General features: G+C 40.0%; 1 protein-coding gene across 1 annotated transcript; it reads right to left on the bottom strand.

Moving 5' to 3' along the window:
- Nucleotides 1-9,921: 9,921 nt before the first annotated feature.
- LOC117563094 (gamma-aminobutyric acid receptor subunit beta-1-like) lies at nucleotides 9,922-56,734 on the bottom strand (the record flags this gene model as incomplete). The annotated part of the gene is made up of 5 exons (XM_034241256.1): nucleotides 56,315-56,734; nucleotides 56,147-56,238; nucleotides 55,985-56,052; nucleotides 34,844-35,064; nucleotides 9,922-10,022 (listed from the first exon to the last, which is right to left on the bottom strand). Coding segments are annotated over exons 1-5 (658 nt in total), but the record flags the coding sequence as incomplete, so codon positions are not given.
- Nucleotides 56,735-68,541: the final 11,807 nt, after the last annotated feature.

Here is a 68,541-nt window from a genome sequence, read left to right as displayed (position 1 = left end):
GGGGTGAAGATCAGTCAGGCCGGTACCAGTGTCTTGAAGCAGAGTACATTCGAAGAACGGAATGCCATCAAAAGTTCACAGCTGAGGACGCCAACACACATGCCATTGTTAGCTTGGATTTAAGGTGCGTTGTCTCACTTTTGTGCGGTTCGCCTGGACAGGTGAGATTGCTGTTATCACACTTTAGTCCATAGAACATACCGTGTCTACCTTTCTTACACCAATACAAATGAAGATTTGTTAGCTTTATATATTACCAACAAACCGCCCTGAATGTAATCTGATGCACATTCTTAAGACGTGAAACCTATGGCTGCAAATTCCAGTATTGTTGCTGATGGCAGTGATAAAGGTAACACAAGTGGCAAGAGTAAAACTTTTTGTCTCATTCTAGCTACCGTCTTGTGGTTCGTATCCAGATGGGGCAGAAACAGCCTGAGACAGAACCCCCACCCTGAGTCTCCCTCTGCCTTGACTTCAGTTCGTCCTCCAGACCAGTCTGACAGGCAGCATCCCTCATCCTTCCTCACCCCTTCTGCTAACATTCAATATCTCCTGTAATCAAATCTTTGATATATTGTGGCACTGTCCTTGCTAGTGAACCATGAAAATGTGTGGTCTACCAGGGAATGTGGTGGTTGTACATTCTGAGTGCCATTTTTGTTCCCATTGGCCTACGCTGCCCCCGTTGCATACTGCCTTCCTATTTGAAGAAGATTCAACTTATTGTCATTACGTAGTACAGGTACTATGTAACGAAACTGTTTCTCTGCATTTGACCCATCCTAGTGTTAGGAGCAGTGTGCTGCCATTATGTACGGCGCCCGCGGAGCCGTGTAGGGAACGGTGCCTTGCTCAGGGACACCTCGGTAGCACTTGGTCTTTCCGGGAATTGAACTGGTGACCTTCCAGTTGCCAAGCCAAGTCCCTATGGACTTCGCCACCACCGCCCTATTTATCCTCCTCCTAAAGGACAGGAAGTAGTGCTCTAGGTGAGTCCTTCACCTATGAGTTTATACTAAAGTTACGTGATTACTTAGCCCAAAAACTTTTTCTGATGTTGAGATTCAATTGGCAAGAATGCAATTACATGCCAAACGCCATTGTTTAATTTTAGGTAATGTTTTCTTAGAAAGTTTAGAGCAAACCAGAGGCCCACTGGCATAAAGACTCCAGCTGCACAGGCAGATTCCACATCCATTTCCTAAAATATGTCATGATGTAATTTCCCGTTTAGTAAATGTTAGCAACAGTAAAATAACAAAAGTAATATTTTACAAAGAAATCTGTAGAGACTCGTTTTTTGAATTTTGAGCTGAAAAACAATTTGAGTCTTGTCCATTAGACCAGGATCATTTAATTATTATAACATTGAAACATTCGTAGTGAATCACCATTCATTTACACAATGAATTGTTGAAAGTATGTCCTCCATATTTTAACAGGAAGTAACACTAACTAATTAAATCAGTGTGACTGATAAAGCGGAAAGTAGGCTCTCTTTTTCCGTTGAACTATTTCCCACAGGCTGATCCTAATCAACACTAACGTCTCTGGGCTATGTTTATAGCAGTGGCGAACCGTCAGGGCCTTCAAGGTATTCAGAGAATACCCTGGAACACTCAGATAAAACAAACAAAAAATCGATTTAATTATATAAATAAAATGTATATAAAATGAATAAATGAGAATTGTATCTGTGTTGTTGATCTGTAATATTACAGTGTTGCGTTGATTTGTTTGTCCTTCTCGGACCATGCACTACGCATTTCAGTGGTTTTGTGTTAGAAAAGAAAGCAACCAATCCAACACACTCTCACTCCTTAAGCGTCCAGGAGCGACGCTTGGTCAGGGTCCCGTGGCGTCCAGTTGTGACGCGCCGAGGCTCCTTCAGCTTCATAAACGGATGCAAAGAGCTTTCAACTGATTGCAATGTATTCCCATCTGCAGCGGTATTTGACACTCATGGACAAATGAACATTTATGTCGGCAGCTCTTAAAGGCAATGTGAGCGTCCATTCCCATTGGATAACGGAGAATTGTACACCCGGAAGTAAGTATTCTCCTTACTGTCGATTGATTTGACAGTGATATCTCCCCTACTCATCAACTCAAAAACACCAGATTACCTTTGTTGATTAAACGACATTGATAGGTTTAAATTGTGTGCAATGCTTTTGTGTTTTTCCCCTTCAATTCTGAGAAACAACTTGTTTTCTCTGAAATGTGGAGCACCCAAAGAGACTACACTACCCACAATCCCCAGCTATTGTTGTGACGACGCCTGTCGGCTTTGCGACAAACCTCGTGATAAGTCAAGTCAACAAGCTCTGTGATTGGATGAAACATACATTCATACAAAAAAAGTGACGTAGATTTTACTCTCATCTATTATTCAAAACCATTCTATTTATTAAATAGTCAATTAAATGCCAGTGTTTTATCTTTTTATTACTTATATTTGTATACTTTATTTGCTATGAGTTATATCTGAAACAAATTATGTTTCTGAAGATGTGTAGTCAATTCCACCCTTCAATGTAGCATAAATGTGAACTCTCATTACAGGAACAATACCGGAAACAGACGTAGGAAAGATCCTCAGCTCGCTCATTGGATGTTTTAGCCGCAATGCACGTTTTTAAAGATATTACTGATTTTCTTTGAATATAAGAATGTAAATACTGAGTTGAGAGAATAGTCAGGGGATTTGGGTGATGGGAGACATCTATGGAAACAGAATTTCAAAAGCTTACCATTAAATGACGGATATACCTTTCTGTCTGTGATGTTTTACAAATCAGATATTAATGTGTAGTAAAAAAGTAAAACATGAGAAATAGTATAGCAATATCCTGTACAATTATGTAAAAAAACATGAATACAACTAAATATCTTCAGATGTTATACATACATACGTGTCCTACACTAATAATACAAAGTTATTATTAGTATGCTGTGTGTACCTTGTGTGCACCGCCTAGTGGTTAAAGCACGTTATTGAATTATTTTTGTTGAATAATGCTATTTTTGTTGAATAATGTTATTTGATGAAAAAAATATTAAGAGTACATACTTTCATAGGGGGAAAGTAGAAGGTCAATGATAGAAATATAGAATATAAGAAATCAAGAAGATACTGTAAGTGATCTCTACAATAAAACTGTTTAGTGCTGGATGTACAAAGATATTAATATGAGAATGTGCAAAACAGACAAACTAATTAACCTTTATTCTATAACACATAGGTGTGAGCAAGCTCTCTGATTGGTCTATAGGCGTGTTTGATTCCACGATCAAAGAACGGTCAAATAGAACGTGCCTTTTCACAACAAGTCAGTATCCCTCCGCGTCTGAGAAAAACGGTATACCCTTGGCCTGAAAAGCAAACTGCTTTACGGACCGCAAGCGCCTCGGTCCTGCCGCAGTACTGTCGTACCAATAATGACGTTAAAGAACGGCCTCTCGTGTATGATTGCTTAATTAACACATTAAAGAATACTTTAGGTTAAGGTCTTCTTTCAAATAAGAAAAAAGCTTTGGGGGTATCTACAGATAAATATTAAGCCTGACAAAGTACTTAACGTCTAATATATTGATTTCCTGCAATGTTAACTATGTTGAAGCACTTATTTTAACTGATATTATACACATTAATTATACTGTTATGTAGATAGTATAAAAAATGTGCAGAATGACAGTTTAATGGTGGAGGTACACATATATTGATAGATGTCTTGTAATGCACCGCGGCGGCGGCAGGCGGTGTGTGTGTCTACAGAAGGTCCAGTTGTGATAGACACGGTTCACCACTGGTTTATAGTCTGAACCAGAGTGAACAACACTGCCCCGTCAGTAATTAGAACAACTAACCCTAATCCCTCAACCCTAACCCTACACATGATGATATGTGTGAATAGTGACCCGCTCTATCGAAATCAGTCGGAAGTCGCAACGGCTCATTTAAAAAATAAACGTGGATTTGCGTAAACAAATTGTTTTTCAGGGTTCGGATGTTTTGTTTGATTTTAAATAAACAAAGTCTTGGTTTTCAGAATATGAAACTTTTATTTCCAAAATCACACGATAAATACATTTTTGAAGCTTGTAAAGGGAAGATGACAGGCACCTCTCACTCGCACCCTGCTCTTCCACAGCGCAGCTCCCCCTCCCTCCGGATGAAATTATGAATGTAAGGCGTATCATAGATAACACGGCAGGGTTCGTTACAGTTTGTTTTCATCTGATTTCAATTAAACAAAGTCTTGGCTTTCAGAATATTAAACTTGTGTTGGCATATTCAGATGATAAATACAACTTTGAAGATTGTAACGGCATAATTACAAGCACAGAACGGAGTAACTTGACGTCACAGCAGGTATAACAACAGCCGGTGTTTCTCGTGAGTGTTTTCCCCGGGAAACAAACACAATACACACAAACTTAAAATTACACAAACACACACACACACACACACACGTATATACACACACATTCGCAAGCTTCCCCCAGACCAGTAATCCAAACTAAAATATCTTCCCTCCGTAGTATTTTGATCATTTGCTCCGCTAATAATCAATCACATCGATGGATTCCAGAGAAGAGGAAACTTTGAAGGCCTTTTTCTCAAAATGATGACTCGTGACAGTCATTATATAATGTGAAATATTTCGCTTAATATTTGGAGTACAAAAACAATCCTGATATTATTAGAAAGCTAGGAATCTCCTCTTTCCAGCAGTGTATACAACTCAAAATGTGTCTTCGGGTCAATGCGACTGATTTCGATAGAGCAGGTCACATATGAGGTTTGTCAATTTAAAAGATAATGTTGCCGGTCAAAAAAAAGTGTCGTAAAACTGTGAAGTAACACATTTATTTGTGTGAAACGCTCAATGAACTACATCTCTGGTCTCGCACAACAACACACGTCACCAAGATGGTCGTCACTACTGTCTTGCTAAACAAGGGATTGACTACCCTCACTATAAACACAATGAAACACGTCCAGAATAATGTCATGCAAAGCTGCCTGCCTGCCTGCCTGCCTGCCTGCCTGCCTGCCTGCCTGCCTGCCTGCCTGCCTGCCTGATCTTTTTAATGTTTAATGTCAACCATTTGTGCAGATAGCATGAAGTAGAAAAGATCGCCGATGCTAATGTAGCGTTAGCATTTCTCCCCCGGGCTTAAATGGTGTATTATAGAATGATCACACCGGTGACAGTACTCTTCAAAGGGTTCACGAAATATGACTACTACTCTTACTGTTTAACATTTTGGGTTATTTAATGTTACTTCATGTTAAGGCTAATAAAAATGACAAGGCTAAGGCTGTAATGCTAACTAACGTGCTTGCAACTAGCTAGGAAGCTAACTTGATCCAGCCACTCCTGGTCCTTTCATCAGACGGGAAGCGAAATAACGAGCAAGACCCATTGCTGGTATGATTACAGCCTGGTATTAAGCACACAGGCATCTTGTTAAAGTTATCTTATCTTAGCTATCTCTTATATTTAGCGGAGGAAAACAATTGTGACATCAGTTATGACATCACTTACGTGACTCTGGGATTTGTAGTCTTTCTAGTTGCGTATTTTTCATAGTCTTATATTTCAACAGTTTTACGACAAACTGTGACCTTTTTGACATGGAAATGATTTTTTAAGATTGACAAACATCATATGTGTAATTTGTGGCACAATTCAAACGGGATTGAAAGATACGTTTTCTCTCTCCATTGACTTCAATACATAATTTTTCCGAAATAAGGTCCCATGGACCGGAAGTAGATGGGCCTGACTTCGCCACTCTATGGGACATTTCGAGCGTCATTGTGATACACACCCACTGAACTGATTACCCAAGATTCTCAGCTATGGTTGAAGCTTGGTGATTGGATGTTTTAGCCGCAATTCACGTTGGGATATGGTTTTTATGGATACTAATTTTCTTTGAATATAATAATGTAAATACTGAGTTGAGAGAATAGTCAGGGGTTTTTGGTGATGGGAGACACATCTATGGAATCATAATTTCAATAGCTTACCGTTAAATGACGGATATACGTTTCTGTCTGTGATTTTTTACAAATCAGATATTAATGTGTAGAAGTAAAACATGTGAAATAGTATAGCAATATCCTGTAAAATTATGTGAAAACATGAATAAAACTACACATCTTCAGATGTTATACAAACATGACCTACACTAATAATAACAAGTTATTATGGCATTGTATGCTGTGTGTACCTTATTTCTAACACCTTCAGAAACTGCCTTTCCAACTCCTCATCAGTTCATGGTACAATGCATAAGCTTCAAATCGAGAGAGATTGTGTCTCACACGGACACCTGAAACTGTATTTTTCTTTACCGTTCTGTTTTAATTTCACAATAAAGTTAATAGTAATATTATGTTTGATATTATTATGTTTTATTAACTAGACCACTGGGTCATGTTAAGACCATCTTTTATGTCAGTTTGGTGTTACAAATATCAAGAAAATATATATGTGGATGACAAAATATATCCGTCATGAACTAAACTGGAAACTTATTCTGGAAAGTATAATTTATTGTGTTAACACTTAAACTTGACCGTTTTTTAACCCGCACCGCCTAGTGGTTAAAGCACGTTATTGAATCGTGTTGTTGAATATGTTATATTGGATGAAAAAAACATTAAGAGTACATACTAAATAGGGGGAAAGTAGAAGGTCAATTATAGAAATATAGAATAGAAAACATCAAGAAGATACTGTAAGTGATCTCTACAATAAAACAGTTTAGTGCAGGATGTACAAAGATATTAATATGAGGATGTGCAAAACAGAACAACAAATTAACCTTTATTAACACATTAAAGAATACTTTAGGTTAAGGTCTTCTTTTGAATTAGAAAAAAGCTTTGGGGGTATCTACAGATAAATATTAAGCCTGACAAAGTACTTAACGTCTAATATATTGCTTTCCTGCAATGTTAACTATGTTGAAGCACTTATTTTAACTGATATTATACATATGAATTATACTCTGATGTATATAGATAGAATAAGAAATGTGCAGAATATGACAGTTTAATGGTGGATGTACACACATATAGATAGATGTCTTGTAATGCACTGTTGAGGAACCTGTGACCCAAGTGTTTCATTCATTGCATAACTACACTGTAGTTGTGTATATGATATGTCAATAAACCTTAGAACATTTTGAAATCTTGAAAGGGATGTGCAAAATAACAATTATATACAGTCTTTAATGAACTATTAGTAGAGAATAACGAGTAATGAATATACTTTATAGAGATCTGCAGATAAATGTTTAGTCTTCTCAAGCACCAACTATCAAATATCTCTCCTGATTGTTGGCACGTGACAATCACCTTCCCTGAATTTTACTCAGGTGTAACTAAAGTCTGATTTAAGGGTTGTTTATATTTCACATCATTAATCAGAATCTGCAAAGTAACTCAAATAAATGTAGTGGAGTAAAAATACCAGGTTAACCTCTGAATTGTAGTGGAGTAGAACAAAGTAACAATACATTGCATGTTTTACATGCTGCCGTGTATTACTTGGGATCATTAAAGTATATCTTATCTTAAGATGATCGATGGCTACTGCCATATTTGCAAAATGTGCCTCTGAACCTTGACAAGTGCATGTTTCAGGCTTATCAATTAACAACAGGAGGGTCACAGACATAAGACCAGCTATTAAATAAAGCTCTTCTGACCTTAGCTGTCATGTGGGTATATATTAATGCTGCCCATTATGGGCACAAGCAATTTTCACCCATTTATTAATGATATGTTTTAAATGTGATAACACCACTGTGTTTCGTATCCCCTAAACCTCCAGGGGTGTACACAGTTTAATACTGGCAACTTCTAATTGTGGGAAATACGAAAGCGTCTTTTAAAACTACAATTCCCAGTAGAGACGTGCCATAGAACATGTTGCGAAACACACAAATAGCCAGCATCAGGGCTCTGGCCAGCATGTGTAGTTCTGGGGGGGGTGGAGGACTCATTCAAATCCTATTTTGGATAGTCTGCCGTGGCTTCATTCCATTTCAAAGTGCTGTTTGACGATCGCCGTAACCTTGGCGCACTGCCACTCGAATATCCAATCACAGAGCTTGAGGACTAATCACGGGGTTTTGTTAAGCAAAGGGACTGGTGTAGTCCCAAACGATAGCTGAGGATTATGGGCAGTAAACTCCGAAAAAAACGATTTGTTTCTCCGAATCGAAGGGGAAAAACACAAAAGCATTGTACACAATTTAAACCAATCAATGTTGTGTAAGAATAAACTGATGTTTTAAGTTGATGAGCACTGCAGATATCATTGTAAAATCATTTGACAGTGAGGGGAATACTTTTGGTTTTACTATGAAAACTTTGAGACCGGAAATACTTTTTTCACCCCAAGCTGTTGCCTGGCAACGCAATTCTGTTTATAGTTACGGTTGATAAGGCTTATTACTTCTTGGCTTATTACTGTTTGTATATTTTAAACCCCAAACCGATGGAAAAACCCCACAGCAACATAGAAAAGACGGTCATAACATGACCCTGCGCTCTAGTTAATAGACAAAATAATTTCATACATGGGGCGAAGCCTGCGAGCTAGTTCAGGCCGTCAACTCAAGCACTTGTGCTGCATTCACACATAACGCCCCTTGCCACTCTACAACCAACCACACAGAGTCTCCTTAATATGCCGCTCTATTTAACCTGCCAGATCTCTCTCCATGCATTGCTTGCTGCTGCTATTGCTGCAGCTACTTCCACGTCGCTGCTGCTTGCCTGCCCCACCACCACCCCAGCTTCCACCTGTAGGCTCGGGGGGTTAGTTATTTAATCATCACTCATCGTGCTATGTATATCTGTGGAGTGATGAGGCCCGAGCCTAGATGCCAAACTCAATTATATGCTGCTTCTAATAAACATATTAAAGAAAAACGTGAGTTGTCTGACTGAAATAATATTATTAATGACATTATTTTGAAAATCAGTTCCTGACGGACGGCAAAAAAGCCCGACATTATATAATTAAACAAATAAATAAAAACAAGGATACTTTTGTGTTATTGTTGAGTAAATAACAGTGTGTTAACTTCAATGTATTTGAGGCGAAGGGAAGGATCGGAGAGAGAAACGGGAACCCCTGAGTAAAAACATCATGTTCCATATTTAATATGCATACATTTATTTGCAGGGCAACCTAAAGTGTCATGCATTAACATAACTTTTGAAAGTGCATACACAAAAAACAAGTATTAGTTGTACTATCATCACTTTTAGGAGGGTTCATATTTCTGTAATTTGTATTTTCAGACATATTTTGAGTTAAAACAGCCACCTGGATGTATTGGTTGTGAACTTGCTTGAACAACATATAACAAATACCCCCCTGACGTCACTAGATGCAGCAACCATTCATTCGGTGCAGAAGCTCAGCCCCTCTGGATTTGTCTTGGGGACTGGAGGGTCGTGGGTTCAAGTCCCCAAACAGCCAATTGCCTGTGCTCCCCTGGCGCTGTATAGTCACTGTGCCCTGCTCCTAATAATATAGGAGCTATGTACTATGGGATGCAGTGTTTACATTTTAATGTGTACGCTTTAGTGTACATATCGGACAATCAAAAGTTGATTTGATTGGTTTCAAGTCAAGTTCAAGACTATAGTTCTTTATTTACTTGTCCTTCCAGATGTGGTCAACTTACAGCCTGGACTAACTGTATTGTGTGCACAGTCATTTATTTTTTTGACACCACAAAATATACATACACAATTTGTTAAAGTGCAACAGGACCTCCTGTCAATTTGACTTTCCTCTGTTGGTCTACGAAGCCTGATGATGCACGATGACCAAAACACAGTAAATAAAGTAAAGGTGTAAAAGAGACACAAACAAAGCCAGAGCCACTTACAGCTTTCAATCTCCAAGGTGCAGTTCTGCTCATCCAGTGGGTATCTGCGCAGGTCCATCATGCAGGCAGCTGTCGTGGTGATCCTGAAAGAAAAAAACGTTATATCGTGATATCTGAGCAAAAGTTCATCATGAGTACGAACACACTGAACCCTTACATGACTGTACTTCCAGACCTAGAAATCATCATTTAGTATTTGCACAAATTTGAAAGTTAGTCCACACCGAAGCACATCCAGCCTTCAAGTTTCTACAGAGAAAATCATGATACCTGGAGGAAATGTACTTTATAAAATAATGAACAATATGGTTTTCCCCAATTCACGGCAAGTCATGTCAACAGCAGATGTATAAGGAAGGACTCAAGATGTGAAAGGTTGTTCGTGATCTAGGCCATACAGGAACTGAACAATCTGTACATTACCATAGTTGCCTTTGCAATGCTGAAGTAGCGACTGCAGCCCACCTTCCTTTAAAAAGCCACATTTTCAAAACGTTATTACAGCCATGAGTATAAAGTAATTAACTTCAAAATCCACGCAAATGGGTGAAACATTACATGTTACTTGTTACTTGAAACCTGGGACGTCCCCCTTTTGACAGTTTAGGAGCAGTGTTACAAAAGTAACGGAGTTACAGTGATGTATTACTTTTTGCTGCAACGAAGTAATGTAACGCATTACTAATGATATTTGGGTAATATACTACCCGTTACAATTCTCAGTAATACAGTTACAACACAGTTACAACACATTTTAACCCGAAATTAAATGGTGTTTTGTTTTATAACAATTCACTAACATCGCGAGACATTCCGACACCAGATACAAAATGTTGCGGGTAGATTAGTAAGCCTGGTGTTTACCCTTCAGGCTGATCAAGATCCCTCCGCTTCGCGTCGGGTTCCCTGATCAGCCTGTCGGTTGTTCTTTTCCCCATAATGACCGCCTCGCTGCACATTATCCCGCTTATTACACAGCCATATACTAAACACACTACAGAGCCTTCCGTGTCCTGTTAGTGTTTACTTCCTCTCTGCCTTCTTCTGGTGATTTATCTGACGTCCAGTGCTCCGTCTTTTAACCTCTTTTCCTTTCTCTTTCTTGATCCTCCTTAGCAACCTTCATTATAGTCCTTGATAGTGGTCTGTACTGTATTAACAACGTGTCCAACACATCCTCACTCCCAGGTCGGCCTATGTTGACGTTATGTCAAGTCCCCTGTGTCGGCTTTTTCCAACGCAAGGGTGGGGCCCTTAGCGTACATTTTCAACTTTCCGGGATGTCCATAGTCCTCTATAGCAACACACTCTCACTCCCTAAGTGTCCAGGAGCGACGTTTGGTCAGTGTCCGTGGCGTCCAGTTGTGACGCTCCTAGGCTCCTTCAGCGTCATAAAGGGACGCAAATAGCTTTCAACTGATTGCAATGTATTCCCATCTGCGGCGGGATTTGACGCTCATGGAAGCACGGCATTCGTTTGTGTCGGCTGCCCTTAAAGGCAATGTGAGCGTCCGTTCCCATTGGATAACGGAGAATTGTACACCCGGAAGTAAGTATTCCTCTTACTGTCGATTGATTTTACAGTGATATCTGCACTACTCATCGACTAAAAAACACCAGATTATCCTTGTTAATTACACAACATTGATTGGTTTAAATTGTGCGCGATGCTTTTGTATTTTTCCCCTTCGATTCGGAGAAACAAATATTTTTTCTGAGTAAAGGATGGCAGAAGACACTACACTACCCAGAATCCCCAGCTACCCATAGATCCGTGGGTGAATAATGTCAATCACCACATTACAGACATCCCTTCACATTTACATTTTAATTTACATTAAAGTATTTCGTGAGGCCTTCTAAAATGTTTTAAAATATAATTAGGGTTGTCGTTGAAGAGTTTATAAATTATTGCGCAATCACTTAATCGCACAACGGCACGTCCATTAATACAGATACAGATACAGATTTCAGTATTCTGAGCCCCTACTCTCCCCATAACTGACGGCAACAAAAGTCCTACATTATTCAATTAAAATGAAGAAGTAAAAACAATAAGTGTGGCTTGATATTGAGTAAGAAAAAGGTTGATAAACGCTGTGAGAATGGATCTGCGGGTAGCATTCGCTCGCAATCTCAAGTCGTCTACAACATACGTTTAGGGAGCTATATAGAGAATTATGGACATCCCGGAAAGTTGAAAATGTACGCTAAGGACCCCCCCTTGCGTTGGAAAAAGCCGACACAGGGGACTTGACATAACGTCAACATAGGCCGACCTGGGAGTGAGGATGTGTTGACGTGTCACATGTTAAGAATTTACAATCAGAATCGAGTATTCAACTAAGCCGTGTAATACAAGTTGTTAGTAGCCTTAAGGGCCTACACAGTTGTTATGCTATACCACATTGCCCTTCACTGGATGTATAATGAGCTGCACTAAACTACATTTTAGCATTTAAAATGCCTAGCCATTCTTTTGCGGTTATTTTGGTAAGTAACTCAAAAGTAATATAAAAGTACTGTAACTCATCACATTTCAGAGACAGTAATATTGTAATTCAACTTATTACTCAAAAAATATGTACTGTATTACATTTTGTAAGTAACTTGCCCAACACTGGGAGTAAATCAAAGATTGACTCATTCATAATTTTTTTATGTAATTCTGGGCTCTGTGTTGATGAGAGCCATGAACAGTTCTTAGTGAGAGAGAGAGGCTGTGGTTGTTTAGTGCGCAGCCTCACACAGCTCAGTCTGGGCTCAGTATACCAAGACGCACCGTCTCAGGACTCAGGGGTCCCACCACGGGTCCCGCAGCGGGGTGGAGGTTCCCGGCTGGAACCTCCCCACCTCCGCCGTGGTGCACCCGGCAAACACGGTTGTTTCTCGAACCCTCCACTGTTGTCTAGCGGGTGTCACTAAAATACAAGATGTTGTTATTTATATATATAAATAAATATATATCTATATAGATAATAAGTGTCAGTGCGATTTTATTTTGTATTAGGGTGCATTTCCTGTTCGGAAAGTGGCGCTGTACTGATAGTGGCGATTTTATTTTGTAATTCTTAGCGTGCATGCACTTCCTGTCCTGAGAGTGGAGGTGTCCTCAGAGTGTAGGTGTCCTGAGACTGGCGCCTGCAGGCAGGCTCCCATGAACATTAAACACACAATCACACATCGTTGGCCATCACCTGGGAAATATCACAAGGGAGTAAGATGATGTAAAATATATTTTAATAACTTATTGTTGGAGGAAAAAAGACCCAGCATTGGCAAAAAGAAAACAGGACCTCCCCACCAACATCTTAGGTTCAGAATAGTTGAGTAGGTATAGGGATCTTCACAGGTAAAAACAAGGCAATAAAAACTTGCTGCAGTTAAGTTTAACTTGCCAAAAACTTGGACTCCCAAGGGGGAAAGAGACATTGGTTGTGCTGTGGCCCACATATCCTTGTTCTAATGTTTTCTATGGTGTCAAATGTTACGTTATTTTAAAGACTTAGCCTAACTTTTGAAACACTTACCTCTGAAGTTTCAAAGACCAATTTATTTTTAAAACTCCTTGTTACACACACAGTTTCTACTTTGAAAATGAGATAATAAACTGAATACATTGATTATATTTTACTACATTATATTAAATCACATCACATCTCACATGGCAGAACATTAACTGGATTAAATCTGACTACAACAGTATATGGGATCCTGTACTATAGGATGCTTCAGGTGGTCTGTTGATTTAGCAATGTCTGAGTTAGCAAACTGATGAATGCTGTAAAAGGTGGTTGAAAAATACAAAAAAAGCTAGTAAGCAAACCCTAAACTTGGCTGCACCTGGATATATCTGACGACAACGTTTTCATCGATAGCTTCCTCCCCGGTTCAGGTTTCTACCGACAACATTTTCAACCTTTCCTTTGTTGGCTTCAGGACTGTTGTGAACGACAAGGATTGCGCCAAGAGCTTCATCATGTCTTCATCATGAGCCTGAGTCTTCATCAGGAGCCTGAGTCTTCATCAGGAGTCTGAGTCTTCATCATGAGCCTGAGTCTTCATCATGAGCCTGAGTCTTCATCAGGAGTCTGAGTCTTGATCATGAGCCTGAGTCTTCATCATGAGCCTGAGTCTTCATCATGAGCCTGAGTCTTGATCATGAGCCTGAGTCTTCATCAGGAGTCTGAGTCTTCATCATGAGCCTGATTCTTCATCATGAGCCTGAGTCTTCATCAGGAGCCTGACTCTTCATCATGAGTCTGAGTCTTCATCAGGAGCCTGAGTCTTCATCAGGAGTCTGAGTCTTCATCAGGAGCCTGAGTCTTCATCAGGAGCCTGAGTCTTCATCATGAGTCTGAGTCTTCATCAGGAGCCTGAGTCTTCATCAGGAGTCTGAGTCTTCATCAGGAGCCTGAGTCTTCATCAGGAGCCTGAGTCTTCATCAGGAGTCTGAGTCTTCATCAGAAGCCTGAGTCTTCATCAGGAGCCTGAGTCTTCATCAGGAGTCTGAGTCTTCATCAGGAGTCTGAGTCTTCATCAGGAGTCTGAGTCTTCATCAGGAGTCTGAGTCTTCATCAGGAGCCTGAGTCTTCATCAGGAGCCTGAGTCTGCATCAGGAGCCTGAGTCTTCATCAGGAGTCTGACTCTTCACCATGAGCCTGAGTCTTCATCAGGAGTCTGAGTCTTCATCAGGAGTCTGCGTCTTCATCATGAGCCTGAGTCTTCATCAGGAGCCTGAGTCTTCATCAGGAGTCTGAGTCTTCATCATGAGCCTGAGTCTTCATCATGTCTTCATCATGAGCCTGAGTCTTCATCATGAGCCTGAGACTTCATCATGTCTTCATCATGAGCCTGAGTCTTCATCATGAGCCTGAGTCTTCATCATGAGTCTGAGTCTTCCTCATGAGCCTGAGTCTTCATCATGAGTCTGAGTCTTCATCAGGAGCCTGAGTCTTCATCAGGAGTCTGAGTCTTCATCATGAGCCTGAGTCTTCATCATGTATTCACCATGAGTCTGAGTCTTCATCATGTCTTCATCATGAGCCTGAGTCTTCATCATGTCTTCATCATGAGCCTGAGTCTTCATCATGAGCCTGAGTCTTCATCATGAGTCTGAGTCTTCCTCATGAGCCTGAGTCTTCATCATGAGTCTGAGTCTTCATCAGGAGCCTGAGTCTTCATCAGGAGTCTGAGTCTTCATCATGAGCCTGAGTCTTCATCATGTATTCACCATGAGTCTGAGTCTTCATCATGTCTTCATCATGAGCCTGAGTCTTCATCATGAGCCCGAGTCTTCATCATGTCTTCATCATGAGCCTGAGTCTTCATCATGTCTTCATCATTAGCCTGAGTCTTCATCATGAGCCCGGGTCTTCATCATGTCTTCATCATGAGCCTGAGTCTTCATCATGTCTTCATCATTAGCCTGAGTCTTCATCATGTCTTCATCATTAGCCTGAGTCTTCATTATGAGCCTCAGTTTTCACCATGAGCCTGAGTCTTCATCATGTCTTCATCATGAGCCGGAGTCTTCATCATGTCTTCACCATGAGCCTGAGTCTTCATCATGTCTTCACCATGAGCCTGAGTCTTCATCATGTCTTCACCATGAGCCTGAGTCTTCATCATGTCTTCACCATGAGTCTGAGTCTTCACCATGAGTCTGAGTCTTCACCATGAGTCTTAGTCTTCATCATGAGCCTGAGTCTTCATCATGTCTTCACCATGAGCCTGAGTCTTCATCATGTCTTCACCATGAGTCTGAGTCTTCACCATGAGTCTGTGTCTTCACCATGAGTCTGAGTCTTCATCATGAGCCTGAGTCTTCATCATGAGCCTGAGTCTTCATCATGAGTCTGAGTCTTCATCATGTCTTCACCATGAGCCTGAGTCTTCATCATGTCTTCACCATGATCCTGAGTCTTCATCATGTCTTCACCATGAGCCTGAGTCTTCATCATGTCTTCACCATGAGTCTGAGTCTTCACAAGTCCCTGTGTTGTGCGGATGTCGTGCCTTGTTCATGTATCTAATACACTGTGTCCCGGTGGCTACAAGGACTTTCATTGCACATTTTTACTTTAACTTCTGTTTATATAAATATTAATTTAGTTTATTCTAATATGGTGCACCTGTGATGAAACTGTAATCCCTCAGGGATTCAAAAATAATGTTTTGATTGAATGATTAAGAGAACTATACATCACAAGACAGACAATGAACTTTCACTCTTAGTGTGTAATGACAGAACAATCATGAGGGGTGAAAGGTTATCACTTGAAAGAACAAGGTCCATTAGATAGCTTCATTTGGACTTCACATAAGTACAAGTGAATGGAAATGTTTATGACATGTATGTGTTTATCATCTTCACCTCTAATAAAATAAAGAGTTTTATCATTCCTGTGCAGCACTGCAGACATCTTATTTTGAGCTGAAACCAGATTTCTTAACACTTATTGGACACTATACGTAAAGAAGGTGCACATAAGCAAGCCTTGAGAGAAAAGTGTGACTTTGGTAGTCTAGAAAAATCCACTGATGCTCCTCCCTGATCCTCTACTCTGCTGAGTGTCCGGCTATACCTCCCCATACTCAGCTGTTACAGTGTCAGAACGTTAAAAGCCCCTCGAGACATGAATATTCATAATTTTCTAACCTTCTTTTATATTCTGGGGCCGTCGATCCCTGGACAGGACACATTAGGAAGCACTGCATGAATTATAAGCAGGTGCAAAGAGCGTGGACGCCCTGTAAAAATAGATGTGTCAGGCAGGAACTTGTCAGGAAGGAGAGGATGTTGCAGTTCTGCCGTTTCAAAATGGCAATCATTACAACTTCACTGTACCGACCTCGTTCACACAACCAAAAATGTCTGTGTCAAAGGGTTGGTGCTGGGTAGATGAAATACAATACACACATTTGTTCTCTTTCCAAAATCCTATTTTTTAATGAAGAATAAAAGTGGCAACCACAGCTGACTATATATTTTAAACAAGGAATGAACTGCAGTGTTTGAAAAAGTACTCTATTTAAAAGTAGCAATCAAAGTTACAATTAAAAGTCCTGTATTCAAAATCTTACTTAAGTTAAAGTACAAAAGTATTGAGATCAAAATATACTTAAAGTACCAAAGCTAAAAGTACTTGAGCGTAATGGCCAGAATCAGAATTATATATATTAAAAACTGGATTATGGTTTTCATACATTAATTTGTGTATCACAGCAGGTGGGGCTAATTTGAATGACTTTGTACTGCTGCATCTAGCAGCAATTATTAACCAGTAACTATATATCAAGGTTCATTTATTTATTTATTTAATATTTTGTATAAGCCAACAATCTGATATGTAAAGTAACTAAAACTGTCAGATAAATATTGAGGTGTAAAAAATACAATATTGGTTCAGAGATTTAGAGGAGAAGATGTTGTAAGTAACACAAAATGAAAATACTCGGACCTTGAAACTGTACTCAAGTACAATACATGAGAAAACGTACTTCATAACATTCCACCACTGATTAACTGTAATCAATCATTATTATAATTATAATTAATACAATTACAATTTAGAAATGTACATCCAAGGGTCAGTTAGTCGGGAAAGAATGGTCGCTCATGTGTTAAGCAACTCCTAAAATGACTAGCAAGTCAGTGCCAAGGAAAACAGGCACTTATGTCTACCCTTTAAATCACAAAACATATTAAATTACATTAAAAGCCTTATCCCTTGGAGAACCCCATTCAACACCAAATCAGGTCATACTGTACATTAGGGATGTTAAGATTCACCGATTCGCATCGGTGCACCGGCATAAACGTTCAAGATGCGAGTGCACCGGTTGAAAGAGTGCACATCGGCTACAGTTTGGGTTGAACTCGCGATGCATCGATTGTAGCGCCTTTGCATCGGTAAAAAAACGATTCATTCATATAATATCCTCTCATCCTGTCAACGCTCAGCAGAGACGATCTTTGATCTTTGCTTCGCACTATGGAGGCCGAGAGTCTCAGTTATCAACACACATGGAAGTCGAGGAGAAAGAGAAACACAGCGCACCGAAAAATACCTACAAATCAAACGTTTGGCAACTCTTCGGATTACTCAAGAAAGACGGACAACTTGAAAAATCGCTCGCAAATTGTAAACGATGCCGTCCCGCTTTAAAGTACACAAGTAGTATGAGGAACTTAGCGACGCACATAAAGAGGCGACATGGGGTCTGCGGCTGAAAAGAGAAACCTGAAAGTTAGACATATGAGTGAAATCACTCAGAGAGGTGTTCTGTCAGAGAGAGTGGTGTTTAGTTTACAGCAGCCTGTGACTGCCAATAACAGTTTAAATGTCTTCCTTACTGTAAGCAGTTATGAAATACCTGTTTGTGAAAGGTTATTTGTATTCTTTATTGTTCATATAGAAACCACTGCTTTCTGCTCACTGGTGAGTTAGCCTATGAATGAGTGTTAATCACATCAGTCAGCAGCTGTATGGGCATTGCTCTATGGTAGTTGTTATTTGCACATTGTTAATCATGGGCAATGCATCCTTAAATTGTTTAACTGTTAATTGTGTTATACAATTGAACTTTACTCTGGAGAGTTTTTTAAGGTAAAAAAGAAACAGCATGATGGGATGCACTAGTAGAGAGAACCAAATATGTAAAGCACTTTTTTGTTAATGTATGATTTGCTGCATATAAGGAATAAAGCAAAAATCCTCTGTCGTACCATATTGAATTGTATCATTATTTTGCATCGTGTTGAATCGCCCCGTATCGCATAATGTTGAATCAAATCGTATCGAACTATATCGCAACAGGGGTGAATCGTATCGTATCACATCGCCTGGTGTTTCAAATGTATCGTTAATGTATGGTATCGTGGCAAAGCATTGAGATGCGCATCGTATCGGCCTTAGTGATGGAGATGCACATCCCTACTGTAGAAACCAATATGGACATAGCATTCAAGGTTTAAGAATAATTAACTGTCGGTGCACAGCACAGGGTTGCACGACAAGACAATATAATCCTTGAATTTTGCACAAGAAAGAAACGATTTGTTTGTGAGTGTTTTGCCTTTACTTCTTCAGAATAAAGGTTCCTTTAGAAAAACAGATGCTTTTGAGATATCTTCCTAGCAGTATTTGTTTTGTACTGGGACTTATTCACAGTACGAAACAAATACACCGTACAACAAACAATTATCATCATACAGAGCCATTTAAACATGATTGACTGGTAAAAGATGCATCTTTTGAGTGTAGCTAGAACAAAAGACTTCTGAGTCCCCCCAGTTACAAGCATTGTGTAAGTGATGGCCTTCTAAATACAAAGACATTCTGTTTATCTGAGGTGATGGAATTTTTCCATTGGAATTTGAAATTTCACAGAAAAGATCTGTGGCACTGGCAAACGCATGTTTATGATACTTAAACGTTTGGTGCAGCAGGATAATTTCCAAATATTAACACCTCTTTGTGATTTTTAAAGCGTAAATTCAATTGCCAGAAGTAAATAGCTATCGATAGGCTATTAAGGAACTATTTTACGTTCGCATTGGTGCGCATCAGCATCGATAAAGGCGGGCTCGTGTTGGCAAAATGATGTTTAGCAGTCTAAATGAGTCACTTGTTAGCACCTATTTTATGATTGAAGCTTCAGACATTCAGAATGACAATGGTATCTGTTTACAGCATCTCACCCTCAACGTGGTTTGGTGTCGTCCTGATGGCAGATTGGATCTGGAATTGGGACTGGCAAAGACTTACTTGAGTATTGGAAATTTGAATAGCTGACTATATAAATAAAAACAGCTAATAACTCTTGGAAAGGACGTCAAAACACGAGAAGAGGAGACACAAAAATACTCTCTTCAACTTTTGGAATGGTTTGTCCAATCATGAGCTTTGTTGGTAGCAGTCTGCAGAATACATTCAGTTCAAGGCTCCTCTGCACTGGCACTTGCATAACATGAAATATCCAAAAAACTCAATTGAATTGATGCCAATTTACCACTTGAAATTGGAATGGTCTGCCATCTTTCAACATTCTTGCCATTAGGATAGCCCTCCTCCATCAGTCAGACATGCCTGTAAAACTAACTTACTTTCAAATACCCCATACATGTGTTGTATGTATTTTTATGCCAAACCAAGGTATTGAGCTTCTAACAACCACAATGTGTATCTGCCAGTCAGTAGTGAGGTCATTTGGAAAAACCTAAATATAGCCCTTGTGTCTGCAGCGAGCACACTGGATGAATAATTGTGGGAGCCTGCAGGGGATAATGATTCTGCAGCATGCCAGTGTGAGAGAAATATTTGAGGCTTCTTGAGAAACTGGGGAAAGCTCAACCCAAAGTGGAGGACAAAAGAGACGTGTGCTCCCAGTATCTGAAAACAAGATTCAGAAGAGACAAAGAAGAAGCAGTGGGGCTGAGAGCACATTATGAATATATAATAAGATACTGTATATATAGTGATAAGTATTACTGCAAATGATTGTATTGCCAGCCAGACTCTTACGAAGTCATAAGGACATTGTCTAGTCTCGAGAATGTGCAAGTTTCTTAAATTAACTATATTATCAAGCCTCCAGGAAATGCAGAAGTTGTTGGAGCAAATGTGGCCAAATAATGGTACAACAACTTCCATGTCAGTTTGTGAAATCTTTGGGATAAAAAAAACCTGAACTGTGTTATTTTGACTTCTTAATTCATTTAATTGACCCAGAAATAAACGCATCTTTTTGTTCACTAGTGTTAGGCCATTCTGGCTTCATGCGCCACGTTCATAGAAATGAACTGAAGATCTTCACATTGCTAGAGCATTCTCTCTCTCCTTTGTCGTCATCCTTCTGTGCCTTTGTGCTGTACTCTATCTTTGTTGGACCCTTGTTAATGCATCACTGGGATTCCTCAGGGCTCCATCCTGGGTCCCCTCCTCTTTTCTCTGTACACACATTTGCCTGGCTCTGTCAATCCCTCTCATGGCTTATCCTGCCAAAGCTACACACTCAACATCTTTTTTTATTTTCCCATTTTCATTCAGATTTGTTAACAAAAATCGAAACTGGTGTCTCCTTCAGCCTTTGTCTTTGCTGCTGTCCTCTCTCAGAAGTTATTGTTTGGAAAGGCTTTGCCACAACAGTCAACCGATTTGTTCCACAATATCGCAAATTACAGCAATGGCTGGTTATAGAACTGACAAAGAGCCTTTTTTGTCATGTAGTAGGACTTGGTTTGAAAAGTCATAAACTATAGTAATACAATAATTAGGGTTAGAGTTAAACTTTCCCTTTATTGATAATATAAAGGCTGATGGCATATGGGTGATACTACGTCATGAGTTCTCAAGCAGGGATGCTTGAATGGATGGAAGTGGTCATAAAATCACCATAAAAAGGATTGACAGTCCTCTTTATGAAGGGTGTCATTCTACGAAATGTTTAAAAATAGGGAAGAAACAAAGGGTAGGGAGCAGTTGCATGTTTCAATGGGAAGATCAACAATTTAATGAAATGTGGGCAAAACAGAATAAAGATGTTTTATTTGAACTGACTTACGGAGCGTCCACACAGCAGCGTGCGTTGACGCTTGGAGGTGGGCGTATCTGAAGCTTGGGGATTTTTTGCGAGCAACGCGACCAACAACCAATCACATGAATCTCCCGCCCCCGACATACAAAGCAATAGCAAAGTTACAACGAAGTAAACTGGATATAAAATCCCCAAACAGGCGAAAACCTACCAGTTTCACCCACTGTCTCTGCCACCTCCCTCCATGCCTCGCTCCTCCGGTTTGTATCCCGGTAGATGAACAGAGACTGATCATACAGCACCGGGTGATTCACTACCGCTATAATAAATGTTCCCTCCATTTTTTGGAATATGAGGAAATGACCTGCGTAGTCTCTCCCAGTATACACGCGGTTTGATTGGCTAGCGCTTGTACTGGCAGATTTGCATAAACGGGATTTCATTGGCTGACGCCTCCGTCGAGGCGTCAAAAGTTGAACATTGCTCAACTTTTGAAGCGAGCAACGCCAGCAACGCTCCACGTCGCTTCCCAAAATGCAGTTCGGCTAAAAGTGACGTCACCCCATTCAATATGAATGGGCAGAAGCGTTGGAAGCTTCAACGCACGCCGCTGTGTGGACGGGCCTGATGTACTACTCTTTCTGCCTCTCATTGTCTGTCTCTCTTTGCGTGTGTGAGTGAGTTCATCTGGTGAGAACCGGCTCTCAACTGGAACATCCTGTAGGGCTGCGCAAAACTACCTTATTACACATTATACTACCATAAACAGGGTCATGCCAACCAGGAAATCAACCAGGAGGCTTCTGAAATTAGCGGGGGGATAACAGCTGAGTTCACCTGTGCTCGTTTTATAAGCCTTAAGCTTGCCACTAATGGAGAAAAACAAATAGGGAGTTACTGAATAAATGAAACAAAGTGATATAATAAGGATATACATTTTTTTTCTGTTTATCGTTGCTACAGTATTACAAAAAAATCGGAATTGGGACATATTCAAAGAAATATGGGATTATTTTAGGATAACACATAAGAAACATTTTAAACATCCACCCACATTACTACATTCAATTACATTACATTAAATTACAGGGTATTTGGCTGACATCTTTATTAAGAGAATAAGTTACATCTCAATACCCTAGAAAGGCCTACAGGAGTAATTGAGGCTTAGGTATCTTGCCCAAGGATACTTCGCCATGTTGACTGCTGGGGTAGGAATTTAACCTGTAACCCCCTGACCCACAGAAATGAGTCCCGTTCTTTTTTTTTTTTTGGCATCCATGTCTGTGCCTCTTAAGGTCCTGACACATCAAGCCCATTATTGGCCGTAGGTCCTTTCGGAGTCATCAGTGAGCAACTATGTGCATCTTTACCAAAAAGAGAATGGTCTTTCTCTCATTTATCTTTGAAGCATGTTCAAATGTAGTGTCTTTTTTTTAAGAATGTTATAATTTTGCTTGCTTACCTAGTTCAAATATAATAAATGAATTTTTTTTTCAGAAAAGATCAGCAATATACCCAAAGGCTATACCCAGGGCAAAGAATGTTCCCACAGTAATACTGTAGATGCTGCTGCTGAAGCTTATGGAGTGCTGCAGTGATGACGTATTGTTGTAGGTTGTTAACGATGCTCTCTTGACCAAAAGCAATGGGATTTTCCACGGGATTTTGTAATATAGAAAAAAAGGATCTGTGGCAAACAAACATTTATGACACTTAGATATTTTTTTGAAGTGTAAATGAATGTGCCAAAAGTAAAAAGCTAACGTACTGCTATTAACAAACTACACAATGGTTAAATTACTTCACATCAGTAACGCAAAGGTAAAGGTGGCTAATGTTCGGTGTGATGTCGTTTAGAAGTCACTTTTTAGCTATGCATGTTTTTAAAGAACGTAAATGTAAACATTTACCAGTGGTCTATTTATTGATGTCTTAAATGATCTCAAAGAAAACTTGTGAATCTCTTAAGTTTGTGTTAACAATAGACCTTATTTACGGCAATTAACCAAAAAAACATCAACTTTGGGACAAGAAAGCATCAAATGCTGACTCATTTCTGGTTTTAGGACTGAATCCTGCACCACACCACATTATTGTAGGGACTTAACTGAAAGCAACATATGACTTTATCTGTATGTTTTATTAACTTGGTGCAGCTCTCCCTGGCTGAAAGAGAAAAGGACGTTTACACTGAATCCTTCTGTAAATCACACTCAGACATATCTAACCGTAGAGCATTACACCATGTCCCTTCTGTGTGCCGTAGGATTTACAGTTACCACAGTGTCTTCCTCTGAATAAAGTGTTGCCATGATAACCATGTTGGTTCTGTTCCAGTGCTGGTGCAGCGTAAAAGAGTCCTGCTGCTCTGCCACCTGCCACACCATCACCAAATCCTGAGCATCATCACATGCTGCCAACCAGTGCATGCCAAAACCTTCAGTACACAATATTCATGTGAAGCAAATATAAATGCAGTCAAATGTAAAGGACGATCAGATGACATGCGTGTGGTCAACATATTGGATAACATGAGACAATGTGGTCGTTTCTAAACGTACAATTAACCAAGAAGATGAGAAACACAGTAACTATGTACATTACTTTAGGCGCTTAAAATGATAATCTTATTATGGTGCACTTCTGGTTCCTTTGTCTCGAAGATCTCTGGTTAACACAAGCTTAAGAGATTTTCATGTTTGTACTACGACATAAAATATGTCAGTGAAAACTCCACTGGTGAGTGTCTGAAGCTTATATATATGTCTTAGAAACCACGGTTGCTAACAAGTGACTAAACAAGACTAGTAAATGCCATCGTGCAGAACATTAGCCACGTTTAGCTTAGCGCTGTTGACGCCGAGTCTTGTGACCGGGATGTAGGTCCTTTTTAGTCAAGCATTAGCTTTTTACCTCTTTTGATTACATTGTAGCTTTAATAATCATAAAGGTGGTGTAAATATGTGAAGATGATCCTGCTGGACAGAATGTGCGAGTATAATTAACATGTGCTTGCCAAAGATCTTATTTTCTGTAATATTCAAAATTCCAATACAAAAAAACCCATTGCTTCGGTCGGCCTACAAAATCTGAGGGCCAATGGGCATCTGAAATATTTGAAGAAAAAACAAGCAGCAGTTAAATGTGAGGCACAGAACATGAGCAGGGAAAACGTTCCCAAAAAGCTTACAATGAAAAGCAATGTTTTTTTTAAATCTTTTAATAACCCTGAACATTTTGAACATATTGTACTCAAACTCTTCCTCATTGAATTTAAATATATAAACATCCACCACACACTTTGGACCCTTTTGAAATGTATATATCTGTATATATTTGTAATTAGTAGGTTGGTGTTTTATTGTGTTTTTTTATTTTATTAAACTGTATGTTATACAGTGTATTCTATCGATTCTATAAAGATATATATACTTCTAATATGAATATGCATGTATTTACTGTTTATTTTAATTTAATTTTCTATCTCATCTGCTTTTATATCTTCCTGAAAAAAATACAAGAGAGACACAATGTGAGGTTGCCCTCCCTGTGGCTAGAGGCTGCCAACAGAGGTAACAATCAAACAGAAAAGAGTGGGCTTGGTAATATACATAGAACCAATACATGTTCTTACTAACGCATTGAGTCAAATAAACATAATAAAAAAAGAAATGAACGTTACATGCCGCTGGTTATTTAAAAATGACAGCTTTTTGCATTTCTTGGAATTGTCTCAGATTTAAAAGTGCTGTTCTGTTAACACAAATAACGAGAAGACAAATCCATCACCATAACTGCCTTGTTAACATGCCGCTGTAACAAAACTATTCCCTAATACGGGATCAATAAAGTGCTAATCTAATCTAATGTGTTACAGTAAATGCTGGTCCTGGACAGCCCTGATGTATGCAGCACCTTATTGAAATGGGCAGCACTACTTCAAAGCAATAAAAAAAAATCTCTCAGCTGAAAACTGTCAAGTCATCATTCCTCTCTCTTTGAACTCGAAGGACTGAATTATTGACGCTGACAGGCAAACTGTATCCTCAGTAAAGTCCACGCGGCTCGCTGCAGAGTGTACACTGCACCAGGAGAGCAGCATCAAACATTCACCAGCTGGTTCTCCTCCAAGCTCCAGGGGAAGCACACATGCAATCTGATGGAAGCCTTTGAGGAATGTGCTCAATGCTAATCTGGCGCTGCTGACCAAACTCTGCAGGGTTTCTGAGGGCTAACATGGCCACGAGACCATCAGGAGAGGATGGAGCTGTTCATCTCGTTCATTAAAGATGGGAGAAATGGATAGTGACCAGGTGGTAAGATGTTACACTGAATGTATGTTTGAGTATTATGCATCCATTATGTGTTAGCTATATCTGATATTCCTTTTTCTCTTTCTTCTCTTTTTCTGATTTGTGGATGGTTATGTAGTTATTTAATCAATGTAAGTGATTTGATATGTACAGTGGTGTTAAGTAACCAAGTACATTTACTTAAAGGTGGGGTAGGTAATTTTGGAGAAACCAGCTCGAGTGCGCTAGAATTTGAAAATACACAGCCGGAACAAATCTGCCCCTTCCTTCCAGAGCCCCTCCTCCAACACACACGAACGCCACATGACCAATGAGGGCACGAGATAAGTTTGTGCACAGATGGAAGGCTGACAGGCAGGTAGGCCATCCAGTTACTTTAGCCGGGCCGGCTCAAATGATTGGTCGTGCTTTTTACAGCGCCACGGCTTCCACAGATGACTTTTCTTTATGGATTTTTTGTCAAAGCACTTCAGATATTCATTGCTATCGGGATGTTAAGAGCATTCCATGGAATATAACAAAAAGTGTATCTCGAGCCGGTTTCTCAAACTTACCTACCCTACCTTTAAATACAATTTTGAGAAACGTGTACTTTACTTTAGTATTTCAATTGACCTCACTACAAGTCAGAGGTACATGGTGTACTTCTACTCCACTATATGTATTTAATCCCTTTAGTTACTTCACAGATGTGGATGAATGATGTGAAATCTAATCAAGTGTTGAATCAGACTTTAGTTCCACCTGGAGTAAATCCACCAGCTACCCTGCAGTATACAAAGTCATTCAAACTAGCTGCACCTTTACCAGCTTTGAGAACACTTTCATGATCAATCATTATAAAACATATCATATATATTATTCTGAAATGGACCAATCTGCACAATGACTACTTTTACTGTCGCTATTTCCACTATATTTTGAGGCAAATTTTTACTTGAGTAACAGAGTATTTCTACAGTCTGGTAGTCTTCTACTTTTACTCAAGTACAAGTTCTGAGTACTTCTCCCACCTCTGGTTTTGTATGCCTTGTTAACAAATAATTTCTGAAAAATAACAATAAAAACACACATTGGGAATAAAGCCAAAAAACCCAGCTAAAACATATGAAGTAATCATTCATAGAGCTGACTTATTGCTTGAAAGTAAGCATTACTACTGCAGTCCATCAATTAAAACCTATTTTAGTGTTCATCCCAATAATAATCTATGATTAATCTCCCATTACAATACTACTTGTATTTTGGGGGAAGATAAAACACACACGTGGTGTTGTAACAAAAAGATGCATGACAAACTGGTAAGAGAAATCAGAGGGATTTTTACTTTATTATCACAAGATTTAAAAATGATTGTCATGAAGTCTGACCGTTTTCAGATAGTAAACTAGAGCACAGACAAAGCCGCTCACCCTCTGTGTAATGTGCGCTACACAGGCCATTTCCTCTCTGCTGCTCTCATACTGCAGCATTTTCTGTTCCTACGGTGGTGACCCTGTCCACTATCTCACACTCTTGTACAACTTCAAGAAACAGGCGCATGGCAAAATGCCTTTCCTCCGTTTTCATCAAATCTAAAGAATGAGTGCAGTTGTCACGGATTAGATGTGCCGTTACAGTGAAGTAGTGCTGGTACTTACTGATGTCCGCTGGTCTCCACATGTAACCTGTGCCAATTTCTCTGCTTTCCTCACTTCCAATTATTTGTAAACATCCGTTAGTATAGAAGCAATCTTGGGTCAAATTTGGTAATCTGATTCATTTGTGTTAATTGTTTGTACGCGTTATGGTTTCCAGATTAATTGCGACCATTACATTAACATTGAGATATTTTTTCATCACACAACACATATTTATAGTTTGCAGTGTGACTGGGTGACAGGCACTATAATAAGTGCCAATTCTCTATCCTATAGTATACTATAGCACTCCGGACTGCAGTGGTTCCTGAAGAGTGTGCTGCAGCTCCAGGGAAGCCCTTGGGATGGGCCAAGGCTGACAAAAGATGTGCTTATTTATATTCTTTGTGGTATATTCCACAACATAAAAACCAATTACATTAGCTACATTAACTACAGTACTATAAAAAGCCCTTAGTATGTGGTTATAGGGTGGCTGTGGCTAAGGGGCTAAATGAGTACCAATCCAAAGGTCAGTGGTGGTCAACATGTCGATTAAATCCCCAGTTCCTGTAGTCAACATGTCGAAGAGTCCTTGGGCAAGATACTTAACCCCAATTGCTCCCGTAAGTCTAGAGTACTGAAGTGTATATTAGTCGCTTTGAAAAGAGCAGCAGCTAGATGACATGTGTGATGTCACATATTGTTGACATGACAGTTCATATTTGCCAGTTGCCATAGTGAAGAGAGGCCCGTTTTGGCACGTTTCAAAGGCCCAAAGCACTCCACAATTAACTTGCTCTGACAGTTGCTGTTTCTGATGGATGGATGACTGATGTTAAGAGAATAATCAAGAAGGAGAGCAAAGCATAAAGGAGTTTGATGCGGTGGACATGGGCTTGTGAAGGTTGCAAAGGGACCCGGTTTCTCTGTTGATCTACAGTTAACACTAACTTGAAATGTGAAAACAGCAATAGCATCACATTGACCCTTTTGCACTACATTTCTTGTTAACCACATTGCACAAAACAATTGTATGGACTGTTTTTGGCTTTATAGGTCAAAGCTTGGCTATGCTCCAGGAGGTGAATGGTTGTCTACAGTGGTTTGATCCCGAGACCCTGCTGTCAACATGTCAATGTGCCATTAGGCAAGATCAAGACCCCAGGAAGAGCGCCAGGCATTGAAGCAATTTCCCTATTGGCCACATGTTGGTACTACAACTTCTATGTCAGTCACGTTATGCCATTAGGCCCAACAATACTTTTCCCCATTGACTTACATTGGGAAAGAGCTACTGTAAATCAGAGGTTGATGTCTTTTTTAGATAAATAAACTCCACAGTATGAACACTTGAATAGCCTCTATTTGAATGATTTAGTCCAAAAAGTTGTAAAAATAGTGGATTGGGGGCTGGGCATGCTCAATCTCTCCAATGGATGCGGAAGATAACCGGAAGATCCAGGATGATCCGGGTATATTTCTTCTTGAGAGTCAGTCCATTTTGGCTTCATGCACACTGAGCAACTTTCATAGGAATGAACCTCAATACTAAACCAAATTAAATTATACCTCCTTTGAAAGCCTTGTTTTTAGTCTTACGCATCCGACCTGGAAAACATACAAGTTATTGTACTCGGCCCAAAGAATCTACGAAACGAACTATCTAAAGATATACTATGGCATATATGGCATTAAGTTGGCCTCCAGTGAGACTGTAAGGAATGTTGCTGTTATATTTATATAACGCCCACATAAAATCAATCTCAAGGACCGCCTTCTTCCATCTACGTAACATTGTAAAAATTAGGCATATCTTGCCTCAAAACGATGCAGAGAAACTAGTCCATGCATTTCCCCCAAATGTCTTTTTGGTGTCTATCTACGCTGGGATCCTGAGTTGTGATTAATCCTGTTGCTGTGGTCCTGAGTCCTGGATCCTGAGTCCTGATCTGAGTCCTGGATTTCGAATCGTGGCTGAACCTGTCACTGCGGTCCTGCCTGACTCTCATCATACTACTTCCCTGATGGCTCCCACAGGATTGTTGACATTCTCGTGGATTCATCTGCTTATTATAGACACATGAATTTCCAAACATTTGGACTACCTATGTTGCAAATGTATTATCTCTTCGATTTACACACGACATCTATTGCACGTCTGTCCGTCCTGGGAGAGGGATCCCTCCTCTGTTGCTCTCCCTGAGGTTTCTCCCATTTTCCCCTTTAAACTGTGGGTTTTCTCTGGAAGTTTTTTCTTGTACGAGGGTCTAAGGACAGAGGGTCTAAGGACAGAGGGTCTAAGGACAGAGGGTGTCGTATTGTCATACTGATATTCTGTACAAACTGTGAAGTCCACTGAGACAAATGTAACATTTGTGATATTGGGCTATATAAATAAACATTGATTGATTGACCTCCAACACTGTATCCTGTTCTCATTATACATCCTTTGGTATGATACTTAACCCCAAATTGCCTAACCCTATCCCAAAATTGCCCCTGATGGCATTACCAATGGTGTGTGAATGTGAGCCTCCCCTTAGCACAGTGGTTCTCAAACTTTTTCTGTCAGGCCCCCCCTTTGGAGGAAAAAAAAGTCGGGCCCCCCAACACAAATAGTCACGTAATGGGCCAAGTTAACATTTATTAAAATACATCAATATGAACGTGAGCATTCCTTTCAAGAACAGTGATAATAAAACAATGCTCCATAATTCTGTGTGGTCAATACAATTCTGGCGTTACTAATTACGACCTTACTACCTGCGAACGATTACAACAATACAATTGTGCAATCCCTGTGCTAGAACAATAAGTTATAATACTTTGCCACTTTGGCAATCTGTGCAAAAAAATGAAAAGAAAGAAAATGCTGATAAAAGTGTGTTTTAGCATTAGTGGCTGCAATAAGCCTGTTTGGCACTGCACATTTCTTCAAAACGGGGTTGCAGGCTCAGTAGCAGCGCCAGATATTTTCTTTTGGGGGTGCTGTGGGGTAGCTTGACGTTTCATAGAGGGTGCTCAAACATTTAGGGTTTCCCATTAATGTACCGGGCGCTACAGTGGAATTGTCTACTGCAACACTCCCCACACGCAAATACACAGTGTACCTGTGACTGTTACAATGACAGGGGTTACCCCCCTGGCATGCCTCTGACCAATTTGCCGCCCTAGGCAAGATTTTAGCTGGCGCCCCCCCCCAAAATGCAGACACTCACTATGACACGTGCGCGGTTGTGGCATGACCACCAAAACAAAGATATTGACACAAGATGTGTGCAACTGTATTTAGTTTCCTATCCATGTGAACATGATTTTAAGTGGGGGGGGGGACCTCACCTCCTCTAGCGGGGTCCGGGAGCATGCACCCCCGGTAAGAGTTTTTTTTTTAATATTGAAGTTAAAAGCATCAATCTGGTGCACTTTGAGAGCAACATTAAGAGATCTATGGATACATCTCTCAACACCAGATGAAACAGAACTGTAAACAGATTTTCTTTTTCTTTATGGATATTTTCTCTCTCTTATTTTTTCATAACTATAATGATCATATAAAGGTGTGCCTTTACCTCACTGAGCTGAGGTTATCAGAGCCTCTCAGTCTTTCAGGAGAGAGCTTTCTAAAGCTCTCCCCCCCGCGGCCGCTTACACAGTACATTCCAATGTTAATAAAAGCACACAGAAGCTGTGTACGTTTTTTGGGAGTTTGATTTATTTTAAATTAACACAAATACAAAATTAAAACCTATAATTGCCCACTAAAACCATTATTTCAAAAAAAGAACTATTTCACATAAACCTCTGGTTTTTACTGGGGCTGGGGCGGTTCAACTTGATTTTGGGGGGGGGGGTGCCATAGTTTATGGGTGCTGTACGCAATATAGGCGTAGTTCTGTTAGTATAAGATAATAAGATGTACTTTGTTGATCCAAAATCGGGAAATTGTGTTATGAAACAAAACATTTTTTTAATTTCGAACTTTTTTTCCCCTTTTTTTTCCCGGCGCCCCCTATGGGTTGATGCGCCCTTAGCATTCGCCTATACTGCCTATGCCGAGGGCCGGCCCTGCCTCTGCGCCCCCCACTTTGAGAAACACTACCTTCGCAGATGGCATGAATGTGTGTGAATGCTGACTTGACTAGTAAATGTAAAAGCACTTTGACTAGAAAGAATAAAAAAGTGCTATTTAAAGGCAAACCATTTACCAGGTCCCAGTTTGATAAAACAGTGGAAAAAGAATAGAAAGAATCTTGTTCCAAATTTGTAACAGTTCAGGGGCCTCATTTATAAACGGTGCGTACGCACAAAAGATGGCGTACGCCAGTTTCTACGCACTGTTTGCGATTTTATAAAAAACTAACTTGACGGGAAAACGTGCGGTCCTCCACGCAAACTCTAACCCATGCGTACGCACTAAGCACAAAAACGGGAGAGACGAGAAACTGCGACACCGTTGGCAGAAGGAAGAATGGAGAGAAATATGTGGAAATAATACCATAAATAAAATGTTACCTCTCATTTATCATATATGAAGAATTCATTTTCAAACATTGATTAAAGCCAATCTTAAAATTATTAAACAAACGCCTGTTTGAGACTCCTCAGTGCACACAAAAACATAACTTGGAGAAATAAATAAATACGTAAATGTTATTGATCACCCCTCGATTATGTTCTCTTGTTAAGAAATGTATTCTCATAAATGATGCGGTAAACAGAAGGACAGAATTAAACTGACGCCGTTTTGCATTTCTATAGGTTGCATGGTTTTATATACTCTCATGTTTAATCATGTTTTATGCCATTTCATGCTAAGACTTGATAAGTCGCTCGTAAAACACAGGAGGTATGGAAGCTAAGAACACCATATGTGGTCAATTGTACAGCTAATATAACACAACACATTAGTTGTATTTCCTTTAACTGGTGGATTATGGATATATAGTTGCTGATCGAAAGCTGGAACACAAACCACCAAATACAAAAACATAATTCAGATCCAGTCGTCATGACTCCACTCCGGAGGGATTCCCCGATCATTTCTTACAGTTTCTCATCAAGGGGGTGTCTCCGGTACAAACACACTGCCTGAGGAAGGTTAGGCTATGTGTATTTTTTTTGTCATTAACCTCTATTTATTTTGGTGACGATCCGACCTCCATGCTGCTACTCTGGTTCAAACTGCATCCACCAAATAATAGGCAAGGCAAGTTTATTTATATAGCATCTTTCAACACAAGGCAATTCAAGGTGCTTTACAAAAATGAAAGACATTCAGACAAAGGCATTTCAAAACAGTCATTAAAAAGAAAAGATAATAAAATAAACTAAATTAAAAGACTGTCAAAGTTTTCCCCAAAACTAAGAAAATACCCATAGTCGTACCTAGTAACCCACTATAAAATAGTCGTACCTTGTATCCTACTATAAAGCTCACAATAGTTTTAGTAAAACTAAGAAAATGTACCCTATAGTCCACCCTCGAACTATAAGATCCTTTAGTTTTTTCCGAAACTAATAAAACTGGCCTCTAGTTTGACCCACACACTATTTTCTCCAAGGCCTCTAGTTTGACCCACAAACCATTTAAAAGTAGTTTAGTTAAGTTTACCTATGTCTTTCTAGGACTTTTTTGGTATCCTTCCGCGAACCAGGGGTTTGAAACCAAAACGGTGCCTGTATTGACGTTCTCTCCTGCGTCGGTGAAATATCACTCAACACCAGGTTGAGAATCAATGATCAGGTAATAAAAAGTATATGAATAAAAAAGTACATGAATAAAAAGTTACAGTGCAGTTTAAGATATGAATAGTTCACACACAAGTTCCACTTTACTGATGAACACAACGGCTCAGTTTCAATTAAAAGCAGCGACAAAAAGAAAAGTCTTCAGCCTGGATTTAAAAGTAGTCAGAGTTGCAGCGGACCTGCAGGTTTCTGGGAGTTTGTTCCAGATATTTGGAGCATAATAACTGAACGCTGCTTTACCATGTTTAGTTCTGACTCTGGGGACAGAAAGCTGACCAGTCCCTGAAGACCTGAGAGATCTGGATGGTTCATAATTTAGCAGGAGGTCAGAAATGTATTTTGGGCCTAAACCATTCAGTGATTTATAAACCAGCAGCAGTATTTTTGAAATCTATTCTTTGACACACAGGAAGCCAGTGTAAAGACTTCAGAACTAGAGTGATGTGATCCACTTTCTTAGTGTTAGTGAGGACTCGAGCAGCGGCGTTCTGAATCAGCTGCAGCTTCCTAATAGATGTTTTAGTGAGACCTGTGAAGACACCATTACAGTAGTCGAGTCTACTGAAGATAAAAGCATGGACAAGTTTTTCCAAATCCTGCTGTGACATTAGTCTTTTAATCCTAGATATATTCTTTAGGTGATAGTAGGCTGATTTAGTAATTGTTTTAATGTGACTGTTGAAACTCAGGTCAGAGTCCATGACCACACCTAGATTTCTGGCTTCATCTGTTGTTTTGAACATTGCAGACTGAAGCTCAGCGCTAACTTTTATACATTCTGCCTTGGCTCCAAAAACCATTACCTCAGTTTTATCTTTGTTTCATTGGAGAAAGTTCTGACACATCCAGTCATTTATTTGTTCAAGTCACTTGCTCAGTGTTTGAATTGGAGAATAGTCTCCTGGTGTTACGTACATTTGTGTGTCATCCGCATAGCTATGGTAACTTATTTTGTTGTTTTTCATTATCTGAGCCAGTGGTAGCATGTAGATGTTAAAGAGAAAAGGCCCCAAGGTGGAGCCTTGAGGAACCCCACATGTCATATTTGTCAACTCAGATGTGTATTTACCTATAGAAACAAAGTTGTTTCTGTCCTTTAAGTAGGATTCAAACCAATTCAGAACTGTTTCCGAAAGTCCCACCCAGTTTTCCAGTCGGTCTAGTAATATGTTGTGGTCAACAGTGTCAAACGCAGCACTGAGATCTAATAATACTAACACTGAAGTTCTGCCACTGTCTGTGTTTAAGTGGATGTCATTGAAGACCTTTACAAGAGCAGTCTCAGTGCTGTGGTTTGGACGAAAACCAATATGATTTATCTCGACCTCCCCAAAATAACCAAGATCTGACACGGTGTGAGATGTCTTTTTTTTAGCTGTTCTGTCGTCATTTCCTGCGATCTTCTTCATGCATTCAGAATGAATGAATGGGCGTTTCTTTGACTATTTATAGGCAAAGCGTTACGTGAAGCCCGCAAAAGCTGCGCCGCATTTCGAGTTGATTGTGATTTATAAAGGGAAACAGACGTAGGATGTGCCGTACGCAAGTCCTGTGCCGGTACGCAGTCTTTTATGAATCGGAAAGTGTCGGTGCGTATATTTATTTGCTTTATCCTATGTAAGCAACCTTCCCACGCCAATCCTACGCAAGGCTTTATAAAGTGGAAACAGCTCTCACCTGAGACCGTAGAGAACAGTTCCATCAGGGTGCAGTCTGATCATCCGGTTCTTCACCGTCACGCCATGAACGAAAGACTTCTTGTCATTAATGAAGTAGGTGTCAGGGACCCACAGCTGGTCGGCCACCCGGTTGTCCAGGGTCAGATTGAGAGGAATGCCGGTGTAGGAGAGCCGCTTGTCTCTCCACGACTGCTGGAAGTACATGGTGATGGTGTAGTCCTGCGGGAATGACACAATAAAAGGAAGGTTAAAACGTTGTTCATAAGCCATTAACTAACTTTTTTTAAATCCCAAATGGTTTCTTTGACAACTTTCAAACTGGCTTTCTGACCCTACTGAAGTACTGAGACTGCTGCCAGAAATGTTCTGAGTGATATTCATCTGATGGAGACACGGTGTCAGGGCCAATAAAAAGAACTTGTCTATGAGAAAATGAGTCACTCAAAAATGTTGCTTGCATTATTATTCAACAGACCTCCTATTGTTCAGATATTGAAGTGTTACACAATCCTCTAGAAATTGTAGAAAAAAAACCCACAAACATATATAAAGAAGGAATGGGTTGTTAACCAGTGATGACCCGTATTCATGGGAGAGCACCAGTGACTAAACAAGCATTTAGTGAAGCTGCCGCTGTGTTAAACATGTGGTTAATATTGTGGATTTAAACTAAATTACGTAGTTAAGTTTGTAAAAGATCATGGTTTTTGGTTAAAACAAGTATGCTTGTTACAAATGGTTGGATCAACGCAAGTTAAAATAATTCAACATTTACTTTTGGTTTCAAATGGGACATGCAGTAGCCTGACAGGTCATGTCTGTTCTACAGTACAATTCTGTGTAAACATGAAAACAAAAAAGGGTGGAAAGTACATTTTCAGTAGCTTTACCAAGCTGAATTGTTTCCATAATATTTTATTTTAAAACAGTGGCCTCACATTTTCTAAAGTACAATTAGATTTGTGTTAAACATTACAACAGTATTGTATTCAACAGAAGTCCTTTTGAGGACACATTTTGTTTACAACTGTCTGTCTCTTCTGTACTCCCTGAAGAAATACTATCTGGATTTTTGGGGGAAAATAAGATTTAAGAAAGAAGCAGATAGATAGAGGACATATAATGCTCAATTTCAGGTTCATATCAGTATGTAGTGTCTCTACTGAGACATGTCTGCATGCTTTAATGTTCAAAAAGCTCTTTATTCTTCTCATACTGCCTGTGCTGCAGCACCTCTTTTCACCCTCTGTCTGAAACCAGAGTGCAGTCTGATTGGTTAGCTGGCCCGCTCTATTTTGATTGGTCAACCACTTAGAAATGTCCCTCTTTAAGCAGTACGACAACTATGTGTGTGCTTTTCCAGTCCTTACAAACCGCAGAGCACTTCCATGTCAGCATTCACACACCTTCATAGAGAGGCTGCTAGACAGGGTGCACCTGCTCAGAAACACACACTCGCGCACCAAGATACTTTTGTGTGAAAGTCAAATAATCTGTGTGCACCATAACTCACAGTCTGGGCTGACAGAGAGCAGTCTGTTCCTTCTTTTCAAAAAACAAGTTGTTCCAGCTGCAGCACAGACTGCTGAGATGGATAATGTTGTGTAACGTCACTTCTGATTAAGCAGCGGGAACCGTCACCAGCCTGCTCGCTCCAATTCTTTCCCATGCTCCTTAGAGAGCCGCAGCTCCTCCTTCACCTGCCCTTCCGCTCCTGTCACACCCCCGTTTTGCAGTCAGAGTCCCCTCCTCTGACAGCTGTCTGCTGCACCACATGCTCCATCACAGCGTGCCCAATAACTCTTTAAAATGACTTGGAACATGTCGATACTGTATGGTCAAACAGGTTTTACACTTGATAAGCTTAACAAACATGGCATTTCAAAATAGATGTATTGATCTGTAGCTAGACTGAATACAGTAGGAGTTCTGTTTTCTTATAAAACCCTTAAAATCACAATTTAACTTACTTTTATATTTTTCTTTTAATAGGGAGAATGAGAGTATAAATAGAGAGTTGCCTAAACAGCATTCAATGCAATGTAGCTATTCAGGTACTGTATTGTAGTCTAACGCTATGCTGTAGAAATTGTAGTACAAATGTATCTATCTTTTACTATCCTGCAATACATCATTGCAACTTGTTTTCCACTATTGGGCCTTAGGGGCATTTCTAGGTGTCGCTGTGTTTCCAACGTCATTAAACATGGATAACATACTGCAGTGGTGCAGAGCAGGAATCCAGTAGAGATCAGCCAAGGCCCAGTCCAATGGAGGATCACAGACAAGGCCATTTTAGATCATTGATATTGTAGATGCATTTAATGAGTTGACAGTGAAAGGATGCTGCAGAATAGTTAATCCAATGAACGTAACTGATGCAATTTGTGTAGAGCCACTTCCATCCTTGTAACAAACTTTATGAATATACGGGGACTTTCATCATGAACATGTGCCAGAAAGGTAGATCACACTCTCCATCATGATCCTGACAAAAGCAACAGTCTAAAAAAAAACATTATAATTACAATTTAAAACAGCATTAACGCTCAATGCCATGGTTACATGATGAAATTATTGGAAAGGTTTAAGCAACAACGTCATTTGGGATGTTTAAGTAAAAGATCATGGCTGGTTTAGGAAGAAGTCTCATCAAATACAGTAAGACACATGACCCCAAGACACCAACCCTAACCCTAATACTGTGTTTGTGTAATTACCCATTTAATCCCAACATTCTTTCCTCCAGACTGGTCTGACATTTCTGTTTACATCACGCTAAGGATGATAGGAATCCTGGTGGGTAGACCAAAATCGTCCTGTCCCCTTTCAGGTGAAAACAAATAAGGGAAACATTTGTCATGATGCCTCAAAGCTGCTGTGTCATGTATTGCATGTCAAAAACAAAAAAGGTCCAAAGTTACAATGTTCTTGACTTTCATTTAGAAAGAAGAACAGAAGAAGTCAATCTATGTGGCATCAGCCCTCCATAGAGAGGACGGAGACTGTACTCAATGGGACCGGATCAGTCAATGAGTGCACGTCTTCAGGGAACATCAAAGCTAAATGATTATGCTAATGAGTGAACAGTTGTAAAAAGTCAAAGTAGTATATTTGATGCTGCATTACAAATATAAAACACTGACAAGTCAAGGAAATCCCAGTTGAAGTGTTAGCCTGCTGCGGTGACAGGACCCCTTGATTTTGATTTCACAATATCGACACCAATTACCGATCTCCAATGACATTGTGTAATTGTTTGCCTTACTGACCATCATATTTGGGCTCCATGTGGATACAAAATGCACTGTATTCTTTTTTTATCTGATTTGGCAAAGACTTTAGAAATGTTTTTTTTACCGCCAGTCAAATAACAGCAGAAATGTTAATGAAAATAAGGGTGGGCCATGACATAGGGGGAAGATACCCAGAAGGGTTGCCCTCATGTATCGAATAAGGCATAATTGTGCCTCTTATTCACCAACTCTCAGGTTTCAAATACCATTGACATGCCAAATGAAGGTATGGCCAGACACAAATTGCGGAAATATGGTAAGGTTTGAACATTTGAATGGATAACAAAGTTACATAAAGTCAGCTTACTCTAAGACCCCTGGCTGCCTTTGCTTGCATATTGATGTATCTGAGGGCAAGTAAGAGGCAGGGACAGAGAATAACAAGAACAAAGCTGAACGGGATGGGCACTGATGTTCAATATCTCAAGGTCACTGAGAATTAACAATCACAAACAAGACATGTAACGTTGTGTTAAATGTTAGAAATAAAATGCCTTTATGTAGTGTATAATAGCTCATAAAGAGCTTGAGGTTATCATATTGAACTGCTCTTCAAAAGCTTCAGTTGACTGCTGGTAACCTTTGGATGCAGCTGACAGGAGAATGTTGCATCACGGCTCTCCATCGAGCTAATCTGAGGTGCAAAGCTGCAGTTAAGATTCCACTCACAGCTCTCCTGCTTTCCAGCATCCGTTGCACTTTGTAAAGATGCTTAGGCATGCATTTTCTGACACGCTGGAGGGAAATGCAAACTTTAAAAAAAAAAAAAAAAAAGGCAATCACGTACTTTAGGCCCATCTGAACCATTCGCCTCGGTGGTCACAACAGAAAAACAAAGACAAGGGTGGTTAAGGCCAATGGACACAGTCACCATTATAAGGCTCTCTGCCAATGTCAATCTTGTGGGCACTACGGTTGAATTCAACGCATTCTTACTTGGGAGAACATTTTATTGAAATGACCAATGAACCTGATTTATCAAAAGCAGCATCTTTAAAACCTTTGCACCCAATTGAATTAAGAAGAAAATAACTCGATAATTCCTTCAAAATTAGAGAACGTCGGAATATTGAATATTAGAGCCCAACGACTCAACTGCTTATTTTATCAATTTTATGACCGTGACATTTATGTTTACGACGAGGCATAGTAAATATACCCTGTGAAATTCAATTGTATTCACAATGTCTGCTGTCACAAAAGCTATGTCAGGGCTCTAGATCTAATATCTGTTTACAGTAAGAGAAGACAAAATACCCGGTGCGCCCCCCTCCGTGTACAGCAGTAGAGCGTTGAGTAATAAAACAGACGGATTAGCCATTTAGCCCGCCACAGGACCTGTAAGCAGCTGATAATAAAGTGGAGATGACATCACGTCTCATGAGTCAGCAGTGGGAAAGTGCTGCCTCATGAAACTGGGAACACAGCATAGGAAGGAGGATACCTCGTGTTGGGAGTGGATGGGGTTTACAGTAGCGTTGGGGAAGAAGACTATTATTAGAAGCAGATGTTCCCCTCAGCTTCTGCTTTGCCATCAACGCTGTGCTTCCACGGCAGAGCGATGGCCTTACATGAGCTGAATACCGTTATGTATATGAGCTGTGCTAAACCACAGAGAGGAGAGCTCTGCTGCTGCACTGCACCCAACTGCATCCCCGGCACAGGAGAACAGAGTCAGCAATGCCCTTGGTTTGTTTTCCGTCCCCCCTCTAACAGCCTGTGTGGATGAGAGGCGATGCAGCTTTACTACTTCTCTTTATTTCTCCATCTAGTCTGTATCTTTTCTGCAGAACATGGGTACCTAAGCCATGCTAACCCCACTGCAGTATGCTCCTGCCTGACCTAATTCTTCCCTTCCCAGTCATCTCTGGGTGCAGCTAGAAATACATCATAAGAAAGGGGGTGGGTTAGTCGGTGGTGTAACAGTGCAGCATTTCTGCAGCGTACCTCATCTTGTGATCTGATCAAAACTGAGACTGCACACAGTACTGCTGGTTTGAACAATTTATTTCATATAATGGGGCAAAACATGCATGTTATTTGCCTTCAGAGAGATGTGAAATGTTACAAAGTACATTTACTCAGGTATTTTTCAAGTACAATTTTGAGGTACTTGTACTTTATCTATGTTTCTCCATGTTATGCTACTTTGTACTTTTTACTCCACTAGAATCATCTGACGACTTTAGTTACTTTACAGATTTAGATTATTAGCTAACACAAAATATAATCAACTAATAAATGAACATTCGAATAGTATTATAAGTTAAATGACCCAGCATTTTACGAAGAAATACAAATTAGCCACAACTTTACCAGCTTTGACGGACACATACATCCATTAATAATCATAATCCAGAAATGTAATGCATGTGATTCAGACAAATGGGCCATGAGTTTTTTTTCTTTTGGTCATTTAAATACAGTTTGATAATGCTTTTGTACTTTTAACTGCATATAATGCAAGACGTTTACTATTTACAGAGTCTTTTAATTAAAAAAATCCAAGTACTACTTCCCACTTCCTTTCAGTTCTACAGAGCTTTTTAGCCTCTTTTAGCTAATTGTTTAGGTGTTCTGGTCTCATTTCAGAAATGCCACCTCTTGATCAAATGGAGCTCTGTTAACCTCCTCTTTAATGGCTCTATGTCTCTTGACAGACTCACAAGTGAAATTCAGAGCGGTTAAAAGGCAAAACTAAATGGGGAAAAGACGCCTAGACTGTTAAGATGTACTATAACTTATAATATATAAAAATGTCTTGCTCTTTACTACATCTATGGTCAATAAATACAGTTGAGTAAATCAAACTATAGATGAGGTAGAATTGTAATTTACCAAAGGTTCACTGCATAATCCAATCCAAACTTACTAGAAAGAAACTCCCAGTGTCAGTACCACGTTAGGGAGGCAAGACTGGGGACACTGTTCTCAGGTCTGCCTGAGTAGAACTGAGTACAGCTGAACTCACTTATGCTGTTGTTTCACTTTCCAATAAATCCCCTTATACACTATGATCACTTGTGCAGTACGTGACTTTTGAACTGTAGTGTTGTCTCAAATCGAACACGGCTGCTCTGCCCTTACTAGAAGTGACCAGTGGCAAACCGTGTCTATCACACACCCCCCGCCGCGGCATTATAATGTCCGTCTTTTCACTGAATTGTCGTCTTGAAAAGGGTACTCACAACAATTCCGCAACAACTTCATCTTCACCTGTTGCACTTGTCATTTCAACGTTAAAAACAATAAAACGGCATGAATTGCTTCGTCGCATTCATCTAGATCAGGGATGGGCAACTTTGATGGTGGTGGGGGCCACATCATTGATGTACTGGCCACCAGGGGGCCGCAGATTCACTTGGAACACACACACACACACAAATTCCATGTGTTGTATGTAATTATTAACAAATATACTAAGTCTGACATCTTCATTGACATTTTACAATCAAAGGGAACATCCCCCAAAAAATGGGAACATCCTCTAATAAGCTCACTAAACAAATATCAGTTCACAGAAATGTTATTTCATTTTTACAAGTGGCATGTTTGTATTGAACAGGTTATTAAACAGTGGAATAAAACTATTTTTAAACTATTGGAAAGCACAGAAAATGTGTGTGTATTGAGATTAACCATTAGATGACATACACATGAAGTCATGAACACTAACCCAGACATTAGTTGTCTAACTTGAACCTAAAACACTTGTAGCCAGTCTTTGCATTCCCCTTATTCCACAATAAGGGGAATGTCAACACAGACACCTGTCAGCCTGCTCAACCTGCTGTTCCTCAGCGCCACTCCCACTCCCTCCCGCTGAAATTATGAATGAAAAGCGTAGTAATCATAGATAACACGGCAGGGCCAAATTCAGAGGATAAATACAACTTTGAAGCTTGTAAAGGAATAATTACAAGAGGCAACTTAACGTCACAGCAGACATAACAACAGCCGGTGTTTCTTGTGAGGGATTCCCCGGGAAACAAACACAATACACACAAATGCGTCACAGATTATTTCACGGTATTTGAAATCATCCACGCAGCTCGCGACGTAACTAGGAGTCTAGTGGACGGTATCAGTACTACAAGTAAAAAAAAATGTTTTAACATTTTTTTAATTAATTACGTTGTTTATAAATTAATCTGAGGGCCGCAAAAAGAGGAGGTGGGGGCCGCATGCGGCCCGCGGGCCGCCATTTGCCCATCCCTGATCTAGATCCTCTGTCTCGAGCCAGTTAACTAGCGGACTAGAATACCCTGGAACCGAGGGAAACTCTGAAAGAATAGGCCATTGGCTACAAATCAATATATGATTGGTTGATCAAACTGTCAGTCCAAACGTACGCTCTCATTCAGTGTAACGGCCAGGGCATTCGATCAAGGATGTAGAATACCTTGGTTGAAGGATATTCTACCCAGAGACCCAGAACAAGATCTGATTGGTTGCTTTCTTTTCTAACACAAAACCACTGAAATGCGTAGTGCATGGTCCGAGAAGGACAAACAACTCAACGTAACACTGTAATATTACAGATCAACAACACAGATACGATTCTCATTTATTCATTTTATTTACATTTTATTTATATAATTAAATCGATTTTTTGTTTGTTTTATCTGAGTGTTCCAGGGTATTCTCTGAATACCTTGAAGGCCCTGACGGTCCTCACTGGAAGTGACAATCACTGCTAGCTAGCTAACGATGTAACTGTTTGGGGTTCCAAATCCTTACAAACTGCTGAATTACCGCAATAACATGAACAAGGGACTGTTTTCGACAGCCGTACAGTGGTATGTTTATTAAATTACGATTGTAGCTGATCCCAACTCTGTCGCTACATAGCAAAGATGCCGATTGTTAAAGGTGGGGTAGGTAATTTTGGAGAAACCAGCTCGAGTGCGCTAGAATTTGAAATTACACAGCCGGAAAAAATCTGCCACTTCCTCACAGAGTCCCTCCTCCAACACACACGAACGCGCACATGACCAATGAGGGCACGAGATAAGTTTGTGTACAGATGGAAGGCTGACAGGCAGGTAGGCCATCCAGTTACTTTAGCCGGGCCGACTCAGATGATTGGTCGTACTTTTTACAGCGCCACGGCTTCCACTGATGACATTTTTGTATGTATTTTTTGTCAAAGCACTTAAGATATTCATTGCTATCGGGATGTTAAGAGCATTCCATGGAATATAACAAAAAGTGTATCTCGAGACAGTTTCTCAAACATACCTACCCCACCTTTAAGTGTGAGAAGTGGGAACAACTTTTGATTGTTATGAGTCAATCATCCGGGTACTGATGTTGTAAATCCTTTTGTCATCATTTGCTTTTGAACGCACTAAGGTATGCTATTACTCTCCACCACAAGCTAAAGTACAATAGATATGTATTGATAATGAAAATACAGCACTATATTAAACTTTGATATCAATTAAAAAGTTTAATCTGTTTTAGCAGAAAACTGTTTACATTACAATGTTTTAAGATTGTTTTTTTTAATTAGGATTACTGCATCCGAAGGGAGTTACAGATGTCTTAATAATCACACAAATAATGACAGCTGGCTTGATATTTCACAAGAACACACATGTGGAAACTCTGTTGTGTGTTACCAATCAGACCATTCACTCTTCCAAACCAACCAGCATGCTCCCTCCCCTTGTTTCCATGTCAACCACAGCACACACTTTCATACAGGTATAAGGGAAGTCAAGGCAGTAGTGAACACAAGGACAGGTAACGACACCCACCACCAAGAAAAAGGAGCAAAAAAAACTGTTGAAAGGTTCTTACAAACCTGGAGAAAGAATTTGTTGATATACTGCAAATATCACAAAGAAAACTCTATTTTACTGCATTATATCAGTTGGATGGCATTTAAAAACAGATACATGTGACCATTAAGGGGGAGTGAGACAAGATGTTTTATAATGAGTGTGGACTAAGCCTTACATATTAAACATGACTGTGTCTATTTGTTTTTGTGGTTTTAAAATGTAATGTGCATGTTCAAGGTATAAGCAGTTATTACAAGGCTACGTTGAATAGTCTATTCTGATTGGTCACACCATTCCTGAGGAGGATCAATAGATCAACAGTCATATCAATCCACCGAAAGAAGTCCGGCAGATTTAACTTCACTTGTGGACAACAAACATTAATGGAATCATTTTAATTTTTTTATTTCTATATTTGTTGAGAGCCCGCATCTTTGGATTCATGATGGCTGAACTGTCCCCAGTAGAGAAAAGAAAAAGAGAAGGAAAGAGTTTAAGAGTAAAAGCGCCGGACGTCAGAGAAATCAGCAGAAGAAGACAGACAGGAAGTAAACACTAACTCGTCTATTACCAACGTTCAGGGAGCTCTATGCAAGTCAATGGGACGCCCTGCCCGTTGAAAACGGACTCTCAAGGGGTACCCTGTCTGTAATAGAGTGACGGGGAGGGGCCCTGACCGCCCGTCAACATGTGACGGGTTGGGAGTGAGAACGTGTTGATTGGAAACATTTTCATGATCGCTTTTTTCGTTTTACATTTTCATTTATTGTCATTTCCATTCAGTCAGTCATTAAGTGCTATTAAAATGTTAATGTGCTACATATCCAAACAAACAAACAAACAAACAAACAAACAAACAAAGTGTGCAATCCAATGAATGTTAATCTAACTGGGTTTTGATAGATAACATATCTCTTTTTCTTCTCTCAATTATTTTATTTCTTTTGTGCACTCTAATCAATATTAATCAAACTAATGTTCGTGTATACATTTTAAGAATGGCGTTTATCTTTTTTGAGAATTAGTTCTTATCTGATTTTATTTATTGGGGTCTACAACAGATGATACAAATGTTAGTGTCAGTAAATGTGTACTAACAGAGGCGTGGGTGTGTGTGGAAATAACGGGGACAGAACTGGCTGCTGTCAGACGATCAGCTGTACAGCGTCATCACAAACGGACGTCGCTTCACGTGACGCTCCGGAGGAAAGGACGTCCCATTGCTCTTAAAACTCATTTCCCTGCTTCTCGTGGTTTCCTTGCGTCTCTCCATGCTTCCCTGGTGGGAGGGACTAGACGCAGGGAAACGACGCAAGTGAGGGAAGCAAGGAATCCATTTAACCGACCTGAGATGCAGCCTTACCCCCTAATCCCACCAGGAGCGTCTGCGCTGCGTTGCGCTGCGGCTGCGGCGTTTTTAGCGATCGCGGCCACTCTAGTCAATGGGTGCTATTCCACCAGACCCGCTGCGCCGCGGCTCGAAGCGTCCCAGAAGCTCCTCGCCGCAAGGAATTTCTAAAATATAGGATGAATCCTATTTTTGATGCGGCGCAGCGCGGCGCAGGCAGGAAGTGGAATGTTCATCCAACAACTGCGAGGCTGCACACACGACGCTCCGCTTCCGCAACGTTTTGAAACGCGCCTGGTGGGTTATGACGCAGGAGGAGGTCGCAGCGCGGCGCAGCCGCAGCGCAGACGCTTCCAGTGGGATCAGGGGGTTAGAGTAATGAGAAACCTTCCAGGAGAAGACAGACCGGAAGTAAACACTAACAGGAACAGCAGAAGAAGACAGAAAGGAAGTAAACACTAACAGGAACAAAGTAATGGCTCTGGCAGTGTTTAAAGACTGGTTAGTGGAAAATAAAATGGTAACAGACTTGGACAATTACAGAAAAAATGTGTCGATTGTATTGTCTTGCTGCACATTATCCCTTACTTATTGAATTAGAGGCCACTATTTACTGCACATACCTGTTCTAATGTGGAACATTCTATTTAGAATAATGCAAAAACACTGTACACAATAATCCCAGAACTGATGGAAAACCACTCCAAAGCATTCACAAGCTAGTAACTAGCAGTTATAAAGATTTGTTTTACTATGTAATGGTGTTAGTTGGCTGCCTGTGTATTGCACCAATAGATTCTGACAGGACTACAGGCAATGTGTGCATTTTCATTAACAGCTGATGAGTTGCATATTGCTTGTGTGCTGAAGTTATCGATTGATTTGGTCAGCAGCAAGCTTCTTTTCTCCGCCCCGGGGACGGTGTTCTCTATCAGAACAAGTGTCATTTAAGCACATTATTACAAGGCTTAGATGATGACTCCATTCTGGATGGTCAATTTGGACTTTTAGCTGTTTAGGACTATCTAATCAAGAGACTACGTGCAGTCATTTCAATCAATTAAACATTTCTTTCAGTTTATCCATCAGAAAAACACAGTGGAATACTTTTGGAATATTCTTAGATTTCTGGAGAGCGCATAACTTTGGATTCATGATGGCTTAACTGTCCCCAGAAAAGAAAAAAAAGAGAAAAAGGACAAGAGAATTGCAAAAACAGAAGGAAAGACATCAAAAGACAGAGAGCTGGATGACAGAGAAATCAGCAGAACAAGACAGACATGAAGTTAACCTTAAAGGGAACAGCAGAAGAAGACAGGAAGGAAATAAACAGTCAAGAGAACACAGTATGGACTCTGGCAGTGCTTAAAGACTGGTTCATGGAAACAGGGTTTTGGAATATTGAAGAAAATAAGATCTTTGGAAAAATTATACTTCCATGTGTTATTAAGCAGAATGATGTTATGCTTTATTGTACTACATAAAAGTCGCATGGCTGCGCATCACCACTGCTAACCCGGGACTCGTCTTGGGCGTGATGACGTTTAGTAATCTCATTTAGCCCCTTGTTAGCAACTTCAGTTTTGAATAAACATAAAAGCTTCGGAGATTTACCAGTGGGGTTTTTACTGACGTATTTAATGTGAGAACCAAACGTGAAAATATCTTAGCTTGTGTTAATCACAGACCTTATTTCAAGCGTCTAACCAAAAACACGTTGAGAAAAAGGTTTACTTTGAGACGAGGGATTATATATTAATCAGAGCACCCAGAAAAGAAAATGTGGTTTGTGAGTTAAATAACAACCAATTTTCTACTTAAACTTTATTGTTGTAAATTGTGTGGTTGGTGGTACAAGTTGTCTATTTCATTATTGTTGTGTTTTTAAGGGTTCAGGGGTGTTTTTTTGTGACACCGCCCCCAGCATGGTGTTATGGCACCCGTTTCAACCAGAAGTACGGCTTCACACTGTTCTCGGGTTTCCCATGTTCTGTGAAGGAGTGCAGCCTGGCTGTGGGGGAGGTGGTGGACCGTGGCAGCATGAAATCTGTCGCCTGGATGAACAGCGGGGTGGTTATGTCTGTTGATAGCATGGATAAATGAACCGAGCACTGAAGGCCGGAATTGTTGTTAACAAGATGTTCGTTTCCATGTCTCCGTTTACGACTCCCACTACTAAAGCAACCGTCTCAAACATCCCACTGTTCACCCGGGACGATGTTTTACAGATGGAGCTGTCAAGACATGGAGCTGTTGTATACTCTATAGCTCTTTGTCTCTCTTGTTGAATTCCAGTCTCACAGTAGACAAGTCCAATTATGTAGTGTTTGTTAATTCTAGGACACTGAAGTGCTTTGGTTGAAAAAGGAAGGGCACATTGTGAGAGCCTGCCCAGAGAAGAGCTAAACATGAGCTCAAACTAGAACCCATATACCTACAGCCAACACACACACGAAAAAACTGAACCGTTGACTTTAATTAAATGTATTATGTGAACAGATTTCACATAAATGTATTGGGTTCGTTGAAAGCAATATGATTAAGTTGAACTAATATTTTTTATTTAAACAGAATATTATTGCTTTCAACTAACCTGATACAGTTATAATGTACATAATACATTTAATTAAGGTAAATGTTGTTTTCACCTACTCATCTAAAGCCCTACACATACATACAACGCCTACTCATATACATACCCTGCACCAAACAGTCATAATGATGTTCTTAAACAACAGTGAGCATGAGTCACATGTATCTCGGAAAATCTTTAAGTGGGTTTGCTTTTTTTCTATAGAAACATCAAACTTAGACACACAGAGTACAATACACACATTACATTAAAAGTAAACTACTAACCACATCTGATGAGGGGGTGAGGTGCAGGTGGAGGATGGGCGGAGACGGGCAGGTTTAGGGAATGTGGAGGTTAGGCAGGAGGGTTGGTTTGCAGGGGAGGGACTCTGGGAGCAGGGAAGGAGTAAAGAGGCTGATACAGACCACGTGAAAGGAGCGAAAGTATCTGTGTATTCGAATAATGAGATGAAGATGGAAAATGGACATGCATTTTTATACCACTTTTCCAGCATTCAGCCACATTCATTCGTGTTTGCTCCGTAATGCTACGTTGTGTGATGTCTGTGTTTGCTTCCCCTGTCGCAAGTTCTGATCGCTCAGTGATGATAAGTAATAAGGGTATTTTACCGTGAGCTCTGTGCTAATTGCGTTTGCATTTTTTCGCTCAGGGCTAATTCAGAGCCTTTGTTATTACCCTTTAGTTTCGTTTAGCTAAACATGGTTAATATTGTTTGAAAGCTGAGTTTCTACCCGTTAAGTTGGTATGACACATTCAGTGTTTATTAAATGTTAAGAAGCCCTCAGACGCTGTTTCTTGCAAGATGTTGCGTCCTCTCCTGCTGATGTTCAGGTGTATATCAGTATGTAGTGTCTCTACTTTAAAGAGTCCTCTCCTGCTGATGTTCAGGTGTATATCAGTATGTAGTGTCTCTACTTTAAAGAGTCCTCTCCTGCTGATGTTCAGGTGTATATCAGTATGTAGTGTCTCTACTTTAAAGAGTCCTCTCCTGCTGATGTTCAGGTGTATATCAGTATGTAGTGTCTCTACTTTAAAGAGTCCTCTCCTGCTGATGTTCAGGTGTATATCAGTATGTAGTGTCTCTACTTTAAAGAGTCCTCTCCTGCTGATGTTCAGGTGTATATCAGTATGTAGTGTCTCTACTTTAAAGAGTCCTCTCCTGCTGATGTTCAGGTGTATCTCAGTATGTAGTGTCTCTACTTTAAAGAGTCCTCTCCTGCTGATGTTCAGGTGTGTATCAGTATGTAGTGTCTCTACTTTAAAGAGTCCTCTCCTGCTGATGTTCAGGTGTATATCAGTATGTAGTGTCTCTACTTTAAAGTGTCCTCTCCTGCTGATGTTCAGGTGTATATCAGTATGTAGTGTCTCTACTTTAAAGAGTCCTCTCCTGCTGATATTCAGGTGTATATCAGTATGTAGTGTCTCTACTTTAAAGAGTCCTCTCCTGCTGATGTTCAGGTGTATATCAGTATGTAGTGTCTCTACTTTAAAGAGTCCTCTCCTGCTGGTGTTCAGGTGTATATCAGTATGTAGTGTCTCTACTTTAAAGAGTCCTTTCCTGCTGATGTTCAGGTGTATATCAGTATGTAGTGTCTCTACTTTAAAGAGTCCTCTCCTGCTGATGTTCAGGTGTATATCAGTATGTAGTGTCTCTACTTTAAAGAGTCCTCTCCTGCTGATGTTCAGGTGTATATCAGTATGTAGTGTCTCTACTTTAAAGAGTCCTCTCCTGCTGATGTTCAGGTGTATATCAGTATGTAGTGTCTCTACTTTAAAGAGTCCTCTCCTGCTGATGTTCAGGTGTATATCAGTATGTAGTGTCTCTACTGGGACATGTCTCCATGCTTTAATGTTCAAAAAGCTCTTTATTGTTCTCACACTGCCTGTGCTGCAGCACCTCTTTTCACCCTCTGTCTGAAACCAGAGCCCAATCTGCTCTGATTGGTTAGCTGACTCTGTTGTGATTGGTCGACCACTTAGAGATGTGTCGGAAAGGTACCACCACTTAGCCTATCATGTATAATATGTTGGAGCGCTAGCCAATTCAAGCGTGATGTCACTATGTTCCGGAAGAAAACAAAGGAGTCCAATGGAGGCGTTTGTGGCAGGAGTGTGTGGGAGAGAAACTCCCTCTGGAGCGAACACAGGGATTTGATCCTTTGCAGAGCATTTACATGCACACACACCTATAGAACACACTGCAGGGAAGGGAGACACCAACAAGCAGAATAGGGCCTCTTTAATATATTAAATTAGGACTACCATTTTTGTAACAGTCGGATTTTAAAGAATTTGACAGCTTTATGCAGCTCGTGAACTACACATTTACAAAACATAGTCCTTGTATGTGCAAATTACTTTACGCAATCAAATCATTCTGATTGTGATAAGCCATGTGCCCTACAGAGCAGAACATCTCTTGTATTTGCAGTGAATGCTGGGATAGTCTGGGTTCGACCTCCAAAGGAAAAAGAACAATGCATCTCTGGATGAATCTCTCATGAATGCTAGAGATACATTCTGTGTTCCTTTCTGCAGAGAGTGCTAAACATAATCCGGGCAGAAACGATGCCACAGCTGATCAGTTAGCATGCTGAGAGAAGGAGCCGGACCTCAGAAGAACCTCATGTTGCATCACTGTCCCTCTAACTCACCGGCGGTCTGTTCCTGACAGCACAGCATGTCTGATGACTCAGGCCAGGACGGGCCGGACAAGGATCGGAAATCTCCCTGTAATCTGTTCACTAACTGCCAAGTAAAGTAGAACTTCACAGGCATACAGGCGCCGTCTGCTGGCTTCACGTCAATGTCAGGGACAAGGTCGCTTGATTTGTCACGTTGGGACATGAGAAATGTCCTCAGGGGGAGCGGAAGCAGGTCACTTCGTCCACCTGGCTCTATGTCCATGTCAAAACAAGTAGAAGGCTAACACGCACAGAAACAAGGCAACACGAGCAAGTTACACTGCCAGACTATGCTAAGACAGTTAGCTCTGTGAGCCAAATTGCCGTTGTTTGGACTGCTAATCCTGTTAGCATCGTTAGCTTCTAGCACCTTAGCTTTAGGCACTGTTACCAACCGGCTCAGCCATCTTCATATTGAGAGCTGCAGCAGGCAAACTTGAATTTCACATTCAACCTCTTTAATCATTTTTGCACAAACCTTTCACTCAGTCTTTTTTGTTGTTGTTCTGCTCTCTTTGTGCTCGGACAACAATGATTGACAACAGATGAACACATGCATCACACGTGCCTCATGTTATACACATTTTACTAATTCAGCCACACAGATTTGGTAGCTGTGGACATGGCTGGTAACTTTGGCTTGCATCCTGGGTCTTTAACTGTTATTTTGTTCAATCCGATTGCAGCTGACATTGGGCGAGAGGCGGGTTACCCTTGACAACTGGCCCGTCCATCACAGGGCTTATCAATGTGACAACCTTCATTATGAACCATTGTTATGGCTGGGCTGGGGGAACACATTCAGGCCTGTGGCCCATCAGAAATATATTGTGTCATATAATCTGTCTGCTTTGTATTTTCAATCCATCAATCTTTATTTATGTAACACATTTTAGACAGATGAAGTATCCCTATGTGCCACACATGATTGAGGGACAAACAGCGCTGTGTAATACGTAGACGATCAACAGCTTCTCAAGGTAAACCAAACAAGAGCATTACAATAGCAAAGCCCACAGGTTTTGAAGGATGTGTTGGTTTTTCTGTATCGGCCTGAAAGAGAAACTCTGTAGCGATAGCAATATTTCTAAATGATAACAAATATACTTTGGTTACATTCCTAACTTTTAATGCCATTCGCAATTTCTGTGGCTTATGCTACCGTGCACAGTATGTAATGCAATATGACAGTAATATGAGTCAGGGAGGTTTAGCCTATTAGTAGAAACAGATACATTAGTAGGATCTGATAGAGGTTTAATTGACAGAAGGGACCGGTGGGTAGAACAGTATGGTGGCGTGATACTGTCATTTGGAATGTTGGAGTCAATCCCAAAATATGTTAAAAGTATCAATAGAGAAGAGCAGCTCTGCCATCAATAATGGGGAGTGGGCCTGATATAAATACTGTTTTTTTTAAAGTTCAGAAGGAGCTTAATAATCGTTTTGGTGCACTCGGACTTGGGATGGGTTATGTCATCTTACTCCACATACTGTATGCTTTAATTGTTTTAATAGAGGTTGAGAGAGAGGGCAGTTCGTCCAGAAGTTAATTCAGGATGACAGGGGCTGTGTCTTCAGGAAAATAAAGATGATATTGTGCTTAAGAGGGGGATGTTCTTTGGCAAGAAGACAGCATTAGTCCTGGAGGGGTAACCATTTTTTGAGGCTCAGCTCAAGGAAGAGCTCCTGACCATCTAATCAAGGCCGGTCAGCATCCTTTTAAATGTTTCCTTCATCATTGGGGGAGTAACGAGCCGCTTTTAATGCTGGCCACTGGTGGAGTAGACCCAGTAGTCCCCAGAAGGCTCACAGTCTAGGGACTTGCCACTCTCCCCTGCTGCTATTATCCCCGATTAACCATTTTGGACATTTGGGCTTTAATACATTTTACACTGTTTTTATCTATGTGAGCATATAATCCTGTTTTAGTTTGTTTTTTGATGTCCTTCCTATGGTGAGTTATACGCCTGTTTTCTGAAGTGGACCTAAAAAACCTTAAAATCGACATACATTAGCCTAAAGTGCTAACAAACTTAAAATCCTATACTGTGGATCAGTACCTTCTGCGGTGGACCTGGGTTAAATTCGATCTGGGGACCATTTACTCATCTCTTCCCCTCTGTATCCCACTTTCACATCTTTCTATGATTAAGGCACTGGTAGCCCCCAAAACAAATCTTAAACTTAAAATCTTCAATTAAAGCAACTGCTCATCTATGTCGCCCTTGTGTCTATGTGTCAGTCATAAAGCAGAAATGACTATGACCTCACTTCCTGCCAGTGTTCAGTGTGGCCAGCTGTAGCAACACATTTACTTTTGGCATCCAATGAAATGTTGTGTTGGGCCAAGATAAGTCTGGTCCTCCCTCTCTGCAGGCCGCCGTGAGGACATCACAAAAGCTCACTCAGCCATCACAGTCACAGATAGCTAAAATTACTTTTATAAGGGCCACTGTCTAGCATCTGTTTTGGCTGGGCAGCTGCCACTGAGTCTAAGGCCAATGCCAAGGAAGATTATAGATTGTTCAGCTCATGCTATATGTGCTATATATATTATGTCATAAGTCATTGAACTAACCTCTCAATGGGAAAACAAAAAACATATTGGGAAGATTCATTGGGTTTCATCCGCTCAGAAACCAATTTTATTCTTTCTGGCAACATTGCCAAGTGGAAGTACTTAGAGGAGAAAATAACTTGAAGACCTTAAATAGAGCCCTGTGGGACGCCAAAAGTTACGTCTGTGTTCTCTGAGGAGTAAAACTGCAATTTAGGCAACTTTTTTAAATATTGTGTCTTTATAAGGACCATGCATAAAAATGCATCATACTCAGAAAGCAAAGATGATATATATGTATTTATATTTGAAAAATGGATCACAACGCAAGAGAGGAAGCCATATATGTTATAGATTTTGAGGTGTTTAGTCTCGATTTTCATAGCCTTAACCAAATCATTGTGTCATGCCGAAATCACAAGAAGGCATACACAATTAAAAATGTGTTCAAAAACTGTACAATTGTTGAATGGAGTTTTGAGAATTCCTGCCTACGGGCCTTCATCTGTCTCCAAATGAATCAAGCAGAAGGCAAATCAGCATTAACTTCATTTATCATTTGTAATGTAATAAACACAACTCCAAATGAATTCTAACGCCCCTCTCTCTCTGCTGGAAGTGTAAACACATCAATACTTTCTGTATGTCATAAGATCATTCAGGCTTTTAGTTTAACTTGGCTCCTGCTCAAGTGGCATCTTGTGCCAAGAGTTTCTATTAAAAGGAGCAGTAACACGCCCCCCCTCCCCTGTCCCAGATTTCATTGAGATGCATAATCAGATAAGGCCCCATGGTCCAATCAGTGACCAATAAACAGAGCTGGATAACAATTAAGATAGTCAAGCTTCAAAATGATTCCAATCCGATATTCTTCACCTACACTCACAATGACTAAACATTTTTTAACCCAATAGGGAACCAACACTAAGCATCTCAAAATACAGATCTCTGCTTGTGTCTGAGACAAAGAGGAAGAAGATTTATAGACTAAGATTCCTCACATAGTGATGCTACGAGTAACCTGGCTTGGTCGCACTTTTAGTTTTTGGAATTGTTTGGGCACTGCTCCGGACTAAATCTTAGCTCCAGATACTTTTAATGGGTAGAACCGTTAATCCTGATTGGTCAAACAGATGTAGATCAAATCAAGGAGGACAAACAAAAAAAACAGTGGACACTTTTGTGAAGTCTTTAAAACTATGCTACACAACAATTGTGCTTTGTCTCAATTTGGATACTTAGTTCAACTTAGTACATTGCCATGCAGTACACTGTGAACACTTTCTCTTTGTGTGCATTTCAACGGTGTAGTGTTGTCTCAAATTGAACACTGCTGCTGTGCCCTCAATGGAAGTGACGATTGACGCTGTTAGCTAGCTAGCAAGCTTAGCGTTTGCAGTAGCAAATCATTACAGACTGCTCAATGAATCCAATCAAATTAACGGTGGATTATTTTTTCAACCACAGTATTTTGGTCCATTTAATAAAAACTGAACTAAAACATCTGTATAACTTTTATTTGTATAGTGCTTTGTTTGCCAGTCCAACTTCAATCGTGGCTGCTTGCGCCACTTACGTATAGATGGCAGTCCTTAAATGTAAATGTGTCAATCGTTTCACACTCGGCTCTTTGACCATTACGAGTGCACTATTCAGGTATTTAAAGAGCATTTTTGCCATTCATTGCATTGGGATGCATGTATGCACTAAATATAGCAAGTAAAGAAAAACGTGAGCATTGGTGTGTTTTTTAGTGCCCAGATGATTGAGGAAATGAATTACATTACATTACATGTCACTTGTTAGACGCTTTTATCCAAAGCGACTTACATATTCAATACTGTGGACAATCCCCACAGGAGCAATTTGGGGTGAAGTGTCTCAGGGACACAACGACATGCTGTGGGGTTTGAACCCTGATCCGAACACCAACACACAACCCACTGCACCACACGCCTCCCCTAGCCTTTCTTTAGTTATATAAACACTTAAACAGGAAACAAAAACAACAAACAGAGATATGACGGTTTGCTTAGCAACAGCAGTTGAAATGTACATGATCAGTATGTGAATCCCTCCTGCAGACACTCTGTCTCACTGCTGCAACACACAGATGCTGTGTATTCACCTTGGCAGCGCTGCATTGCATTAAGTGGTCAAATCATATTCTGCAGGCGAATGGCTTCTTCCTCCCGTTGACTCACTGAGAGCTGTTATGTAATAACTGCAATAAGGCCCAAAAACAGCCAAAGCATGCACACAGACGTCTTATTCTGTCTGCCCCCCACACACCACCAGCACCACACTACCGCTCTGACACCGGGCTCACACCGCTGCAGATGGAATCCCTGAACAGCTCCTCTCTCCAATTCAAATAAGCTTTATTGGCATATCGAAAACACAGCATTGCCAAACCACTTTGTTCAAGGCGGTAAAACTCTTATATTAATAATATTATGCCATTTTAAATCTAGGAATCTCTCTTTTTCTCCTAATTCATATAGAAGCTTTATTGGCATTACCATATCAAAAACACAGTATTGCCAAAGCACATTTCTCTCTCTCTCTCTCTCTCTCTCTCTCTCTCTCTCTCTCTCTCTCTCTCTCTCTCTCTCTCTCTCTCTCTCTCTCTCTCTCTCCTACTACTTGATGCAGACGGATCGGCTTTGACACATTGCGGCTCTCTCCATGGTGCTGGAAAGAAAGGAGGGAGGGAGAGGAGGGGGCTCTTTTCTTTTTTAGTTTCCTCCAGGAGCGGCGCTGCACCAAGCTCAGAGCCGAGCCGGTCTACCCCCCCCCCCCCCCACCCACCCTCTCTGATAGAAACTGTGCCTCACTGCAGAGGATGTGGCAGCAGCAAACTTACCATGTTGACTTCAGACACCATGTCGATGCTGGCGATGTCTATGCTCATGCCCACATCCACAGGAGCACCTGTTGGAGAGAGCAGAGGAGTGAGCACTCTGCAGCATCTCATGTCTGCACGGGGGCGCACACACTGGGGAGGGGGGTAGGGGGGGTCTCTTACCTCCAAAATCAGGCCGCAGACGGATGTCATAGCCCTTCAGCAGCTTGTCCACGGTGGCTTTCACGTAGGACATGTTGCTGGGCTCGTTTGCACTGAGGACAGAAAGCAGATTTTAATTTTTTATCTGATGAAATAAAAAGGCATTATATTGTTGAGATCAGATCTCACCTCTGCGCCCCGATCACTACTGTTACCAGCAGCGACAAGCAGCAGCAGACCCCCCAGCCCAAGCCCCCGCGTGCCACAGCGGTCCACATCCTGCCAAACACTTTCACACAAACACAGGGACGCAACTTAGGCTGCAAGATTCCAAGAGCGACGCATGCGCGGCGGTTTATCCACATCCGAGCGTCATTGGCAAGGTGAGAAAATGTAGCCAAGATGAAAAAAAGAATTAAAAAACCAGCCTATAGGTAGTTCACTTGAGGAGTTGAGGTTGGTGCATGAGGCGGCACATGCATTCTCCCCGCGCTCAGCGTCCTGCAGCACGCACAGCTGATCTGCCGCATGCGCGTCTCCCCGCTGCCGCTCACTTCAAAGACGTTAAATAATGAGCAGCAGTGAGCGGCTGCACGGTCACCTTTAGTAAGCCGGGGGAGAAAGAGAGAGAGAGAGGGAGAGAGGGAGGGGAGGGGTGGGGGTGCTGAAGAGAGGCGTCATGTAATACAAGCACGTCTGAGGAGCTGCGCCAGGAAGCGCGTCCCGTTCAGCTGGCGTCACGGGCTACACACCAACTTAATTAATTGTTTTAAATCCCAGAAAATGCATTAAAAAGTGCAACGCACGGCTAAGTGATGGGAGAGGAGATAAGACACGCTGTATGGAGACTGGAATGGATTGTGTTCCGGCAGCAGGGCTGAAGGGAATATAGAGTCCTGACTCCTGCATATAACTAGTCATACGTTTAGCACAAATACATAGAAAGGTATCAGCATTATCACTATGGTACTCACATTTAGCTAATTTCACATTGTAAGAATTACAGTTCTAGTAGTGGAATGCAATAAGTACATTTACCTGAGTAACCTACTTTAGGAACTATTTTTTCATATTGTACTTTTTTTATTTCATTTGCTCATCCATTCGTTTTACAGTTACTAGCTACTTTTTAAGAGGGCCCTGTCATGTTCATTTCAGGTTCACATTTGTATGTTGAGCCTCTACTGTGACATGTGGTCCTGCTTTACAAAATTAAAAAAGTGGCTCAAAATTGACGAACACGTATTTTAAGCGATAAAATTTGAATAATATAATATTATTTAGCGTGATAATACTTTGAAAAGAACCACAGTGCATAATGAGTATTTTTACTTTTCATACTTATATACCTCTTCTTAAGTAACATTTTGAATAAAGGACTTTTACTTGTAATAGAGTACTTTAAGACTATAGTATTTTAAATTTGACTTGAAGGGGCCCTATTAGTCAAATGTTCAGTTTCTTGTCACCCTCTGTCTGAAACCAGAGCCCAGTCTGCTCTGATTGGTTGTGATTGGTCAACCGCTTATAGATGTCCCGCCGTTAGCCTATCAGTTTTGTGGGAGAGAAACTCCCTCCGGAGGGAACACAGGGATGTTAGCCTTTGCAGACTACACAGCAAATTCTGGCCTTTTGAATAAACTCCCTCAGAGTTAAAATCAACTACATGTGAGACCATCGAATAAACTCAACGGCAGAGTTAAAGTTACTCTTTTCTTGGAGTTAATCTTTAACCCTTTTCAGGAGTTAAACCTGAACACTTGTGGGAGTCAAAAACTACTCCCAAGTGCAGTTAAATACAACTACCACTTTAGAGTTAATTTGAATGTGAACTCTATAATAGTGTTAATAGTTAACACTTGAAAGGGTGTATATTCAACACTCATGGAGTTAAAATAAAAATCAATAAAAATGACTACAAACAACGTATTGATTCATACAAATGTGTTTCTTGTATTTGAAAACTCTTAAAATCCATTGTTGATGGACATTTTATAAAGTGCTGTTGCTTTTACAAACAGTGTAAACATGTTACAGCGAACATTCAATTTACATTCGAGTGTTGAAATCCTCAAGCTGCATAAACTCAGTGCATTAAGTGCAAACATTAGACAAACGGGTTCAGTGTACAAAACATTGCATTACAGAACATATACAGACATGTACAAAGAACAAATGGAAAGGACAAATTCCATTAAACAATCAATACTGGCAAATTACATAATACAACTCTCTGACACAACATAAAAATGTGAATCACACCCATATGACATTTGGGAATCAAAAGGTTTGAAATGTCTTAATCCTTCTTTTTCAAGGACCAGTATCTTCCTGGGGATTTTTTCACTTAATTGAAAAGCATGAAAATGGTCATGGAAACACGTTTCATACTCGACCAAAACAAAAATAACTTTTCCATCGTGAAGAATGATACAGGTTATTTTGCTGAACACCGGCATGTTTTCATCGGTGCTTGTACAAACAAAGAGGCCAACTCGATATTCAACCCCACAACACTTTACCCAGCTTGTGAGGTTGACAGTGGCTTGTGGATCAATTCTGAGATATGCAGATATATCTTCTGTATAGTCTTGTGTTTCAAGTACACACATTTTAACTGGACCAGACTGAACTGGTTTTAAAGTCAAGCATTCCCCATGATAAGCTAATGCAAACTGGTGTTTTTTCCCAAGTGATACTGTCAAATTCTTGAAGTTCTTTACACAATCTTTGAAAAATGTGTGTTTCGCTTCGAATCTCATAGTCCAAATATGAATAAGTGGTCCAATTTTCCGAATGCACCTCGGATAATGGACCATGAAATGATGTTTTGGAATCAGGTTGTTTGAAGGGTACAGTTCTTTAAAGAGTTGGTGGTGTTCAATGATAAGGTGCTTTAAATACACAGTCATCCCTTTGGTGATAGAGTAAGAGAACACAATGTTTATAATGTTCAGCAACAAGAGCAATAAGCGCCAGTGCAAGTCATCCTCTGGTACCGAGTCGCCAAATATCAGAGGTATGTTCGTGATCAAACACAGTGTTTGTGATGCATTTAACCCTATTCCATTTCCTACACCATCAAGGTTAATATTTGTTGGCTTGTTTTTATTTTCCAAATAGCCATAGTTAAAAGAATACACCCTGTTTAACAAGGTTTCTTTAGACATGACATTTTTTATTAAGTACTCAAATAGCAGTTTGACCTCATATTGACCAACCCCTTCCAAAATGTCATGCATGATGTCGCACCAAAGTTTTCTGCAATATTGAAATATTGCAAAGTATTTAGTATGCTCTTTCTCTTGATGCCAAATGAAGAGGTTAATGTTGGATCTTCTGCCAAGTTGGTATAATGTTGATCATTCAAAATTGGTGATCTTAAAGTCAAATGTGGGTCGTCTTCTGAGAAAACTGACTGCGCTGAAGATTTATCAAGTAAGCAAAATCTACAGTAATAATTTGCACTAAATGACTCCATGAATCCAAGAATGCTATGCATACCCAAGTTATCACCAGTAACTTGTGCAAGAGTGCCACGTACAAAAACTTCAGAAAATGGGACAGCAACTCCAGTAGTCTCCAATATTTTCAAGTCTTTTACTAAAGGTTTCAGTATTTCATCGATTCCGTATTTCTTAGCATCTTGTGCATGAAACAATGATACCAGATGAATGTTCATAAGGGCAGAATTCACCCTGGGATTAAGATTTCTAACGATAGGCAGCCAACTTTATGTATACCTTTTTTTTAACCAAGAGGATTTGCACACTCAAAATCATCATAGTACAATTGGATTTGGAGGGCAAACTTACTACTTGAAAACAAAGGATGACTTTTAAAGTAGCTTCCATCACAGAAATCTTCATATGTGTCACTTTGAGTAAATGTTTGCATCATTTCACATATATTTTCATTCTTGAAAATAAACTGCAGTGTTTTCAGTATGGGAATATAAATGAATTTGTCATTTATTGGAACTTGCTCATAAGTTCCACTTTTGCTGTTTCGTCTGGCATCATACCTTACACCTAGGCGTAGTTCAACTGGCTGTACTATATCCCATTTTCCCCCAAAATATTTCTTCCATTTGCTATCAGAATTCAACTGGCTGAAAGGGTTGTCCATACTATTAAATAGCTCTTCAATAGCTGATCTGGAGGGATTGTCGGCTGGGAGTAAGTTCAATACTTGGTCCTGAATACTAGACTGCAAATCTCCCACAAATTCCTGTAAATTCTAGATAGAGAGAACAACAGTATTTGGAACACCGCTTCCCAAAAGTTTGGCTATAATGGAGGCACCCATATCTTTGCTGTGAGTTGATAGTGAAGGGACTGCTTCAATATTTTGGCATTGAGAAGAAGTAGAGGGTGTTTCATCATTCATGCACTGAGAATTATCATGCTGTTGGCTGTTGTGGTTGGAAGGGGTCTCTTGAGGCCCACATGTCTCATCAGTATGAGCATGTATCTTAATAAGATGTCTTCTAAATCCAGAATAACTTGAGAATTGCAAACAACATCCTGTTTGTAAATATATTTACATGCACACAAAACTATATACTGTAATACAGTACAGGAAAGGCAGAACCCCCAAAAGCACAATAGAGTATTTAAATACTGTATCGAAACATGTTGTGCTGATATGTGATACATTACCGTACTTCGACAACAACAACTGAATCATATAGTATTATATACTAATTAAAACTCACTTCTTCTCTCTGGCCTTCTAGTCTGAGACTCCTGACATTTCCCTGTGTGTGATTTTTTTATTTGTGCTGTTGTATTTGTTGTAAAGTGTTTTTATTGTAAACTGTTTTTATTGTATGTACAGCACTTTGGCTCGACCAAAAATCGTTTTAAAAATGTGTTATATAAATAAAACTTGATTTGATATAACATGATAATACTGCCACTGCGCTTAATGAGCACTTTTTGATACTTAAATACATGTTGCTGATAGTTCTTCTGTAGTTCTACTAAAAGCTCACCTAGTATGCTATATTTTACAATATATTATAAGGCCATATCTATACAAAACATGTCTCTGAAGTGTTTTGCCCCATATCATGTTCCAAACCACATCAAGCATTATCTCTGAAACAGTATGGAGCTCAAATGCTTTTTTTCTCTCACCTTTTTATTTCCTGCTTCTTTACACATACTCTCTCCAGTACAGGTTAGCTCTGAGTGTTAGCGATAATTGCTAATGTAAACACAGACCATATGAATGAATGAAAACTTTATTACAGACTCAGGGTCCAGATAAAAGACAAGACATTACATATAATAAATTACATACACAGCATAAAAATAATTCATAGTTTAAGAATAATTTAAATCAGTGTCCTACAAAGAGACAACTATACCAATGTCTCCACAGCTGTGATTGGTAGCGTGTACTAAACCTTATGTTCGATAAGGCCAAGAGGATTTCATTATCACAGTCATTAAGCCGGCAAATACATTTATACATAAGATTTCTTAAAACAGCTTGTAGAGTATTGACTCCTGCAGCCACAAACATTTCATTTGCACTAGACCATCGAGGTCTCTTCAGCAATATTCTCATGGCATCATTATAAGCTATACTTGAAGTTTCCGTAAACTTGCTTTTCTGTAGTTTGACCACAAATGTGCCGTATAGAGCGGTGTGCAATATGCTCTGAACAAAGACATCTTCACTCCATCTGTACATGCACCAAACTTATGTGACCTGCTCCATCGAAATCAGTCGCATTGACCCGAAGACACATTTTGAGTTGTATACACTGTTTGAAAGAGGAGATTCCTAGCTTTCTAATGATATCAGGATTGTTTTTGTACTCCAAATATTAAGCGAAATATGTCACATTATATAATGACTATCACGAGTCATCATTTTGAGAAAAAGGCCTTCAAAGTTTCCTCTTCTCTGGAATCCATCGATCTGATTGATTATTAGCAAATGATCATAATACTACGGAGGGAAGATACTTTAGTTTGGATTACTGGTCTGGGGGAAGCTCGCAAGTGTGTGTGTGTTTGTGTATTTTTGCGTTCGTGTGTATTGTGTTTGTTTCCCGGGGAAAAAACTCAGGAGAAACACCGGCTGTTGTTATGCCTGCTGTGACGCCAAGTTACTCCGTTCTCTGCTTGTAATTATGCCGTTAAGCTTCAAAGTTGTATTTATCATCTGAATTTGCCGACACAAGTTTAATATTCTGAAAGCCAAGACTTTGTTTAATTGAAATCAGATGAAAACAAACTGTACCATATACATATACCATATAGGCCGATTGTTCATGCCCATATTACGACCCAGAGACACGTTTTAAAGTGTATGTTGTTTCTTACACGACCACTAGAGGTGCTCTAGTGGTCGTGTAAGAAACAACATGCTCCCGGCCCGTTCATTGCTAACGCTCCGGAGGGACGTTTATTCACAAATAACACTCTCTGGAAAATCCTAAATTGTGGAATAGTTTGGCCATTAAAATGGTTTTTGATTCGATTTCTGGCGAGAAGGCGTATATTGTACTCTTAGAATCCACGTCCAGTCGATGTGTAGGATCTATAGTTTGATAGATATTACGAAGATGATTTGAAGTCTCGCCAGGATAACGTGTATGCAGCTTTCATTGGATGTTGGAGTGGCAGTGCGACAAGGTTACGCTGAGCGTCAACAGCTCTTTGAAATGGAATGTAACCACGGCAGACTTTCCAAAACTGGAATTGGACGGGTCCAGCCCCCGGCAAATTCAGGGAAGGTGATTGTCAAGTGCCAAAATAAACTATGCAATATATTGGACGTTAAGTACTTTGTCAGACTTCATATTTATCTGTGGATAACCCCAACGTTGTGTTCTTATTCAAAAGAAAACTTAAAGTATCCTTTAATGTTTAAATAAAGCCTTATTAGTTTGTCTGTTTTGCACCTCCTCCTGTTAATATCTTTGGACGTCCTGCACTAAACTGTTTTATTGTAGAGATCACTACAGCATCTTCTTGATATTTTATATTCTATATTTCTATCATGCCTTCTACTTTCCCCCAATTTTGTATGTAGGCTACTCTTAATATTTAAATGTTTTCATCAAATAAAACTTATACAACAACAAAATGCAATAACGTGCTTTAACCACTAGGCGGTGCGGGTTAAAAAACCAGTGGTGTAGTTAATAAAACATAATAATATGACTATTAATGTTATTGTGAGATTAAAACAGAACGGTAAAGGAAAACACAGTTTCAGTCTCTCGATTTGAAGCTTATGCATTGTACCATGAACCTGTATAGACCTGTAACAGTCAACTGCATGAGGAGTTGGAAAGGTAGTAAATAATATCTTTAAAAACGACAAAAAAATCCCTTTCTATCAGCTGTGCACCGTTATGGTGTAAATATAACCTATCTACCAATTGGATCAAATATAAAAGTCAGCCGAATTAGTGTTGATACTGCAAGGAGACGTATTGTGTGAAAAGAAATTGAAGATGTTGTTTAATTGCTGATATATTTATGATCCACGTCACGTATTCAGTTTTGGCGGCATCTCTTCCAGTTTGTCAAAAGGTCTTCTGATCAGGGCTCTATAAATAAATATCTACGGCAGATATGTAATATTTAATGCAGCCGAACCGTGTATTACAATGCCGTTATGTGATGACTTCCAAAGAGAAAAGCAAGAACACTCGGAATAAAGTATTATGTTATTTTGAATTGTTTTCTTTTTTCCATTTCATATCGCATAAACACCATCTCCCAACATACATTGCGGCTAAAACAATCGATGTTTTAGCCTATCAAAACCTCTGAAAAAACAAAGGTGTCTCTCAGAATCGAAAGAGAAAAACCTATGGAAAAGCAGCTTTTAGTTATTCTGCCCCAACAATTTGGACCAAACTGCCTAAATCATGCACATCCGCTGAAACACTTCCTATTTTTAAATCCCGACTAAAAACGCACCTATTTGCCGCTGCTTTTAATTGAGCTGCCCATACTCACACTACAGTATGCCTTTTTAGTCATGTATTCTGTACCTGCTGTGTTTATTTATTTAATTTCATTACCTTTGCTTATTATGCCTGTTTTTAAATGCCTTTTAATAATGTATTTGTGCTGTATTTGTTCTTAAATGTCTTTTGCTTTTAATCTGCAAAGCACTTTGAATCGCCATATGCTGAAAAGTGCTATATAAGGCAAGGCAAGGCAAGTTTATTTATATCGCACTTTTCAGCCAATTCAAGTGCTTTACAAAAAATGAAAGACATTAAGAAAATGGCATTTCAAATCAGTCATTAAAAAGAAAAGCTAATATAAATAAAATTGCCTTGCCTTGCCATGGGAAAAACACAAAAGCATTGTACACAATTTAAACCAATAAATGTTGTATAATTAACAAGGATAAACTGATGTTTTTTAGTGGATGAGTAATGCAGATATCACTGTTAAATCATTTGATCATTGGTTTTATTATGAAAACATCTACCGGAAATACTGTTTTCAACCCGTAACTTTACATGGAGGCTGCCGCATACCTCAAATCATCTTCGTAATATCTATCAAACTATAGATCCTACATATCGACTGGACGTGGATTCTAAAAGTACAATCTACACTTCTCGCTAGAAATCTAATCAAAAAGTGTTTTAATGGCCAAACTATCCTACAATTTAGGATTTTCGAGAGGGTTATTTGTGAATAAACTACCATATGTAACGTTTGCGTTCAACGGGAGCACTAAAGGGGCAAACACTTTAAAATGTAATTATAGGACGTATTAAGCGCTTGAACAATCGACCCATTTGGTCGTATGAGTTGGAGGACTTGTTGAGATTACTATACGCCTTACATTCATAATTTCAGCCGGAGGGAGGGGAAGCAGCGCTGCGGAACAGCAGACTGCGAGGGAGAGCTGTCATCTTCCCTTTACAAGCTTCAAACATATATTTATCGTGTAATTTTGGAAATAAAAGTTTCATTTCTGAAAGCCAAGACTTTGTTTATTTAAAATCAAACAAAACACCAGAACGATTATAATTCTAGAATGTTACAATTATGAAATAATAACATTTTAAAATGTTACAATTCAATATCGGGCTTTTAGCTGCACTGCTCCCAGACTCTGGAACTCCCTCCCCCCGCACATCCGACAGTCAGACACAATCACCATATTCAAATCCCAATAAACAACCTACCTGTTCAAATCTGCCTACTCACTGTAGTGCTCCCCATTATATGTTTCATTTGTGTCCACTTGACTGTCTCCTCCATGATTTCCTGTTTGTGTTTTTATCATGTTTTGTTGCCTATTAGCATTTACTTTTGTTTTTAACAAATTGTACGGTGTCCTTGGGTGTCATGAAAGGCGCCTAAAAATAAAATGTATTATTAGGGCCCGAGCACGGAGCGCTAGAACCCAATGGCGTCCTAGCACGAATTGCTAATTTATCCTAGGAATTATTATTATTAATATTATTAGTCGCCATTTTTCCTGTTTTTGAGGGCTTTAGGATGCTTCAGAAGTTGTATAACTTTGCACGGACGCCAGGACCGGTAACAATTGCAACATTCTGGAGTCAATGGGTTAAAGTATTCCAACATGCTCGCTAGCGCCAACTATCAAAATCCCATTTCGGAATACATTTACAAAGTCGCACTGTAAATCCAAATGACCTGAAATGTTGCACACATATCCGGGTGGACCTGCTCTACAAATAACCCTCTTGGAACCCTAAGCTCCGCCTACATTTTTTTTTATTAGCATAATTTACAAAAACAGTGAAATATTAACTTAAATTTCTATTTTCAGTTTTTCAACACCAAACTTCGTATACAGCATTGTTGGAGGGTCAGACACATTACCATAGAAAATGAGCATGTTCAAACGATAAATATCGCCGCCATTAATCAAAACGTACTTGCAAAAAGGCGGAGCTTAGAAATAAATGCTAATAACTCATCAACAATGTATCCAAACATCACAGATTGTGGTGTTTAGGTTCAGTCTGTCTTGGGGAATAAGCACACCAAATAATTTTCATTTTGGACTATAGGGGGCGCCAAAAACACCACCAATTTATAACTCAAGAACGGATGGACACATTTTTATTTATTTTTTTTACACATACTCTGGGGGTGACTACGAACGGAGATTTTAAGTGTCGCAACAAATGCAGAATGTGGGCGTGGCCGCAAACATTTTTTAAAATTGCGATAGCATAAAATGAGCTTCGGACGCAAAACTTGGGACACACGTCAGAGCCCACGACCTTTTTGAGAATGTAAAAAAAAAACGTAATTTTTCAAAAAAACTGCTCACTAGCGCCCCCTATTGTGTGGTAGTCACATATAGTTTCTCAGAACTTCACGAATTTTGGCACAAACAATCCTCATGAAATTGCGGACATATTTGTAATTAGCTTCCATTAGCCCCGATAAAGTCAGCCATTTTGAAAAATGTGCGTTTTTCATGCATTTTAAGCACATTCTTGCTTACTGCTCCTAGGGGAATGATCGGAAAAATTCCAATCCAGCACAAGTTCAGCCCCTATCCAACATGATGCTAAATTGCGAAGACATTTTTTGATAGCTCAATCGTGGAGGTCGTAAGCTAACAGCGAATACACACATTTTGATGATTTACATGTCGCAAATTACTCCAAACTACTCGCATATAGTTTTTCCGATATTCACAAAACGCTGTATACACATTAATCTTATGATTGTGGACATATTTCAATTTCATGCATTTTAAGCACATTTTCGTAAACTCCTCCTAGGGAAATTATCGAAAAAATTCCTATCCAGCAAAATGTCAGCCCATATCCAATGTGAGGCTAAATTGCGAAGGAATAGTTCATCGCTCGAACAGGTAGCTCGTAAGCTAACGGAGAATGTTCCATTTTTGACGATTTACATGCCACAAATTACTCAAAATGACTCTAAACTACTCACATATAGTTTTTCCAATATTCACGAAACGCTGTATACACATTGCTCTTATGAATCTGGACATATTTTAAATTGCCTTTAATTAGCCCCGCCCCCAAAAAACTCGGCAATTTTAAAATATGTGCATTTTTCATGCATTTTAAGCAAATTTTTGTAAACTCCTCCTAGGGAAAAGCTCGGAAAAATTCCAATCCAGGACAAGTTAAGCGCATACCCAATTATACAGTGGGGCAAAAAAGTATTTAGTCAGCCACCAATTGTGCAAGTTCTCCCACTTAAAAAGATGAGAGAGGCCTGTAATGTTCATCCTAGGTACACTTCAACTATGAGAGACAAAATGGGGGGAATAATCCAGGAAATCACATTGTAGGATTTGTAATGAATTAATTGGTAAATTCCTCGGTAAAATAAGTATTTGGTCACCTACAAACAAACAAGATTTCTGGCTCTCACAGACCTAACTTCTTCTTTAAGAGCCTCCTCTGTCCTCCACTTGTTAACTATATTAATGGCACCTCTTTATCAGTATAAAAGACACCTGTCCACAACCTCAAACAGTCACACTCCAAACTCCACTATGGCCAAGACCAAAGAGCTGTCAAAGGACACCAGAAACACAATTATAGACCTGCACCAGGCTGGGAAGACTGAATCTGCAATATGTAAGCAGCTTGGTGTGAAGAAATCAACTGTGGGAGTAATTATTAGAAAATGGAAGACATACAAGACCTCTGATAATCTCCCTCGATCTGGGGCTCCACGCAAGATCTCACCCCGTGGGGTCAAAATGATCACAAGAACGGTGAGCAAAAATCCCAGAACCACACGAGGGGACCTAGTCAATGACCTGCAGAGAGCTGGGACCAAAGTAACAAAGGCTACCATCAGTAACACACTACGCCGCCAGGGACTCAAATCCTGCAGTGCCAGACGTGTCCCCCTGCTTAAGCCAGTACATGTCCAGGCCCGTCTGAAGTTTGCTAGAGAGCATTTATATGATCCAGAAGAGGATTGGGAGAATGTCATATGGTCAGATGAAACCAAAATAGAACTTTTTGGTAAAAACTCAACTAGACGTGTTTGGAGGAGAAAGAATGCAGAGTTGCATCCAAAGAACACCATACCTACTGTGAAACATGGGGGTGGAAACATCATGCTTTGGGGCTGTTTTTCTGCAAAGGGACCAGGACGACTGATCCGTGTAAAGGAAAGAATGAATGGGGTCATGTATCGTGAGATTTTGAGTGACAACCTCCTTCCATCAGCAAGGGCATTGAAGATGAAACGTGGCTGGGTCTTTCAGCATGACAATGATCCCAAACACACCGCCCGGGCAACGAAGGAGTGGCTTCGTAAGAAGCATTTCAAGGTCCTGGAGTGGCCTAGACAGTCTCCAGATCTCACCCCCATAGAACATCTTTGGAGCTGCTCTTTCCTTACAGTTTTGTGTCATGCTAATGGGTTCTGTGCAACCAC

The sequence above is a fragment of the Gymnodraco acuticeps genome, unplaced genomic scaffold (assembly GCF_902827175.1).
Source record: "Gymnodraco acuticeps unplaced genomic scaffold, fGymAcu1.1, whole genome shotgun sequence".
NCBI lineage: Eukaryota > Metazoa > Chordata > Actinopteri > Perciformes > Bathydraconidae > Gymnodraco > Gymnodraco acuticeps.
The sequence above is the reverse complement of the archived record's forward strand: the minus strand, read 5'-3'. Positions and strand labels throughout refer to the sequence as shown.